Here is a 72089-nt window from a genome sequence, read left to right as displayed (position 1 = left end):
ACCCTTATTTAAATGGAGACAGCGCACCAACAGCTGCTGTGGTTGAGTAATTACAGCCACAACCGTCTCAGCATTCATTGGCTATACGCAATTACACTTGGATTAGAATATTACACTTGGATTAGAATTTTAAACTTGGATTAGAATATTACACTTGGATTAGAATATTCCACTTGGATTAGAATATTACACTTGGATTAGAATATTACACTGGAGTGATTCAGAACCTGGAAATTGTGAGCTGATGTGTGACTAGGATATTTGTTAAAACTGGAAGAAAGAATTCACAGTGCTTTACTGTAACAAAAATGAAGACACTGTTGGAGTTAATTTCTTCTTTTTTTCTAGAATATTTTTGTATTAATTTTTTTTACTGTGAATTAACAGTCTTTAAACAATTTATTTAGATATTCCTCTTTCAGGTATTGTATGGTACAACAAAATGTAAAAATTTCATAAACTACTTCACTAAAGAAAACTATTTAAGTAATACATGATTTGATGTGCTTATCTTGGTTATAAATTTACTACAAGGGCTCATTTCCAGTTGTTAGTGGCAAATCCCAGATTATTTTAATCAGCTCCCACTGGAAAACATACTGCCAGTGATATTAGAAAGGAATGAATCTGAACATTGTTAGCTCAGAGATAAATGAACCCACTTAGTGGCCAGTTAGCACTAAATGTGCTTTTATACTCACAAAGCTAAATATAGACGTGCATTAATTATTTATGACTATGATGTCAAAATTCTGATTAAACTTTGCTAACCAATCTTGTGAAGGAGAAATTCAATTCCATTTCAAAATTGATAAAATGGCTATTTACAAAACCAAGCCTTGATCTTCTGAACCATGTGCAGAAATGCAGGCTGCAATCCTTCCACTGGACCGTCATCAGTGTTCACCCATCATCAATTGCATTCTGGGTAATGGTCCAGATGATGTCATAGCTTAATGTAGTCTGCAGTTCCATTGTGCAACTTTTCACAGATTTGTGCCACAGACAGCAAAATATCAAATACAAGTATCAGAAAACAGAGAGTAGGGATAAATGGATCATTTTCGGGTTGGCAGGCTGTAACTAGTGGGGTGCCGCAAGGATCAGTGCTGGGGCCTCAGCTATTTACAATCTATATTAATGACCTAGATGAAGGGACCGAGTGTAATGTATCCAAGTTTGCTCATGATACAAAGCTAGGTGGGACAGTAAACTGTGAGGAGAACACAAAGGGGGGAATTTTGCCAGCGCTCAGGGGGCGGGTTTGGAGGCGGGACCAGTGGCAAAATTGCAAAGATTGACAGCAGGTCCCGAACCCGCTGTCAAACTGCCTCCAAACAGTCTTCCCAGATGTCGGGTCCCCGAATTGCACATGGACCCGACCCCTAGCGGCGGGAAGAGGATTATAGGCACTTAACTGCTTTTTAACAGGTTGTTAACAGGCAGTTAAGAGGCTTTTTCCAATTTTGAACAGGTCTACTGCGGGCTTCCCGACATCCGGACACCATGCCAGGGTAAGTGTGGCATGCTGTGGATCTACTGTAATGTTTCTTCATTGATGACAGCTGCAGAAGTGGTGTAAAGGATCCAATGGTACACTGGTGAGTTTCAGAGGTAAGAAAATGTTGGCAAAATCATTTTTAATGCATTTAGACCTTTCTGTAGGTAACAAGTTTTGAAGTGTTTGTGTAGGCCCACCTCATTGGAAGAACCTCTCTCACCAGTGACAGGTCGCTTCTGTAACCTCACCTGCAGCTGCCATTTGTTCTAGCCTAAGGAGGGAGTCACTGGAGAGCCTGGGTGCAAGGGCTCACCTTTGTACAGTGATTGTCAGTGTTTGCAGCACCTCAATGCTGTCAAACACCAAAAAATCACCTGTCAAAAAAAATTGTGTGTGGCCCCTTTAAGAAAAGCAGCAGATGACACGTCATCAACTGACGTCATCTGACACCGGCTTTCTCTTAATTGGCCGGCAAGCCTGCAGGGCGGGCTTAACAAGGCCAATTGACGCAAAGTAGCATCTATGCGTCGGACATCGTTGGGGGCGGGATTGGAACCCGGAAGGCAGCTGTCCCGCCCCAAGCCACATTGAAAGGTAAAATCCAGCCCAAAGAGTCTGCAAAGGGATATAGATGGATGAAGTGAGTGGGCAGTAAGGTGGCAGATGGAGTATAATGTAGGGAAATGTGAGGTTATTCACTTTCGTAGGAAGAATAGAAAAACAGAATATTTTTTAAATGGGGAGAAACTTTCAAATGTTAGTGTTCAGCGAGATTTGAGTATCCTTGTGCAAGAAACACAGAAAGCTAGCATGCAGGTACAGCAAGCAAAAAATAAGGCAAATTACATGTTGGCCTTTATTGCAAGGGGGTTGGAGCATAAGGGTAAGGAAGTCTTGCTAAAATTGTACAGGGCCTGAAATACTGTGCACAGTTTTGGTCTCCTTATCTACGGAAGGATATACTTGCCTTGGAGGCGGTGCAACGAAGGCTCACTAGATTGATTTCTGGGATGAGAGTGCTGTCCTATGATGAGTGATTGTGTAGAATGGGCCTATACCCTCTGCAGTTTCGAAGAATGAGAGGTGATCTCATTGAAACATACAAAATTCTGAAGAGGATTGAGAGGGTAGATGCTGAGAGGTTGTTTCCCCTGGCTGGAGTGTCTAGAACTAGGGGGCACAGTCTCAGGATAATGAGTGGACCATTTATTGCAAGGGGGTTGGAGTATAAGGGTAAGAATGAGGATGAATTTCTTCACTCAGAGGGTTGTGAATCTTTGGAATTCTCTGCCCCAGAGGGCTGTGGATGCTGAGTCTTTGAGTATATTCAAGGCTGAGATAGATAGATTTTTGGACTCTAGGGGAATCAAGGGATATAGTGATTGGGCAGGAAAGTGGAGTTGAGGTTGATGATCAGCCATGATCTTATTGAATGGCGGAGCAGGCTCGAGGGGTCGTGTGGCCAACTCCTGCTCTTATTTCTTATATCCTTATCATCAAAACTTGAAATGCGTTCTAATCTTTTACACATCAAAATTAAGGTAGGTAATCTGTGTTGCGTCCGTGTATAATAAGACACTGACTGCGGAGAACGGTACAACAGGTGTTTACTCAACGTGGCTCACACTGCAACTGATCTGTACAGATTACTACTCAGTGCTATATACAGGTGTGGTCACTGCCGGTGCTGCAGTATATATGAGCTGTAAAACATAGTTCCCCCCTTATAAGGTTTACACATTACAATTCCTCCCCTTTTAGATTAACAGTACCATAACACTCATTTAACAATTAAATATCAAACTAATTACAATTAACACTTTTAACATGCAACATTAGCTGAAAATAGTCTATTTATATATTCAGTCTTTGGGGAGGCTTCCTGATCCTTTCTGGATAGCGCCTTTCCCGAGTGTCTTGCTCTTGGTGCGGAGGCGATTCTGGCCCCCTGTCGTCGGTTAGTTCATCAGCTTCCGATGCTACTGTTTCTGGGGTAGATGCGACCTGTACGTCGGGTTCATCACCAGGTACATATAGGCGAGGCATGGGGTTGACTTATTCCTGTGGCTCTAGGATCTGGTCAGCATGGCGTCTCACGATGCTCTCCCCAACGTCCACTGTGTACATTAGTGGGCCCTGCCGTGTGCATATCGTTCCTGGGCTGCCATTTTTCTGTTCGGTAGTCGCGGGCCAAGACTGGTTGCCCTACATTGAAGCTCCTTGTTGGCTTCTCATGGATGTGCTGGAATTGCTTACTCTCAACATCTCTTCGTACGTTTGGTCTGAGCAAATCCAGGCGAGATCTTAACCTTCGGTTAAAGAACATCATGGCTGGGGCCTGGTTGGTGACTGCATGTGTCGCATTCCGGTAGGCGAACAGGAAATTGTCCACCTTGTGCTGCAGCGGAATGTTGTCATTGTACATAGCCTTTATTGCCTTCTTAAAGGTTTGTACGAACCTCTCAGCCAATCCATTTGTGGCTGGATGATACAGGGCGGATGTGTAATGCCTTACCCCATTCTTTTTCAAGGACCTCCGGAACTCTTCGGACACAAACTGTGGTCCGTTGTCGGAGCAAATCTGTTCTGGCAAGCCATTCCTGGCAAAAATGGTCCGTAGGACTGCAATAGATTTCTCTGTGGTGGTGGAGGACATTTTGATGACCTCAGGCCATTTCGAGTGCGCATCCACGGCTATTAAAAACATTGAGTCCATGAATGGACCAGCAAAATCAATATGCACCCGTTGCCATGGAGATGAGGGCCACTCCCATGGGTGTAGAGGGGCCTGTGGTGGTGCATTTTGGACTTTCTGGCATCCTGAGCATCTCTTGGTCAGGTCCTCGATTTGTTTATCGATTCCCGGCAACCACACATAAGCCCTGGCTAGGCTTTTCATTTTTACCCCTCCCAGATGACCCTCATGAAGCTCATTGAACACTCTGGCCTAGAAATTCAGTTAGGGGCGCCCAGCTCGCCTGGGCGCCGGAATTACTGCTGCGCGCGGAGCCACTTGCGCCAGCGGGAAATTCACTTTCAGCGCCCCAAGTGGAAGCCGGCCGCTAGACAAGGGTTTCGGCGCCCCGCTTGGGGCGCTGAAACTGAATATCGGCGTGCAAAGTGCCGCAGCGCCACCCACAGCCTGCGGTACTACAGGCCTTCCTCTCAGTCTTAAGGGGGAGGTGCCTGCAACAGCGCGATCCCCGCTCGCGAGTGCCGGCAAATGAGCCCGGCACCAAGGAGAAGTGCCGGGCTCTCTGGAAACAGCCGGCAATGCCGCGGGGGGGTGGTGAAGGAGGCCGGGGACGGAGGTGCGGGCAGGCGGCCGCCGAAAAAGCGGCCGGCCGCACCTCCACCTTAACTCGCCCCACTACCGGCACAGGTAGGCCCCGTGTACCGGTCGCTGTTTGCGGCCGGCACGGGGGAGGCGGCAGCAACCAAATATGGCCAGCGGGGCGATAGCGGGGCGCTGCGCACACCGATGACGTCATCGGTGGCGGCGCAGCGCTACTGGCTAACGCCGCCATTAGCGCCCTGCTAAATATCGCGGTAGGTTTGCACAGTGGCACAAAAGCCCTCTTTGGGCGCAAACTGGTGGCGCAGGCCACTGAATTTCTAGGCCTCTATCCCTTAACTTGGGTGGAATTACCACTCGGGCTCCACACATCAAGGTCCCCCGGCACACTGACAGCTGTTCTCTCCTTGTCGTGAATGCTGGCAACAGTGAGTCGCCATGTGCTGGCCATCCCTTCACCGTCAAATCATATACCCGAGACAGTGTCGGGTCATTTCAGGTTTCCTTTTCGATACAAGCGTTAGTTACTGGTAGGTATTCAACTATAGTCGAATGGAATATTTCGACAGGATCCACTGCTGGTGCTTCCACCGCAGTAGGCAGTGGCAGGCGTGATAGCCCATCAGCATTTCCATGCTGTTTCGTGCCCTTATATTCAATCTCATAGTGGTGTGCCCCTAGAAAAAGTGACCATCTTTGTAGTCGTTGCGCAGTCATCACCGGAACGCCCTTCTTTGGATTAAAAATGGAGACAAGAGGCTGGTGATCAGTCAGCAAGGTGAATTTCTGCCCGTGCAGATAGTGATTAAACTTTTTCACTCCCCCACTAGGCTGAGGGCCTCCCTGTCAATCTGGGCGTAGTTACGCTCGGCTGAGGTTAGTGATCGTGACGCAAAGGCTATTGGCCTCTTTGAGTCGTCCGAGAATTTGTGCGACAGCACCGCTCCAATGCCGTAGGGTGACGCATCACACGCCAAACGAATTGGTAATGCCGGGTTGTAATGGGCCAATACCTCTTTCGATGTGATTAGTGTTTTGCTCTTGTGGAAAGCTCGTCTACATTCGTCACTCCACTTCCATGGCACCCCAGTTTGCAGTAGGATGTTCAGTGGGTGTAGTATTGTAGACAAATTTGACAAGAACTTATGGTAGTAGTTTACCAGCCCGAGGAACGACCTCAGTTGTGACACATTTTCCGGTGCTGGAGCCTTGACTACTGCCTCAATCTTCTCTGGGGACTTATGTAACCCCTCTTTATCGATAACGTGGCCACAATACGAGATCTGTTTTCTAATAAACTCGCATTTGGGGCGGTTAGCTCGGAGCCCATATTCCTGCAATCTAGTGAGCACCTGCTCCAGGTTGGCAAGGTGATCACTGTAATTTTCGCCCGTGACCAGGATGTCGTCCAAATAACACTGGGTCCCTGGGATCCCTTGCAGGACTTGTTCCATTGCCCTCTGCCAAATAGCCGGAGCTGATGCTACCCCGAATACCAGCCGGTTGTATTGGTAGAGACCTTTATGGGTGTTGATTGTGAGGTATTTTGAGATATACTGGGCCAGATCAATCTTAGTGAAGCGTTTCCCTCCAGATAGCGAGGCGAAAATATCTTCAATCCGCGGAAGCGGATATTGTACGGTGTGAAGGACCGGGTTCACTGTTACCTTAAAGTCCCCACAGATGCGAACCTTCCTGGGTTCCCCAGGCGTGCTGCTCAACGACTTTTTCATCACAGGGACGATGGGTGTAGCCCACTCGCTCCAGTCTACCTTGGACAGTACACCTGAACGTTTCAGACTCTCCAGCTCTGCTTCGACGGCTGGGCGGATCGCATAAAAAAGGTCTGGCCTTAAAAAATTTTGGGCTTGCGTTTTCTTCAATTTTATTCGTCGCTGTCATGCCTTTTAGTGTTCCGAGTCCTTGCTGGAACACTTCTTTTGCGTCAGTTAGGATCTTTGACAGTCGCCCAGGTGTGACGTCATCATCCTTTTTGTCAGCCACAGTCAGTGCCTGTATGGAATGCCAATCCAGTTGTATTTTCCGGATCCATTCACATCCCAGTAATGGTGGTCCTCCATCTTGCAATACATACAGGTCTAGTTTTGGTGTTTCCTTACCGTTATATATAACGGTCACCCTTATTTTTCCTTTGGGGTAGACTTTTTGCCCCGTGTACATCTTCAAAATAATTTTTGTGTCTCTCAAGGGTGAGAATAGCCGCTCGTAGTCCCGTCGGTTTATGACTGCTAGGGCTGATCCTGTGTCCAATTCCATCTTTACCTGGACTCCTGCTAACTTGAGAGTGACCCAAATGGTTCGGTGATCCTCTGTTGTGATCACATTATGTAGTTTCAGACAACTCAGCTCCCTGCTTTCAGAGTCGTTATCACTCTTTTGTTTGTCTGAACTATTCTCCGCCATCTTATGTACCTTCTTGTACTTTCCTTTGGTAGGTTTCTTATTGCTGGTTTTCTTTCCCGACCTGCAGACTCGTGCTATGTGTCCTACTTTTCCACACTGTCTGCACACTTTGTCTTTGAACCAGCAATCATTCTGGTCGTGTGTTGTTCTGCCGCTGCGATAGCACTTCTCTGTTCCATATAACATTTCGTTTGTGCCATATTCTTGCGGTCTCTGTTGTATCTCTGCGGTGCCCCGTGCTGCTGCTTCATATGATACCGCAATGCTGAAAGCCTTTTCCAGCGTAAGGTCCTTTTCAGATAAAAGCCGTTTCTGGGTTCCTTCACTTTGAAGCCCACACACAAACTTGTCCCTTAAGGCATCTGTCAGTCCCGCTCCAAACTGGCAGTGTTTCGATAGTTTGCACAGTTCTGTTTAATAATCAGCATTGCTTTCATCCTTATGCTGGTTCTGTTTGTGAAACTTGAATCTTTCTGCTATCAGCAGTGGTGTGGGGTTTAAATGTTCCTTTAGTATCGTTACTATGTCTTCAAAACTCTTTTCCATTGGCTTCGTTGGGGTTACTAGATTTCGTAATAAACCATACGTCTTTGCACCCATTAAATTTAACAATACCAACGCTTTCTTGTCATCTGACACCTCATTTGCCTTGCAGTATACCTCTATTCGTTTGACATATGTAGTCCAATCTTCGACTTCATTGTCAAATGCGGTGATACTGCCACTCTTCGGCATTTTGGGTGTGGTTTAAAATGGCGTCTCCCAATGGCTTAAAATGGCGTCTCCTGCGCTTTCCTTCCTCCCCCGCTGCTGCCAACGCTGCTCCCGGCGGTTCTCGTGGCAATGGCGGCACCTTGTAGGTTTCACGTGCTTCTCCTGCGCTGCTGCCAACGCCGGTCTCGGCGGTCCTCATGGCAATGGCAGCGCCTCGCGGGTTTCTGAGCGTCTCTCTCTCCCTCTCTCCGACGCTGCTCGGCCCCTGAACACCGTCTGTGCCCTGTGCGCTCTGCCCTCTCTCTCTCTCCCCCGTCGGCACTGCTCAGCCCTTTGCTGTGCCGCTCGGTCGGGCTCTAGCCCGCCGCTGTCCGGGAAGGGTCCGCACACTACCTGTTGCCAGCCCGTTTCGCTGGACCACCTCAACTGGAAAGCCAAGCCTGGCTCTTGACAGCCTCCCCCGCAATTCTCGAGTCTCTGCTGGATGACTGGGCGGTTGCCCATGGTCGACGCCCGAGTCTCTGGCCTTGACCTCCAATCCACTGATCTCCAGGAACGAATCCCCGGGAGGTGATGCAGAGTTGCAGGTAGGTTCGAACCTGCCTCATCGCCAATGTTGCGTCCGTGTATAATAAGACACAGACTGCGGAGAACGGTACAACAGGTGTTTACTCAACGTGGCTCACACTGCAACTGACCTGTGCAGATTGCTACTCAGTGCTATATACAGGTGTGGTCACTGCCGGTACTGCAGTATATATGAGCTGTAAAACATAGTTCCCCCCTTAAAGGTATATACATTACAATTTGAAACTTCTTTTTATATTCTTTACCTTTTGATTAAGCAGCAAGGAATAGCTTCCCCTTTGTAAGTGGGAGGCACTAACTAATTTTCCTAGTTACTAAGGAAATTCAGCCTTGTTATCTGTTAAAATGGAAACATTTGGAGACTAACTACATTGGTTAATCTATCCCACCTGAAACATAAGAACATAAGAAATAGGAGCAGGAGCAGGCCAATCGGCCCCTCGAGTCTGCTCCGCCATTCAATAAGATCATGGCTGATCTGATCCTAACCGCCAATCTACTATCACAGAACCATCTCCTGAATCTAACAGGATTAGACACACGAAATAGCAGCAGGATCAGGCTACACGGCCCCTGGGCCCGCTCCGCTACCCACAGGGCCATGTCCGATCCGAACCTGGACTCATGTCCAAATTCCTGCCCGCTCCCCGTAACCCTTAATTCCCTTTACTTCTAGGAAACTGTCTATTTCTGTTTTAAATTTATGTAATGATGTAGCTTCTACAGCTTTTTGGGGCAGCATATTCCATGGACCTACCACCCTCTGAGTGAAGTAGTTCCTCCTCATCTCAGTTTTGAAAGAGCAGCCCTTTATTCTAAGACTATGCCCCCTAGTTTTAGTTTCACCCATCATCGGGAACATCCTCCCCGCATCCACCCGATCCAACCCCGTCACAAGCTTATATGTTTCAATAAGATCGCCTCTCATTCTTCTGAACTCCAATGAGTAGAGTCCCAATCTACTCAACCTCTCCTCATATGTCCATCCCCTCATCCCTGGGATTAACCGAGTGAACCTTCTTTGTACTGACTCGAGAGCAAGTATGTCTTTTCTTAAGTATGGACACCAAAACTGTATGCAGTATTCCAGGTGCGGTCTCACCAATACCTTGTACAACTGAAGCAATACCTCCCTATTTTTATATTCTATCCCCCTAGCAATGAAAGCCAACATTCCATTGGCCTTCTTAATCACTTGCTGCACCTGCATACTAACCTTTTGAGTTTCTTGCACCAGGACCCCCAGATCCCTTTGTACTTCAGTACTTTCCAGTTTCTTGCCATTAAGATAATAACTTGCTCTACTATTTTTCCTGCCAAAGTGCATAACCTCACACTTTCCAGTATTGTATTCCATCTGCCAAATCTCTGCCCACTTACTTAGCCTGTCTATGTCCCCTTGCAGGTTTTTTATGTCCTCCTCACTCACTACTTTCCCTCCCATCTTAGTATCATCTGCAAACTTTGATATGTTACACTCGGTCCCCTCCTCCAAATCGTTAATATAGATTGTAAAGAGTTGGGGACCCAGCACTAACCCCTGCGGAACACCACTAGTTACTGATTGCCAGTCTGAGAATGAACCATTTATCTCAACTCTCTGCCTTCTGTTAGATAGCCAATCCTCTATCCATGCCAGAATATTACCCCCAATCCCGTGATTTTTTATCTTAAGCAATAATCTTTTGTGTGGCACCTTGTCAAATGCCTTTTGGAAGTCTAAATACACTACGTCCACTGGTTCTCCTTTATCCACCCTATATGTTACTTCCTCAAAGAACTCCAGCAAATTTGTCAAACATGACTTCCCCTTCATAAAACCATGCTGACTTTGTCCTATTAAATTATGATTATCCAAATGTCCTGTTACTGTCTCCTTAATAATGGACTCCAAAATTTTACCTACCACAGATGTTAGGCTAACCGGTCTATAGTTTCCAGCCTTCTGTCTGCTGCCCTTTTTAAATAAGGGTGTTACATTAGCAGTTTTCCAGTCTGCCGGGACCTTTGCTGAGTCCAGGGAGTTTTGGAAAATTATTACCAATGCATCCACAATCCCTACCGCCACTTCCCTCAAGACCCTAGGATGTAAGCCATCAGGTCCAGGTGATTTATCCGCCTTTAGTCCCATTATTTTACCGAGTACCACTTCCTTAGTGATTTTGATCGTGTTTAGCTCCTCCCCCCCTATAGCCCCCTGTTTGTCCAGTGTTGGGATATTCTTAGTGTCCTCTACTGTAAAGACTGATACAAAATATTCATTCAGTGTTTTTGCCATCTCCATATTTCCCACCATTAATTTCCCGGTCCCATCCTCTAAGGGACCAACGTTAACTTTAGCCACCCTTTTTTTTTATATAACTATAAAAACTCTTACTATCTGTTTTTATATTTTTTGCTAATTTACTTTCATAATCTATCTTCCCTTTCTTAATCAATCTTTTTGTTATTTTTTGTTGTCTTTTAAAGTTTTCCCAATCCTCTATCCTCCCACTAGGTTTGGCTACCTTATATGCCCTTGTTTTTAGTCAAATACTATCCTTAATTTCTTTACTTAGCCACAGATGGCTGTCTTTTCTTTTACACCCTTTTCTTCTCAGTGGAATATATATTTTTTGGAAGTTGTAAAATAACTCCTTAAATGTACACCACTGATCATGTATCGTCTTACCCTTTAATCTATTTTCCCAATCCGCTCTACTCAATTCCGCTCTCATACCTTCATAGTCTCCTTTATTCAAGCTTAGCACGCTTGTTTGAGATCCAACCTTCTCACCCTCTAATTGAATATGGAATTCAACATTTTAATGGTGGACAAACAAAATAACATTTTAACAAAAAAACACAATTCCTGCCATGTTAACAAACTGAGATATAGTTTTGGGCCAGAGGGAAAATTAAAAGATACTAAAATTATATATCAGTCAGTGATGTTTTCTACCACTTCTTGAATAGTTTGTATCAAATGATTTGTGATTTTTATTTGTGTTTTTTGTATGCTCCAAAAGGATTTTTTGCAAACATGGTTGAATTGTAGAGGTAATTCATGTAAGTATGTACTCACATTCTTCCCCGGCATGAAATAGTGGACCATGAGTGCACAACTAAATGCCAATCTGCTTGGGCATGATACATTTTCCTGTGTCATGATATTGAGTCCAGTCAGCATAGTGACACATTATTTAAAATTAGACAAAAGTAGAAGAGAAAAAGTGAGTGGAGCATTTAGTGTACTGAAAAGGGAGACACTAAACAAAGAGCAATGTTGGTTCAATGCTATTCTATCCAAAGTACATGTGTAATTTTGTTAAAGTACAATTAAAATAGCTAATATAAAGATGAAATTATGGCCAGAATTTTCACTATCCGACATGTTGGCAATGGGGGTTTCTTGGAGCGTGTGGGGAACCCGGAAGTTTCAATAGCGTGTTTGTCAGTGACTTTTTAATGAAACCACTGCATTTGCACCTGACTTCCGGGTTTCCCGACCAATTAACGCTAGCAAGCATGATGATGTCACGCATGGGTTCAATTCAACTGAGGTATTGAAAGGAACACTGCAAAGATGACAGTTGAAGGTTGGTGGAGGTGAGAGAGAGATTGCTTGCAGATAAAACAGATTTGCAATGTAGAAAAGCTACCCCTTGCTTCAGTGATGCCTCCCTGAACCTCCTGCTGTGAGGGGTTAGGGTCCAGAGGGAGGTTCTATTCTCTGCTTATGGGAGGAAGAAGCAAGCCTCAATTACAAAGAACGTATGGCTGGAGATAACGGCGGGGGTGAGCAGCAGGAGTGTGGTGGGACAGCCCTGGATACAATGCAGGAAGAAATTTAATGATCTTATGAGGACAGGAAAGGTGAGTACAATGCCACGTTGCCCTACATCCTGATGTGTGTGTCACCCCAACCCCCTCACTCTGCCTTCCCAAGCCTACTCCTGCACATCATTCCTCATACCAATGTATCTTGCAGGTGCACCCAGCCCTCTCTGTCTATGCACTTCCTCGCATCCCCATCTGACCATCCACCACTGACACTCACCCTCATCTTAATGCAATGTCACACCTCTCCCTCATAGTCACCCTCAACAGATGTCACCCATTCATCCATTCCATTCATTCCATGACTCTCAGGTTTCTTGTTTCCCTCCTTGCAGGAGAGCACAGACACCAGGGAGAGGCAGAGAACCGGAGGTTGCCCTCCAGTCATTGCCACATTGACAGCTGCAGAGGAGGAGGCACTTGAAATAAGTGGAGTGTCGGCATTCATGGCGGTGAGAGATGGGGAGCTCACAGCTACCTGGTGACAGAATTAAATATCACACATGGCATACAGCACTCATTATGCTGACTTGATGTCAGCAGCCAGTGAAATATGAGCATGTTCATAATGTTCACTCATAAACAGTTTTATCATGATAGTTTTAATTCATGTCTTTACTCTCCCACGGGCCCTTGTGTCCAACAGGCAGTGAAGCCAGAGGAGGAAGAAGTTTCCTCAGTGGAGGTCGCTTACACTAAGGGTGCACCGTCACAGAGCGATGTACACCATGCACCAGCGCAGATACACACACGTCGGAGGAACCATCAAGTCAGATAGTTGTGTTATCACCTGGTGTCTCACAGATCACATGTGAGCAAGAGCAGATGGTGGAGACAGGGACAGCAGTAGAGAGTCCTCAACAGAGGACGCAGGATGCTCCAAGCTCTGCTCAGCTAGACACAGATGCTGAACCACAGGGGCCGTCGACAAAGAGGTTAATTCTGGAGGAGCAGCAAAAATGCGTGAGGCCCTAGCAGGATTTCCAGCCGGGATGTGCACACTTGCAGAGAGAACGGAGGAGTCCATCTCAAGCATGACTGGCATGATGTCGCAGGCCTCAGCTATGATGTATTCGTCCATAGAAAGGGTGGCCATCTGCATGGAACATCAAATGTGGCAGTTAAATCAGTGCATACATGCCCTCACCAACAGCTTGCACACTCTGAATGCCACCTTAACTAGGATGGATCAAAACCTAGCCTTGGCCGTTCATCACCCCACTGATGTGCAGCAAATTGCTCTCCAGCTCATTGCTAGTAGGGACGTGCAGGTGGGCCACGAGAGGAATGATGGCGATAGGGGACATAGAAGTAGGGACTCTGCTCAAGGCCCTTCTACTTCTCACCCCGTTGCCCTCCCACCCCTCTGTCAGTGCCCTAGATGCTGCTTCCTGTCCCGATGGCTGAGTCTGCCCCTGCACAGGTGCAGGAGGAGCAGTCTTTGGCGGGCCCCTCACGGACTCCAAAACCCAGAGGATGTCGGCCAAGAGCACCTCAGCAGTCAGAGCAGAAAAGTGAGCAGTCTGCCTCGACCTCTGCTGAAGCCACAGGGGTTGCAGACATAGAAGTACTTGGAAGAGGAAGATGAAAGAATAATAGTTGCACAAGGGTATGCACGTGGGTGTGTTAGCCAATGTTACACTGTCAAGTTTATGTTTACATTTTCTGACACATAATATTATTTCTTTGCACCACTTTCCTGCCTTGCCATTTTTGCCTGCTGCCTGGCAAGTGGCCTTGTCATTTGTAATGAATGGTGAGACATGAATTAACTGTGAGCAATGGGTGGCTGTGAAAGTAATGGTTTCGTCATTGTAGGATTGCATTGTGCTGGGGGTGGGGGTGGGGGGGTGGCGGGGGACAAGTGGGTTCAGCATCTGGGTGCCAGATGGGTGCACTGGAGCAACCTAACTAAATCGTGACATTATGAGGGAATCCTGGGCAGCAATATGCACCACTGCTGGTGCCATGTCCACATCAAGTTCCTCCTCCTCCAAAGAGGCGCTGTGCTCTGCGCCTTACTCCTCCTGCAGCTCCAATCCTTGCTGCTGTGCTGTGTTGTGCAGAGCGCAGCATACCCTGGCTGGTGCGTATTGAAGGGTTCCTCCAGATCTGTCCAGGCATCTGAAGCGTATCTTCAGCATCCTGATTGCTTGCTCTATTACATATCTCATCGTCATTTGGATTTGACTCTTCGGCCTCATTGCTTGGGCTCCTCAAGGGTGTCATCAGCCACGTCTTCAATGGATACCCTTGTCTGTTCGGTGGTGCGAAGAGCTGAGGTAGGGTGGACTGGCGCATAGTGAAACAATCATGACAACTCTCTGGGAATCTGGCTCACACATGCATGATGATCTTTTTGTGTTTGCAGACAAGCTGGACATTGAGGGAGTGGAAGCCCTTACAGTTCACCAACACTCCTGGGTGATCTGGGGGTGTCTTGATCGCCACAAGTGTGTAGTCGATGATGCAAGAGAGCCCCAGGTGGGCAGAGGAAACGCTTCAAGGACACCCTCAAAGCCTCCTTGAAAAAGTGTAACATCCCTACCGACACCTGGGAATCCTTGGCCCAAGACCGCACAAAGTGGAGGAGAAGCATCCAGGAAGGTGCCAAACACCTCGAGTCTCTTCGCCGGGAGCAAGCGGAAGCCAAGCGCAGGCAGCGCAAGGAGCGCACGTCAACCCAAGCATCCCACCCACCCGCCCCTTCAATCACCATCTGCCCCACCTGTGAAAGAGACTGTCGGTCCCGCATTGGACTCATCAGTCACCTGCGAACTCATTTTTAATGTGGAAGCAAGTCATCCTCGGTTCCGAGGGACTGCCTAAGAAGCACCTGTGGATAGCCAGCCAGAGCTGCAAACCCGAGCGCCCGCTCATTCTGATTGGTTTCATCGGTGGCAAAGTGTACATAACTGCTTGCCGTGCCAAAAATGGCATTGGTCACCTGGGTGGTGCATTTGTGGGTGGCCAACTGCAAAATCCTGCAAATATCTCCTGCAGATCCCTGGAAGCAGCCTGAGGTGAAGATATTGAAGGTGGTGGTCACTTTGACAGCCACTGATAACGCATGCCCACCAGGTCCACTTGGCAGCAGGTCTTGTTCCAGCAGGCTACAAATGTCTGCTACAACCTGATGCAATCGCCTGAGCCTCCTGAGGCACTGGTGTTCAATGGTGTCCAGGAAGCTGATCCTCGGCCTATACACCCTGTGTTGGGGGTATCGCCTCCTGCGAGCTGCATCCCTATGTTCATCCCCTCTCTCCTGTGGAGCAGCAGGTCAGTGAGGAGAAGCCTGCTGTTGCTGCTCCTGCTGCTGTTCCTGCTGGTGCTGATGTTGCTGGTGCTCATCTTGGTTCTCATCTGAGGTCCAAGGTGAAACAACATAAGCGGCATCCATGCTGATCTGATATATGACAGATGTAAAGTGGAGATGAGATGCACAATCCTCCAAAGTAGTGAGAGTGACCTCCAAAGTTGTAGAAATCACTTGAAAAGTACTGAAAGCAAACTCTCAGAACAAGTGCTGTAAACAAAAGCCAGGTGTGAGGTCTCAGAACTTATGTGAATTTTTGCCTCTCATTTGTTCAGCCTCCTCAATTGCTACTGTGCTCTCACCTTGCTTTCACTGGCGAGGTCCAGGAAGCCCAGGAATTCTGTGCACACACAGTTAAAGTTGAAAATCTATGTAAAAATGCACTTAATAACCTCTTAATTAATAACCTTTAAATTGGTAATCTCTTTGTTTTATTCATTCATGGGGTATGGGTAATCCCTAATTGCCCTTGAGAAGGCAGTGGTGAGCTGCCTTCTTGAATCGCTGCAGTTTTCCCTAGCGGTTTGATACAATTGAGTGGTTTGCTAGGTCAACCACATTGCTGCAGGTCTGGAGTCATATATAGGCTAGACCGGGTAAGGACGGCAGATTTCCTTCCCTAAACAACATTAATGAACCAGATGGGTTTTTACAGCAATCCAGTCGTTTCATTGTCACCATTACTGATACTAGCTTTTTATTCCAGATTTATTTAATTAACTGAATTCAAATTGCACAGCTGCTGTGGTGGGATTTGAACTCATGTCCCTGGATCATTATCCAGGCCCCTGGATTACTAGTCCGATGGGGTGTCTCGCTCGCAGCTGAATGCGTTGGAGTGAAATGCGGAAGCCGGCAGGTTGAAGCCGGATTCCCGACGCGCTGTTTATATCAGCGCATTTAACTACCCACCCGCTCTCAAACCCACTCACTCTTTGCTCCACCCCCACCTGGGAGATGCATTCAAATCAGATTTAGATTAGGCCAGAATGGTTTTGATACTATTTACTCGACGGCCATGGAACGTGGATGGCATACTCTCCTCCCTTGAGTGTTGATGTATTGCCAAAATCACGGCACTGGAAATAAAGATAGATTGCCGACCTGGTAGGATCTTCTTCATTCTTGGAATGATATGCATTGTCCACACATCAAAAGGGCCTAGCCTCGCTTGATTAGTTCTGGGGTCCTCCCACAGTCCAAAGATGTGCGGGTTAGGTTGATTGGCTATGATAAATTGACCCTTAGTGTTAGGGGGATTAAATACGTGGGGTTACGGGGATAGGGTGGGAATATGTGTTGGTGTAGGGGTTACGGGGATCGGGTGGGATATGTGTCGGTGCAGGCTCGATGGGCCGAAATGGCCTCTATCTGCACTGTGGGGTTTCTGTGATTCTGTGATTCTGTGAAACCACAAGCTCAGCACACTTGTGAAAATGTGCAAAATTATGAGGGGAGAGGCTGTTGCGTAGGTTTCATAACATCAGGTGCCAGGACTGATATACTCAATGCACCATTGTGCATTTCAGTTTAATTTGGAGAATAATGTTTAGTGTTTCTTTGCGCATTGCTCTGTCCAACAGACTGGCATATGCTGCCAGTTAGAATCTAATTGAGAAATGCCCAAGAAACCTCTGGGTAAATTGCATGGAATGACCCATAATCTGCCCCTGGGCTTCTTGCTTGCAAGGTGGTAGCAGGGCTGGGTAAGCACATCCCTCCTCTTGGTATCCACTGCATATTCATCCATTTGCCTTGGATTTTTCCACCATAGGAATCAAGTAACTAACAACAGTTCCTAAATTGCTTTGAGTGAGAGCTGTAAGCCTGGAATTGCTTTTGAATCACTGACTCCTGTATTTCTGCTGGAGGAGAGAATCCAATTCAATCTGGAGAACGGATGTTCTCCAATTTTCCTGTACACAAAGGCCTAGAAATTCAGTATAGCCACGTTTGGGGCGCTACAGCCGGGCGTTCGCTAAATTTAGCGCCCGGTGCAACTTAGCGCCACCTTCGCCGATATTCAGTTGCATCGCCCCAAGAGGTTCCTGCTGCGCTAAAGCAGGCGATGCACGACTAACATAAGGTGCTAAGCCGGCGAGCCGGGGCGCTACCACCGAGGGCGGGCGCAGCGCAGGTGCGGCGAGTTGCTGATTGAAGGCAGACACTCTGGCGCCGGTCAGCTATTAAAGGGGGAGGGTGGATTTGTTTGGCTGCCACGCCCTGCACACTGCAACCCTGAATCAAGACCTGAACATAGCTGCTTCAACAGTTCAACGCCCACGACTATGGAGAAGGCTAGGGAGTGAGCGCAGCGCTTCAGCGAGGGTGCCCTGAAGGTACTGGTTGGCGCAGTGGGGCGCAGGCGACTTGTCCTCTTCCCTGATAGTGGCAGGAGGCTGCTGCCCAGCGAGTATATAAAAGCCTGGAGGGAGGTGGCAAACAGGGTGACCTCCAACAGCATGGTTGGCAGGACTCCTGTGCAATGCAGAAAAAAGTTCAACGACCTCACTCGGGTTGTCAGGGTGTGTACCCTTTCCAGTATCCTCCTCACCCCTGCATGTGCACCTCACCTTATGGCCAAAGGGACCTGAAAGCCCCAATGCCCAGCCCTCATCCAGCAGCTATGGGACTCTCATGAAAATCACTTGCACATTCAGCACTTTACACACTGTCAGGGCTATTCCACCATGGGAGGCAGTGCAGGCAAGATGAGGGCTTGACACTGTACTTAGAGGCCATCCTTTCTCTTGCAGGGCAAGCTGGACCACAACCGCAGGCAGCAGCGACGGACCGGGGGAGGCCGTCCTGACCTCAAACAGCTCAGCGACCTGGAGCAGCGTGTGGAGCACATTATGGCAGGCCGGCTGATTGGCCGCGTCGCCAGTGGAGATGCCGACCCTGTTCTGGGCAGCAATGGCAAGGTTATCACCTTTTTGACCTCTCTCTTTCCACTTGCACCTCACACCAGCATCCTTTGCCACTATCGAACCAATGCAGTGCATAGCAGCACTCATGCCTCCCTCGCTGCCACCCTGTCCTCACTCTAAAGCAACTCTTGTGCCTCCCTGCTTTCAGATGCTGAATCGCCAGGAGAGGAGGCGGGCCCTCAATCTGGCACTGTGTCTGATTCTGAAATCGAGGAGGAGGAAGAGGAAGCCGGCACATGTGCCACCCTCAGCTGAGGCAGCCCATGGCCATGATGGGAACACGTCTTCCCTGGAGGGGAGCAGGGGGGAAGGGTCTGAGGAGAGTGAAGCTCCGGGGCCCAGCGGGCTGCAGCAACGCGGGAGGGGTGGGGAAGCTCGGCGGCCTTCTCCCCGGAGGGAGAGTCTGGCCTCGAGTCCTGCTACGGTGAGCGCAGAGGAGGTGCGGCTCCTTGCTGAAATCGGCGCCCAGGCTGAGCGCAGGCACACTGAGCTCATGGCTGCAGTGGCAAGGATGCCTGACTCCATAGAGTCACTGGCAAGGAGTGCTCAGGAATTCGGGGCAGCACAGGCCAGGAGTCTGCAAGAATTCAGTGCAGCACAGGCCAGGAGTCTGCAGGACTTCGCTGCATCACAGGCGGCTTCTAGCCAAGTGCTCAGTCGTGCCGTGCATTCACTGGCTGGTGTGATGCAGACACAGACCAGGGCCACACGGGCACTAACTGCTGCCACCCTTGCTGGATTGGCCAGGCATCAACGGGGCCCTCACCGCGCCGCAGCAGCCCAGCAGTCTGTGCTTCAGCAGATTGCTGCGCATGCTGCAGTGCTGGCCCGTGCGAGTGCCAGTCTATCAGCCGACCAGGGAGTGCCTGTGCTCTGTCAGGTTGGCAGCATTCCTACAGCCAACACTGTCACTCCTCCACTGCAGCTGCCACCACCCGTAGGACAGACTGTTGCCGCCCAAGCAGAGTTGGAGCAGTCAGCAGCTGGACCCTCCAGGCCCAGAGCTGGTCCAGGCCGTCCCCAAGGGCATCTGCCATCTCACCATCTGACCCTCAGCAGCCTGCCCCCAGCCTTGCTGCAGCCACTGGGGTCCCATTGAAGAGGAGCTGCAGGGCGGGAAGGGGCCACTCGTGGAAGCGAGGCAGATCACCCTCGCAGGGGAAAAAGTAGAAGGTGTGGCCAAATGTTTTTTTTCATATATGAGGCCGAGAAGGTTTTTTGATATATGAAGGCCGAGACTGTTGTGTTTTTTTATATATGAAGGCCGAGACTGTTGTGTTTTTTTATATATGAAGGCCGAGACTGTTGTGTTTTTTGATATATGAAGGCCCAGACTGTTGTGTTTGTTTTTTATGAAGGCCAAGACTGTTGTGTTTGTTTTTTATAAAGGCCGAGGATCATGGTCATTTTTGTTTAACTGCTTTTTTTATTTTCTGAAGGTTGTGAGAGCCAGTTATGTCTCTGACTGTTTTTTGGGGGGTTTCTCTGAATTAGTTTGTCATGCGGGAAGGGCACAGAGTTTGCACAGTAATAAATTTGCTTTAATCACATTGTCCATGTTTGCATTTTGAACTATTTGTTGCCTTGACCAGCTGAGGGCTTGTGGAGCGGCTCCATTCATCTTCTTTCATTGGCACAAGCCATTCCCTGAGAGGGGGCCTAGAACCGAGTTGCAATAAGCCGCCGACGGACAGCCCTTGCACTTTGTGCCTCCCTCCCGTCTTGGTGCTCCTCCTCCTCTGGTGGTCCTCCAATGTCTGCTGGCAGTGGCTGAGTCCTGAGGATAGCCAGGTTGTGCAGCATGCAGCACACTACAATGAAATGGGAGACTCGCTCAGGCGAGTACTGTAGGGCTCCCCCGGAACGATCCAGACAGCGGAACCGTTGCTTGAGCATGCCGATTGTGTGCTCAATGATGTTCCTGGTTGCCTGATGGCTGTCATTGTATCGCTCTTCAGCAGGGGTGCTAGGCGCACGGAGCGGGGTCATCAGCCAGGTGCACAAAGGATAGCCTTTGTCCCCGAGAAGCCATCCTCGTGGGTGAGCCTGGGCTTCGAAAATGTCTGCCACAGAAGTCTGGCGCAGGATGAAGGCATCATGGCTGCTGCCTGGAAAGCGGGCATTGACAGCTAGTATGAGCTTCCTGTGGTCACACACCAACTGCACCTTCCGGTTGCGGTAATCCTCGGCATTCTGTAGAGGTGCCCGCAAAGCCACATGCGTGCAGTCAATGGCGCCGTGGACCATGGGGAAGCCCCTAATACTGCAAATCCCATTGCACGCTCTTGCTGCTTGTCCAGGGTCATGGGGAAGGAGATGAACTGACGTCTCCTTCTGAAAAGGGCATTGGTCACCTGGCGGATGCAGCAATGTACCGCGAACTGGGAGATGTTGGCAATGTCCCCAGTAGCGGATTGGAAGGAGCCGGTGGCATAGAAGTTGAGAGCCACCATCACCTTCACTGCCACCGACAGAGATGTCCTGCTCCTCAGCTGTGGCTGCAGATCTCTGCGAAGTAGGTGGCAGATCTCAGTGACCACCTCCCTTCTGAATCGCAGCCTCTGAACACACTGCTCCTCAGACATGTTCAGATATGAGAACTGCTGGTGGTATACCCTGGGTGGGTAAGGCCTCCTGTGCCGATGCCTGTTGGCCCTTCTCCGTCTGGCCATGACCGGCACTCTCTCACAGCGTCTCTGAGCCCTTTGAATTCAATGCAGTAAGCCAACGTTTCCACCCATGGCAGCCCCCATTATATGTGGCAACTCAAGGCTATGGCACTGAAAGTTAAATCCAAGTGCAAAGCTCTGGCCTGAAGCCAGAAGTACCTGTGCGAGCGCTGAGTCAAACCAGAAAGCTCTCTCCCTTTGTCTCTCTCCAAATATCCGTCTCTCACACAGAAGGAGTGGAACAAAATGGCTGCCACTAATAATGCAGGAGGAGTCCCCTTTAATTAGCGCCCCCCGCGCCCCGCAGCGACTGGGAACGGTTCCCTTCTACCAGTCACTGGGGGCGCCAGGCGCACAGAAGGGCGACGCCACTGAAGTTCCAGTTCGGGGCGCACCAAGGGCGTTGCACCATGAAATGACATCAGGATCTGCGCGCGCAGCTGAGCGGGCGCTGCTGTTTAGCGCCGCCGCTAAATCTTGAGTGAAGTTCGCGACAGGCGCAGATTACACCGCGCCCGGGCGCTAGCCGCTTAGCGCCCCACTTCTCCTCCTCCTAAGGCGCTAGCGGCTGGCGCTAACAACTGAATTTCTAGGCCAAAGTTTTTTAACATGTTCATATCAAATTCATCTGTTTGCTATTCTAATGGATTCATTCATCTGTTTATTTTAAATGGGAGGTGTTTACCAACTTAAAATAAACAGGTTTAGCCTATATAAACATAGCAAAGTAAAGAATTTGATATAAATGCATTAAGTGTTAGGGTGGGATATGTGTTGGTGTAGGGGTTACGGGGATCGGGTGGGATATGTGTCGGTGCAGGCTCGATGGGCCGAAATGGCCTCTATCTGCACTGTGGGGTTTCTGTGATTCTGTGAATAACATTGATGGCAATTATTTCCGGACTATAATAACTGTGAGCATCTAATTGTGGAAGCCACATTCTAATTCTGACCTTGTGTAGGTGGATAACATGATGGGAATTTCTTGATACAAACAAAGCTGGGAAACTAGCTTAGATAAAGAAACTACCTTGGGTGAATCTTAAGGCCTACTTTGTCAGAATGCCAAGTCAAATGTGACAGGTCTACAGTAAGGGCTTGCAGTTCACTAAACTCTGTTAAGAAGAAACTAATGCTGACAACAATGCAGTTTCCCATGTAAAAAGCATTGAAGGACCAACTGAGCACAATTTCCAAATAGCTTGAATTAAACAGGACACCAATGATTGCCCCACCAACAATCCAAACTGATTTCAACCAGAATATTTCCAGATCTGGATGCAATATCAAGATGAGTTACCGGGGTAGATCCCTCCTGTGAAGCAGTGGGATTCTGCCTCCACTCAGTGCATGATGTTCAAGAACTATGGTTTGCAAATTAGCATCTTTTTTGAAATACCAATGAGATTAGGAGAAACAGGAGAAATGCACACAGAAATGGCCATGTCAAGGAAAGGGAGAAACCATTGAGACTCCAGGCTAAATTGATCTCTATCCTCCAGCTGAAACACTGGTCTATCTTTAAACATCCCTAACTCACAAAAATATCTGAACTGTGCAATAACTAGTTGGATATTATGCTCTTTAAGGTGTATGGTGAGGATACTGAGTGTAGTTACTGAGCCAAAAGAGTAATCTGATGACCTAGATATCAGCAGGCTAGTAAGAGTACATCTTAATAAAGGTACCAAGAATGAGTCCGCCCCCCCCCCACTTCCCCCATATGATGTGGTAGACTACCATAACATTAAACAACTATACATATATACTGAATTGATCTGCACTTTGTTCTTGGAACTGTTCCAGAGCTAACAGTCCTGCCCTTAATCCCAGTCGATTGATGTGCTAGGTGGATTGCTCTATTGTCCACTTGAGCCCAATTCTCTTGCAGGTGGCCGCGCCATCCTGTCAGTGAGATGTCTATCAACTGTGGGGAAAATGTTCCAAGGGGTATACTAAATAATGTTTAGAATCAAATGCATTTGGGTATTATTGCTTAAAATAAAGGCTGGCTATAATATGTGAAAATGATGGGCAGGAAAAGGCCAATTATTCCATCAATGTTGCCCCACACTCATGATGGCTGAAGCATCACGACTAGACACTTCGCAGCTATGTAATTTCCAGGAAAAGGAAAAGAATCACGAAAAACACAGGGCCAACCAGGGGAAAAATACAAATAACACCTGTTAAAAAATCCTACAATGGCACATTCCTTAAGTATTCAGTTTTTAAATATACCTTCTCATATGTTATTTTATTATTCATTCACAGGATGTGGGCATCACTGGCAAGGCCAGCAATTATTGCCCATCCCTAATTGCCCTCGAGAAGGTGGTGGTGAGCTGCCTTCTTGAACAGCTGCAGTCCGTGTGGTAAAGGTACTCCCACAGTGCTGTTAGGGAGGGAGTTCCAGGATTTTGACCCAGTGACGATGAAGGATCGATGATATACTTCCAAGTCAGGATGGTGTGTGACTTGGAGGAGAACTTGGAGATGATGGTGTTCCCATGCGCCTGCTGCCCTTGTCCTTCTAGGTGGTAGAGGTCGCAGGTTTGGGAGGTGTTGTCGAAGAAGCCATGGCAAGTTGTTGCAGTGCACCTTGTAGCTAACTGAGAATTGGTTATTTGTTTAGTTAAAGTATAAGGTTTACTATTATATTTGTATAAATTCACAGACCGATTTCATAAGTCCATCAGTTTAAACCTCAACTTTGGACGTTCGCGTTGTGTTAATTGTCTTGTTATTGTTAAATTTTTGTTCCGTTCAACGTTGACCTAAGATTGGCAAATCCAAATTAAAAAACTTAAATTGGTGGAGAGTAAACAGTGATCGGTTGATCGACACACCCGTGGTCCGTGTCCAACAGTATCTCACACATCCAGACTGAGCCTGAATTAAGAGCCCAAATGGGTCACGTGACGGCCAGGTGAAGTGGGCGTAGAGAACTCGGTTGGAATGGAAGGATTGTGATACCGACTACCTGTGATAACCTCAACCATTAAGAATGGGTGCCGGAGCAAGTAAAATACCAGAAAAAGACACACCAGCCTGTTATATGCTCCAGAATTGTGGTCAGACATCAATAAATGGGTAAAATGGACCAAAAAGGGAAATAGGCCATTTCCACCAGATGGTACATTTAACCTCGACAGGATAGCTTGTCTCGAGGAGTGCCTCTTAAATAGGGACCCAGGAAGGAGTGGTAAGAAGAAGGTGAACTGGTCAGCGTTTGGGGACTGGAAACGAGAAGCTGAGAAAAGACGTGAGCGAAGTATCGAGGCTAGTAATGCAGGCCGTAGAAAGAAAAAGCAAGTCGAGGAAGGTAAAGAGGAGGTAGAAGATTATGTGGAGAGAATGGAGGAAATTATAGCTCAATATTCAGGAATGGAAAAGGATGATTATCAAGCGCCCATGGTCAGCGCATTGGTAAATGGCCTTAGGCCAGATTTAAAAGAACCCCTAAAATTAGTCTGCCTTGGGTGGAGACAGGAGACCCTTCCCCGGTTAATCTCCATATTAAAGGACTTACAGGATAGAAATGTATCCCCAACAAAATAGGGGAAGGGGACGCAGAAACAGGAGAGGTTTCGGAGGCAGAAATAGAGGAAATATGGGGCAAGGTGCACAAGGAAATAACTGTGGCCAAACAGGACACTGGGCCAGAGATTGTCCATCAAAAACCCAACAGTTTGGAGGTCCTTGGAACCAAACTGGAGGTTATAGTACCTCCCCTCAAAATCAAGGGATGGGACCCTATGGGACCCCAGCCCCAGTATACCCTAGGCCACAAACTGAATTCACGGTACACGACCCCTTTAGAGATCAAAAACAAGGTGTTGATTACCATGGACAGGATCAGAACCGGTCCTACTGATTGCCCGAAGCGTGCCCAGGTGCTCCCGACAACCAAATGCCCGTAGCATCCCTAAATGCGCGAAGTAAACCCGAAATTAAATTACAAGTGGATGGCCGCCCTGTATCATTTTTAGTGGACACGGGCGCCACCTATTCAATGTTAGGGAAAGGAGATGTTATGTTCATTAATAAATAGACATTCTTATTATGAACACAGCTAGCTTTTGCTAGACCTTTTATTGAGCACATGTGGACTAGGTACTGTATCTGTGGAGGCTTCCATCTTGACTGTTGCCTTGTGGGTAGCCTAGCCTCATGGGTAATGTAGTCTTAATATATAAATAGCTGGGTAGTGTAGTTTTATACATACAGCTATATACAGCTCTACTGCTCCACCTAGTGTCCACCACAGAATGACATGTTATTGATCACTACATCCCCCTTTCTTTGGAGGTTTAACAAAATCAATATCAATCAACTTTCAAGAAAACAATAAAGATAATATCAGTAACACTTTTGTTAGTGCTCTATAAACATAAACATTTTCAAAACAGTCAACACATTTTCAAAGCTTTACATTGTACTCAAAGATTAAGTCTATCAGGCTCTTTTACTTCACGTGTGGATCTTCTCAACATGGGTAAGTCTGATGTGTCTTCATGAGATTGTTCTGGCGGTGAATGACAAGATGCAGTTGCGGCATTGTCATCAATCTGCTCTTGTATAGATCGAGGTCTCCTTGCGATCTTTGCTTGGAGAGGGTTTCAGTGTTTCCTTCACTCTTCATGCCATAACTCTCAATGTAGTCAATGCACTCTCGAAAAACTGCTGGCAGCTGGATCCCATCATACAGCATAGTCCTCTCAGCAGCCTCGGCTAATGGAACACCAAAGATTGGCCTGAGGGAAGAAGGAGTATCCACCGGAACTGCTTCCTGCTCTGGCGCAGGCTGCTTCTTTTTCTTTTTCTCTTTCCACTGCTTAACAACATCTGCTGCGGTTATATCTTTGGACTTTTTCTCCTTGTGTTTTTCCACTTTGTGCTTTTCTTCCTTTGGCTTCTCTTTGACCTTGAAGTCTTTTTCTTTCTTCTTGGAGAAACTAGGCTTTTTGAAGACATGGATACCATTTGGCCTTTTCATCCTTGATGGGCTCTCTGCTTCATCACCTGAGTCATCTGGTCTGCTTATGGCACAGTTTATACGGTAGACTCTCTTGACCAGTTCTAAGTCTTCACAAGCTTTGTCACCTAGTATCGAATCAAGTCTTTCAGCCACAACAGAAAACATGATGATGCACTTTGTCTTTGACTGTCACTTTAAGTCTGCATACACCTAAGCTATCTATTTTCTGTCCATTATAGTTCTTCAGTAGTACTGACCTTTTCTGTATTTTGGGCTTTTCTTTCATATTGTTAATGTCACTCATACTGATTAAGTTTGCTTTTGCCCCAGTGTCCAGTTTCAATGTAACTAATGCTCCATTTATCTGCAGTGGGATTATCCATTTGTCCTCTTTTACTGCATTAACTTTATGTTCAGCATTGTCTATTTCTGAGGGCTGCACATTTTCTGTATCTTTTTTGATATCGTCACATGACACCATTCCTACAAAAAATGTCTCACTTAAATCAGTGTCCTCAATCACATTAACTCGTTGCCCTTTCATCGTTTTTACTTTTGAAAAGCATTGTTTGGCAAAGTGATTCTTTCCATTACACTTGGTGCACATTTTTCCAAACGCTGGGCATTGTCTTAACTGGTGTTTGTAACCACAGCGCTTACAATTAAAAATTTCATCCTCCGATTGCTTTTCATTTCTGTTCTGCCCACGTTTCTTCCCCTTGTAGGACACAGCACCGACAGCAGCATTATCACTCATTACATTCGCATCATTATTGATTTCACTGAAAGTCTTCGCGTGATTTCGAGCTAGCTCGCTGGCTTGGCATATTTTCACCGCATTTTCCAAATTTAGTTCGGTTTCTCTCAACAGACGTTCTGACTTTTTTATCATGAATACCAAACATAATCTGGTCACGAATCATGGATGCTTTGAGCTCAGAGAAATTACATGTCTGTGCTTTCAGTTTCAGATCAGCTATAAAGCTAACAAAAGTCTCATTTTGTTGCTGTGTCCGAGAACGGAAGATGTATCTTTCATACGTCTCATTCTTTTTGGGAGAGCAATGTGCATCAAATTCTTTTAGCACATCTGCTAATTTTTCTCTGTTCTACGCTGGATTAAATACAAATGTATTAAATACCTCTATCGCCTGTGGGCCTGCAACCGTAAGCAGCAACGCTATCTTCCTTGCGTCTGGCTTCGTACCGAATCTGATGGCTGCAATGTAGAGTTCGAATTGCTGTTTAAAAGTCTGCCAGCTGTAGTCGATTTTTTCTGTGAGATTCAAACGCTCTGGTGGCTTCAAATTCTCCATGTTGCTTTTCACAATTTTCAGCAGATCTTCACCACCCTGGTACCATGTTATGTTCATTAATAAATAGACATTCTTATTATGAACACAGCTAGCTTTTGCTCGACCTTTTATTGAGCACATGTGGACTAGGTACTGTATCTGTGGAGGCTTCCATCTTGACTGTTGCCTTGTGGGTAGCCTAGCCTCATGGGTAATGTAGTCTTAATATATATATATAGCTGGGTAGTGTAGTTTTATACATACAGCTATATACAGCTCTACTGCTCCACCTAGTGTCCACCACAGAATGACATGTTATTGATCACTACAAGAGATTCAGGAGGAATGCCCTTGTCCGGTAAAAAAAAAACCCGTAGCAGGACTGGCTAGATTAACCCAACGGATGGAGGCATTACTACCTATCGCTGTAGAGATTGAAGAATATAAGGGAACCCACTCATTTTTGCTATCGGACGAAGCATCTATGAATTTATGTGGAAGAGACTTGTTGTGCAAAATGAACGCCACAATTATTTGCTCTCCAGTGGGGGTTATAGTTGAGATTCCTGTAGATAAATGTTATGCGTATCCAGTGGTAGAGGTAAAACTCCCTATTCCCTACGCATGGGAAATTTTAGATCCAAATATAAGCCCGGAACTCGCTAGTCTAGTGGGTGCTTGGGGATGCATCACTGATTCGATAACACAGTACCAGAAGTCTATAAAACTGAGAGAGTGGCATTTGAAACTACACTGTACAGCCTATTATGATAAAACAGGACAGGACCTTATTATGCAGAACTTTTACCAACCATTCTTAAACCTAAAATATCGCCTGAGCATAAAACAAGTTTTTATAGGTCCAGAGGGTATCGCCGCAGCTGTTGAGTTATCATCTATTACTGGAACACTCTATAAGGTTAAAGATGCCTACTCACACTGTACTCTTGCAGTTGCTCAATTCTATCATTCCAAAGATTTAGGTCCAATGGTCAGACGAATGCAAATGCTGAAAACATCGAAAAGGTGGGAAAGAACTGGAGCCACGTTAACAGAATATGGAAAAGAAGGTTTCTCAGTCACGTTCAATCGGAAACTTGTTGTCGATGGAATTCTGATGGAAAAAGAGAAGCCAAGGGCAGGACTGTGGCTGTGCCAGGAAGCAGAAACGCTTTTAAAGGAGGTACCTGACGTCCTGTGGGCGAAACACTCAAATGAGGCCGCATTGTGTGACAAGGGCCCACAAGTTTTAGCCTTCCCTGTTAGGGAAAGAAAAGCAGTAGAACAACCACCCTCCGTTAATGATGTGCTAGCCTATCAATCGCAAGCAAGCGCAGAAGAAGTGTCAGGATGAGTTAAAAATCAGTGCTTTAAGAATACAGATGGTTTATGGGTTCATCATGACGGCCGCATGGTGGCCCCTCAATCTCTTTTACCATGGATTGCCCGATGTGTTCATACATTCACCCATGCGGGCAAAGGGGGGGTGGCAGATTATATTTTAACAACTTGGTATGCACCAGGCATTTCGGCTATTGCAAAAGAAATTTGCAAAAATTGTGTTACCTGTCAGACTATGAATCCAGGTAAGACGGAAAAAGTACAGTCTGCCTCTCATCCAAACCCAACGGGACCTTTTGTACATTTACAGATGGATTTTATCGAATTACCAGTATGTTTAGGATTTAAATATGTATTAGTTATTGTAGACATGTTTTCTAGATGGGTGGAAGCTTTTCCTTGCCGAAAAGCAGACGCCACCACTGTAGCCAAATATTTACTCAAAGAAATTGCACCGCGCTTCGGGATACCAGTCAAACTTTCAAGTGACAATGGGTCCCATTTTACTGGAACTGTTATAAAGGAAATGTGCAAAGCTCTACAGATCAACCAACACTTCCATTGTAGTTATCACCCACAGTCGGCAGGATTAGTGGAGAGGTACAATGGGGTACTAAAGAACAAATTTGCAAAACTCTGTGAACAGACAGGACTAAAATGGGTTGAACTATTGCCTTTAGCTTTGATGGTCATGCGATCAACAACCAACAGGGCAACAGGATTATCACCACATGAAATCGTCATGGGACATCCCCAACGTTTGCCTTTTTCTGTACCGTTTACTGCAAAACAAATGGGCATTCACAGAATGGAAGAGAATATGCTAAATTATTGTGTGGCACTAACTAGATGTATTTCCAGCTTTCACCAACAGGTTAAGGAAGCCCAGGTCGAGCCAGCAACGGGCAAATGCCACGGGTTCGAGCCAGGAGATAACGTTTACGTAAAGGTGTTCAATAGAAAGAGTAGCCTTCACCCAAGATTTGAAGGTCCGTTCCAGATCCTGTTAACCACCAATACTGCTGTAAAAGTGAAAGAGAGACCAACATGGATCCACGCCTCGCACTGCAAAAGAGCTCCAGAACACGAGGAAAAGGAATCACCAACCCCATCAGTAAATGAATATGGACATTAGGACTATGTTTCCTTGTGACACTTATAATACCTGTAATGCCCGAATTGCATGTAAACATCCTTCTTGTATATGTCCCACAAATACGCTACGGAAAACAACAAGGAAGGAGGTTGTTGGGTATGTACCCAAATCCCTATCCACTCTAAGGGAGGGATTCCTCTTAGACCTGTCCCACTTAATCTGCCAGAAGTAGTAGAATGGTATATATACCAGAGCGGCACACGCCAATCCCCTAGGATGCCCCAGGCTGGGGAAATTACTTCGGTGATTGGGGAACAGGAGGATGGGGGTCATGGATAATAGAAGGATTAATCATGATAGCCTGCATCATATGCGGAATATTTCTGATCATAGTTGTGCTAAAGTGTTGTTGTAGACAGCTAGGACAAACACTTCTGAAGGCAGGGCCAGCTAAAATGATGGTGCAGCTAGGCACTAATGATCCAATCAGAGAAGAAATGGAAAGAGTGAATCAGATCTTGGTGGATTAGGTTGTCCTCAAGGAGGACAAAAGGGGGGAATGTGGAAACATGGCCATAAGAACCACCCCAGAGACTAATGGAAAAAATAGTAAAAGAATTGACATTGCTGTAAACTGCATAAACAGCAGAAAAGGGAATAGGTTTAGCCACGAACATCAGAAGTTAGCAGTAGGTCATGTAACCACAAGAACAAGGAACAAAGGATGAAATAGGTATTGATTATGGAACTTGGGGAAGAATTTCAGTATGTACTAACATCAGGAAACAGATGGGCTTAACCCAGTGCTTATGAATACCTTGTTGCTATAGAACTAACAGCCATGATTGGCTAAAAGAATTAAGAACGTAAGGAACTGAAAATGGAATGTTCCAGTGAGTTTAACCTATATCTGCTTGTCTAACTAGAATGTGGTAAGTGTCGAAACTGCTTTTTTACACAATTGTATAATTAACCATTACACGTGGTCACATGGAACTTGTTTACTCGACTGTATAAAAATGCTGCAAAATAATTAATCTGCGGAGTTGTAGCCTCAACCTTTGATTGAGCTGCTCTCCCCTTGCTGCAAGTAAAAATAAAGATCTCTTTCTGACGGTATATTTGTGTAAAGAGTCTTACTCGGAGTCGAGATTTCGACACAAAGCAGCCGCTTGATTCGCACCACATTCACCTTAAACATTCACTCCCTCCACCATCGGCGCACCATGGCTGCAGTGTGTACCATCTACAAAATGCACTGCAGCAACTTGCTAAGGCTTCTTTGACAGCACCTCCTACCCGTGACCTCTACCACCGACAAGGACAAGGGCAGCAGGGGCATGGGAACACTGCCACCTCTAAGTTCACCTCCAAGTAACACACCATCCTGACTTGGAAATATATTGCCGATCCTTCATCGTTGCTGGGTCAAAATCCCGGAACTCCTTCCCTAACAGCACTGTGGAAGTACCTTCACCTCACGGACTAGAGCAATTCAAGAAGACAGCACACCACCATCTTCTCATGGGCAATTAGGGATGCCCAATAAATGCCGGCCTTGCTAGCGACGCCCACATCCCATGAATGAATAATAAAAAAACATTTAAACACCTCTATCATATCTCTTCTTAGCCTTCTCTGCTCTAAGGAGAACAACCCCAGCTTCTCCAGTCTATGCACATAACAGTAATCCCTCATCCCTGGAACCATTTTAGTAAATCTCTTCTGTACCCTCTCCAAAGCCTTCACGTCCTTCCTAAAGTGTGGTGCCCAGAATTGGATACAGTACTACAGCTGGCGCCGAACCAGGGTTTTATACAGGTTTAGCATAACTTCCTGGCTTTTGTACTCTATGCCTCTATTTATAAAGCCCAGGATTCCATATGCTCTATTAACTGCTTTGTTAACCCGTTCTGCCACCTTCAAAGATTGGTGCACAAATACCCTCAGGTTTCTCTTTTCTTGCACCCCATTTAAAATTGTTCCATTTAGCTTCTCTTGTCTCTCCTCATTCTTTCAACCAAAATGTATCACCTCACACTTTTCTGCATTAAATTTCATCTACCATATGTCTGCCCATTCCGCCAGGCTGTCTATGTCCTCTTGAAGTCTATTACTATCTTCCTCACTGTTTACTATGCTTCCAAGTTTTGGGTCATCTGCAAATTTCAAAATTGTATCCTGTACCCCCAAGTCCAAGTCATTAATGTATATCAAAAACAGCAGTGGTCCTGGTACAGAACCCTGGGGAAAACCACTATATACTTCCCTCCACTCGTCATCTCAGGAGGCCATTGACTGGATAGCCAAACTAGACATCCCATTATAAGTTTTTCCCATCATACGAAACAACAACCTCCCTCCATTCAGAAAAACAGCCATTCACCACAACTCTCTGTTTATTACCAACTTTGTATCCATGTTGCTACCGCCCCTTTTATCCCATGGGCTTCAATTTTGCTAACAAGCCTAATATGTGTACTTTATCAAACACCTTTTGAAAGTCCATATAAACAACATCAGCTGCACTGCCCTCATCCATCCTCTGTTACCTCATCAAAAAACTCAATCAAATTAGTCAAACATGATTTGTTCCACAAATCCGTGCTGGCTCTCCTTTATTAGTCCATGCTTGCCCAAGTGGCTGTTCGTTTTCTCCTGGATTATTTTTTCTTAAAGCTTCCTCACCAGCGCGTTGTTAAACTGGCTGGCCTGTAATTGCCAGGTTTATCATTCTCCCCTTTTTTGAACGAGGGTGTAAGATTTGCAGTCCTCCAGTCCTCTGGCACCTACCGCCAAGAAGGATTGGAAGATTGTGGCCAGTACCTTCACAATTTCTATCCTTATTTCCCTCAACAACCTAGGATGCATTCTATCCGGACCGGGTGACTTATCCACTTTAAGTACTGCCAGCCCTTCTAGTACTTTCTCTTTATCTATTTTTTATCTCATCCAGTATCCTGACAACCTCCTCATTTACTGTAATTTTGGCAAAGTCCTCTTCCTTGGTTAACACTGATGCAAAGTATTGATTTAGTACCTCAGGCATGACTTATGCCCCTACCAATAAACCTCCATTTTGGTCCGTAATTGGCCCCACTGCTCCTTTCACTGTTAATATACATATACCTTTGGATTTTCTGGCATAGTAGTGACTATGAGCAAGATTTGAACAGAATTCCAGTCACCAAAATGAGCCAATTATGGATTAATTTACAAACTTTCCCTTCCTGTGGGGAACTGCCTGGCACCTGCTTGATATCTCTTGAATTCTTCTGACAGCACGGTTGAATATGGGAAATAGGGGTAAAATATATTTTGGCCAATAAGATATCAACTACTTTCTCAACACAAAAAAAATGGAAATATCGGCTGGCATGACTGCAAGGAGTGATAAGATTAAGGATTTCTTCAGAATTTGCCCACATCACTATTCCCAATTTGGCCTGGAATTCTGCTCAGATGTTGCTTGTAGCTGCTGTTATCTCAGAAAAGAACCCAGAATCTCATTAATTGCAACTCGGTTGAAATTCATGTTACATTTCACCCTAATCCCATTAAAAAAAAATCTAAGTCTTTGTTGGTGCTCCAATATGCTTTGCCATACAATGGTTCCCCTCATAACAAGTTCTCACATGGCTGTGTTATTGGAGAAGGTAGCACTTACCCGCAGCAAGTGAAAATTGGTGAACAGGTCACCCCTGATTACTGCAGTACATCTTCTAAGGTTGGCTCGGAAGTAGCACTGTAAGAGGCCTGGATCATCAACTGCCTAAGACCCTTATTTTGGTTCAGTGATCCCAGTTTCTCAGGCAGTTCCCCAATCTTTCTCACTCAGGCACCCTTGATTCCATCATTCCTTTGCCTGCTATTCCGGTTTGGGATTGTGGGGCATCTGTAAACTCAGATTCCATATTGCCAATGAAAAGACAACTAGGATGAAGTTTGTAGAGGCTTTTAAATGGGATCAGGATTAAATTTATCAGAGGAATTTTATCAGCAGAATGTATATACTTCCCTTTCAACTCAGCTATTACATCAGATGTGGAAGGATTGTGGGATTTCAGTCTTATTTATGAACATCAGATGCATGAGTAATATTCTACGGGCTAGATTTTCAGTATAGACAGTTTTGGGGCGCTAAGCTTAGCGCCCGCCCGAAGTTATCGCCCGCCCCAAAGTAGCGCCCCGTTGCCGGAAATTCAGTGGCTTCGCCCTAAGAGGTTGGTGGAGCGCTAAAAGAGGCGTTCCACTACTATCTTTAGGCGCTAAGCCGGCGGTGGAGAGCGCAACACCCGAGCTCGGGCGCAGCGCACGGCAGACACTCTGGTGCCAGTGAGCTCTTAAAGGGGAAGGGTGCATGTATTTTTTTCAAATGCAAAGTCTGGGGAGAAACGGGAGGAGGAGGAGGAGGAGGAGGAGGAGGAGGAGGAGGAGGAGGAGGAGGAGGAGGAGGAGGAGGAGGAGGAGGAGGAGGAGGAGGAGGAGGAGGAGGAGTGATTGGTGCCCGGAAACATAAATAGACCGTTCAGAACAACACACAGCTTACTTCCACACAACACATGCAGAGTGCCTTTTGTACGAGTGCCCTTTAATTTGCGCTCCCCAGGGTGTGTTGCGTTCCATTTTACAAACGCTCTGGACGCCAGGCGCACAATGGGGCGGTCCGACTGAAGTTTGGATTCGGGGCGGCCAAAGGGCGTTGCACGAGGATGTGACGTCATTTTCTGCGCGCGCATCCGGGCGGCCGCTAAACTTTGCGCCGGCGCTAACGGGCAACTTAATTTGGGGCGGGGCGCAAACTGCGCTGCGCCCAGGCGCTACACGCATAGCGCCCGAAAATCACTTCTCTTAAGGCGCTAACTGCTGGCGCAAGCAACTGAAAATCTAGCCCTACTAGTTTAAAAAGAAGCTGAATGATTGATGGATAAAACCTTTGATCTCACCCATCAATCATCAACCAACCATTCCTCAATTTGGTAAGACAGTACACATCCATGTGTCCATTAGTGGGTAAATAATTTACAAATGTGAAGCCTTTTAATGCCATCATCATTCACAGGCAGAAGAAAAACAAATTCCAGTATTCAGTCCAGTGAAGCAATATCTGCCTTGCATCAGGATGCGTGCTCAATAAATTTTCTGTTTGGACTCAATTTGGCACTAACACAAGACAGACAAAATAATGTGATTACGAGCTGCACCCTGTTACAGAGAGCTACTTGTCAGAGGTAATTTTGCTCTATTAAACTTATGGCAGAAACATCAGTTTTACTGTTCATTCAATGCATTTTATGAGAAATGCACATAACCTTGTTAAAATAAAATTTGGATATGGGTGAGCAAGTTTTTATCATCATTCACTAAATTAGTTAATTTTTATTCACAACATGGTAGATTCAATCATCATTAATGAGGATCTGCTTTGTTGCTCTTTGGCAGTTACTGTGGACATATGCTGCTGGACTGCACCAAATACTATAAATGATGGTAAAGGAAAAGAGAGAGCCACACATGCTGAAAATGTTAAATAGCTCCTCCCAGAGACACAATGAAAGATCTCAGCTGCCTTTATGTTTAATGCATTACTAGCCTACAAAGAGGTCACATTATTTGGTAAGAAGCCGATGTCACCATCCTTCTGCACTTCCATTTGATTGATCAACTCTAGTTCCCTAGTGCTTCTCCTGGGTGGAAGACTTCAAAGTAGCTACAACACTTCCATTTGATGCATAGGCCTAGAAATTCAATTATGCCATGCCCATTTTTCAGGTATAAAATGGGTGCCTAAACATCCAATATGGCGGGCAGGGCATGTGCACTCCTTTCACGCCATAGGTGTGCCGTCTACTATATGCGTAAAGGCAGAAAACGACATACCCAGGGCACATACCTGAAACAGGAGTTAGTCCCTTTACATATGCAAATAGAAGATATAAAGTCTGTTTGGTGCCTTCTATGAAAATTGGTCTATATGCGGCCTAACCAGTGGTTCTTAAAGGGCCCGCTGGAGGCTACCACCAAAAAGGTACATTTAAAAAAAAAACCTACCTGATTGTGGAGCCGAAGACCTCCGCAATGCCCTATCCCTCCCTCCCGATTGCTTCCCCCTCCATCCCGGTCGTTCCCCTCCCAATCACTTACTCCCCTCTCCCAACCATCACCCCGTCCACGATTGCTTCCCCCACTCTCTTAGGACCGACCGGGCATCCGCTGCCGCTGCTGCAGCATTCTGAAATTGAAATCCTCTTCACCGGTGAGCTGCCAGGGAATGCTCAGCAGGTATCTGCAGCTCACCCATCTTCCATAAATGAGACTCGAGGACCAGTATCAGGTGTGCCTCAGGGATTGCCCCTGCACTCAGTTTGCACCGGCCATCAACTCTAGTTCTCTGGTGCTCAACACTGAGTGAAAGTCTTTCAAAAACCTCGAGCAACATTTCCATTTGTGCTGACCCAAACAGTGCTTGTGGCATTTTTCCAAATTGAAATTTTGTCCAGTAAGTTCAACATTTGTTTTGGTTTTAGTATGTTGGTCTTTGTCTCACGGGGAATCTAAATGCTAAAAATTACAGCACTTCACTATACATGTATCATTATCACGAGTTTTTGTATTAATATTTCTTTAGTTGGAAAAATAATTCTGTCTTAGGTCGTAATTGTGACTTTCAGCACCTTGTTTATTCTGTGAGAATTATGTTTATGAATGAGTGCAATCTAATTATATTTTTTGTTTATATGATTCTTCTTGTATATATTAAACCATAAAAGAAAGATTTTGTGCTGTGAATCAAGACTGTGCTCAGCCTGTTGTGCATCTGTTCTTGCTCAAGGAACACCATTTGAGCTTGCACAGTCCATAACAGAAAAGGAATATCCTCTTGAAGTAATAATCCTACACATGTGTTAGCTAAATCCAAAAGATATTGTATAATGATGTCTTTCTTCCTTACTTTTAGGAAGAAAGAATTTAACTTTTTTTAAAGGGACTTCACCTTTCTTTTCAATATATCCAAAAATAAAGCATGCTGTAAATTTGATTATCAAAGAAGCAGAATTTCAGGATGATGTCAACCTATCTATTTTAAACAGATTAATGCCTTTATTCAGAGAAAGGAATTTCATATAAACACCTTAACCATTCAGATACTAACGTGTGAAGAGCCAAATCTGCAGGCAATAGGGTGCTATTTATGAAAGCCAAACTGAGCTGAAAGTTTTGTCATTAGAAAAAAGATAGAGAAAGGTGTGTATGATCGAGGTCTCTAAAATTCTGGGTGGATCGAAAATGTAGGTACAGCAGACAATTTAATTCCACTGTTAGTGTAGCACTAGAAGACACAAGTTGAAAATGAACAAATTGACATGCCTCAAGCAAGAGTTGAGGATTAGAAGATTCTTTTCTCACAAAACAGTGGAACTGACTCCCAACAAAACCAATTAATGATAGAATAGAAGGTTCATAGAAACTTGCAGCACAGAAGGAGGCCATTCGGCCCGTCGTGCCTGTGCTGGCTCTTTGAAAGGGCAGTTGTGTCAATTGTTTTGTTCAAAAAGCCCCTGTTAAATGTTTGATTAGTACTGGGTTTGCTGGTTATAGGAATAAGTAAAGGCAGCGATATCGAGCACCCCATAGAACACAATGGCTGCTATGCTGCTGAGACCAAGAAACTGAATAAAACAAAAACAAAAATAGCAACAGTTGAATTTTAAGCAACCTCCTTTCTCCTCTGGTTCACAACAACAAGTTTCGAGTAAGCACGAGACTTCGTAATGGAGTATACGGAACAGACTTTATTGATACACAGTAAAGGTGATCAGTCTTAATTACATACAGAGAGTGGATATTCGGTTTCTGTACCTTTCAAGTACACTCTGAGATACTGTTAAAAACCATGATTCTTTATACACCATATTTAACTACATCAAAGGAAAATGTCAAAATGACGTATCTATTTCCCAAATCCTCTGAAAACAGACTATCTATGAAAACAGTTTGCAATTGCTTACCTCAAAACCATTTCCCCAATACAAGACTTCCTGATGTAACATTTTCTAGCATCTTTGACCAATTGTTATCTGTATCTAATGGATATCTACTTCCCATGTTTATTACCCTAAAACTAAACATTAACCATTCATGGGTGGTGTCATTGCTAACACTTAGGGGGAGAAATTGGGTATAGCCCCGTTTGGGGCGCTAGTTCTGGCGAAGCGCAAAGCCTAGCGCCAGTTGCGATTTAGCGCCACCTGGCGCGATATTGGGTCGTTGCGCCCCTGAGGGTGATTGCGGCGCTAAATCAGACGCTGCACGAGGCTCTTAAGGCGCTAACCCGGGGGCGCAACCCAATTTAGCGGCGGCGGGGCGCAGCGCTGGTGCCTTCAATAATCACTTTCCCTGAGACACACTGGCGCCGGCCAGCTCTTAAAGGGGCAGGTCAATTGGCATCACCAGACACACTCACTGCCTTGTAGGCCTTCAAAGCGGTGGGAGCCTACCTGTGGCGCACCAGCCTAGCAAGACATGGAAAGGGTGAGGCAGAGGGCGGAACGCCTCACTGCTGAGGCATTGGATGCTTTGGTTGGCGCAGTGGAATCAAGGCCAAGGAAGATGGTCGGAATGTGATTTATGTTTTGGACAGTCTCCCGGGTGTGAGGGGCAGTTATGTGTCAGTGTATTAGTTTTGCTTTCTGTTGCCATAGCTTTCTCATGTTTGAAGGAACCACATTTTGTGTAATGAAACACTTTCTTCATTTACAATGGCCATGCCTTCTATTTACATGCATCTTGCCCTTCACAGGCTTGGGGGTATCAGACCGGTTCCATTCCTGTTCTTGGAATGGCAGCAAGCATTCCGTGAGAGGGGCCTAGAAGCTACTTCTGATCAGCCTCTGACGCGCAGCCTGAGAAGAGCCGCTCGCGTAGAAGTTCAGGCCAGCAGGCATCTTCTCAGCCACCGACAGAAATGTCCTGCACCTTATCTGAGGCTGCAGATCTGGCTGAAGCAGCTGGCACAGCTCAGTCACCACCTCCTTTCTAAATCGCAGCCTTCTGACACACTGCTCCTCCGGCATGTTCATGTAGGAAAACTGCTGTCGGAAAACCCTGCCAGCGTAAGGTCTGCTGTGGCGACGTCCGTTGGCCCTCCTCCGTCTGGCCATGCCCGCCCCCCTCTCCCAGCGTCTCAGTGCCCTTTCCAGATGATTCAGCAGCAGGACGTTCCCCTCCAATGTAGCCCCCATAATAAGTGCCCACAGGAAGGTTCCCCGTTGTCAAGGCTCACCAACAGCAAGGTGATGGTCAGAAGGCTGAAGATCGTCTGCCTGCGCTGGCTCAGTGGTGAAATGGCTCTCAGTGTGCAGCTCAGCAACTCTTTGTAGCTCTCGAGGAAGTTGTGCTCCAAAAATGGCTGCCCCTTTTAAGCCACACCAGTCCCCTTTAAATAACGCTCCTCCAGCCCGAGAGCGACTTGGTAAGGTCCAGGTAAGCTGTCACTATTAGCGCCAGGCGCTACGGAGGGGGGCGCCACTGAATTTCCAGTCTGGGGCGCCCAAAAGGCGTTGCACACTCAAATGACATCATAATCAGCCTGCGCCCATGAGTGGGCGCTAAAATTTAGCGCCGGCGCTAAATGCATGCTCAATATGGGGCGAGGCGCTAGGCGCATTGCGCCCGCCCGGAAATTGGCTAACGCCCCACTTCTCGGCCTCTTTAGGTGTTAATCGGTGGCGCAACCAACTGAATTTCTCCCCCTTATTCCCTTACTCAAACACTTTGGCCTAGAAATTCATTGTAGCCACTTTTGGGGCGGTAAAGTCGGGCGGCCGCTAAAGTTTGCGCCCGCCGCCAAATCGAGGCCACTTCTCCGATATTCATTAGCTTCGCCCTAAGAGTTTGCTCGAGCGCTAAAACTGGCGCTGGACGCCTCTCTTTAGGCGCTAAGCCGGAGGTGCTGAGCGAAAGCGCCCAGGCCGGGCGCAGCGCAGGTGCGGCCATCTCGTGATTGACAGCAGACACCCTGGCGCCGGCCAGCTCTTAAGGGGGAAGGGTCGACTTTGTCTGCTGCCACGCCCTGGATAGTGGAGCCCTCCAGCTAGGCCTGAACGCTGCTGCTGGACCCAAATAGCGCCTGAAGCCATGCAGAGGGCCCGTGAACGAGCGCAGCGCTTCTCAGAGCGTGATCTGAGTGTGCTGGTTGGTGGTGTGGAGAAGAGGTGCCATATTTTGTACCCGGACAATGGCAGGAAGGCGCCGGTCCGTGCCTACCGGAGAGCCTGGAGGCATGTCGCCAGCAAGGTGTCAGCCAACAGCGAGGTCCCCAGGACCGGTGTCCAATGCCGCAAAAAGTTTAATGACCTCACGCGGATTGTCAGGGTGAGTACCCTTTCCAGTGACCTCCTCATCCTTGCATGTGCACCTCACATTATGGGCAAAGGGACCTGAAAGCCCTAATGGCCAGCCCTCATCCAGCAGCTATGGGACAGGCATGAACATCAATTGCACATTCTGCACTTAACACACTGGCCAGGCTATTCCACCATGGGAGGCAGTGCACACAAGATCAGGGCGACACACTGGCCAGGCTATTCCACCTTGGGAGGCAGTGCACACAAGATCAGGGCGACACACTGGCCAGGCTATTCCACCATGGGAGGCAGTGCACACAAGATCAGGGCGACACACTGGCCAGGCTATTCCACCATGGGAGGCAGTGCACACAAGATCAGGGCGACACACTGGCCAGGCTATTCCACCATGGGAGGCAGTGCACACAAGATCAGGGCGACACACTGTACTTAGAGGCCGTCCTTTCTCTTGCAGGCCAAGCTGGCCAATAACAAGAAGAGCCGGACTGCGACCGGGGGAGGCCGACCCCAGATCCAGCCGCTCACCGAGCTGCAACATCGCGTGGAGCGCATCATGGGTGGCCGGGTGATTGGCCCCGTTGCATGTGGAGATGCCGACCCTGTTCTGGGCACCAATGGTAAGGACATCAACGTTTGGACCTCTCTCGTCCCACTTGCGCATCAGATCTACATCCTTTGCCACTGTCCGACCAATGCGCTGAATGCCACCACTCATGCATCCCCCGCTGATGCCCTCTCCTCACTCTAAAGCTACTCTTGTGCCTTCCTGCTTTCAGATGATGAGGAGGAGGTCCCTGAACTTGCCAGTGACAGCCCCTCAGAAGAGGAGGAGGAGGAGGAGCAAGAGGAAGGCGGCCCATCAGGGGAACCCTCAGCCGTGGCAACCCATGCCAACGTAGGGTACACGTCTTCCCTGGAGGGGAGCGTTGCGGAAGTGTCGGAGGGGAGGGGAGCTCATGGGACCTGTGGCCTGCAGAAACGCGGGAGGGGGGTGCCAGCTCGGCGGCCTTCTCCCCAGAGGGGGGAAGGGTCGGAGGGGAGTCCAATTGCTGGGCCCAGTGGCGTCCAGCAACGCAGGAAGGGTCGGCCAGCTCAGTGGCCTTCTCCCCAGAGGGAGAGTCCGGCCTCCAGTCCGGAGATGGTCTTCGCCGAGGAGATGGAATGCCTCGAGGACTTGTCCGCGGACTCGGAGCGCCGGCACACGGAGCTCATGGGGGTAGTGGCACGGTTGCCTGAGGCCATCGAGTCCCTCTCTCAGAGTGTCACCGACATCGGGGCCTCACAGGCCATCAGTTTGGCGGAATTCGGGGCAGAGCAGGCAGCGAGTCGGGCGGCATTCGGGGCAGATCAGGCAGCGAGTCGGGCGGCATTCGGGGCAGCTCAGGCAGCGAGTGGGCAGCTGATCAGTGGTGCCGTGCAGTCACTGGGTGCTCTGATGAGGTCACTGAACAGGTCAACACGGGCACTCACTGCTGCCACACTCGCTGTGTCAGCCAGGCATCGCCAGGGCACCCGGCGCGCTGCAGCAGCACAGCGGTCTGTCCCTCGGCAGATTGGTGCGCATGCTGCAGTGCTGGCCCGGGCGAGTGCCAGTGTCTCAGGCGACCAGCGAGCACCTGCCATCCGCCAGCTTGCCCCCATTCCTCCAGCCGCCACTGCCACTCCCCCAGTGGAGCTGCCAGGAGCTGCTGCAGCGACTGATGCTGGCCAGCCACAGCTGCAGCATTCAACAGCGGCCCGCTCGACGGCCAGACCTCGACTAGGCCGACCCCCAAGGGCATCTGCCGTCACGACATGTGCCCCTCTGGAGCCTGCCCCCAGCCTTGCAGCAGCCAATGGCCTTACTTTGAGGAGGAGCAGCAGGGCGGGCAGGGGCCACACAAAGATGGCCAAGGCATCGCCCTAGCGGGCCAAAAAGTCGAATGTGTGACCAGTTGTGTTTGTTTTTTGAGGCCGAGAATTGGATGTTTGTTTTTTGAAGGCCGAGGATGTGATGTTTGTATTTTACGAAGGCCGAGGATGACGGCCATTTCAGTTGCACTGTTTTGTTAATCCTCTCCAGGTTGTGGGAGCGAGTAATGTGTTTGAGTATTTTTTGGGGGTTTCGTCTGTTTTTGGTTTTCATGTGGGAAGGGCCCTGAGTTTGTACAATAAAGCATTTTATTTATTAACATTGTCCATGTTTGATCTTTGAAGTGTTTGTTGCCTTAACCGGCTGAGGGCTTGCGGAACGGCTGCAATCATGTTCTTTCATTGGCACAAGCCATTCCCTGACAGGGGGCCTAGAAGTGACGTTCAATAAGCCGCCGACGGGCGGCCCTTGGACCTTCTGCCTCCCTCCTGGGCTGGCACTCCTCGTCCTCCTCCTCCTCATGCTCCTCCTGCTCCTCCTCCTGAGGTGGGGGTCCAACGTGAGGTGGCAGTGCCTGAGTCCTGCGGATAGCCAGGCTGTGCAGCATGCAGCAAACGATGACGAATTGGGAGACTCGCTCCTGCGAATACTGGAGGGGTCCGCCGGAGCGATCGAGATAGCGGAACCGTTGCTTGAGGACGCCGATTGTATGTTCTATGATGTTCCTAGTCGCTTGATGGCTCTCGTTGTATGCCTCTTCAGCAGGGGTCGTGGGCGCGCGGAGCGGGGTCATGAGCCAGGTACACAAAGGATAGCCTTTGTCCCCGATAAGCCATCCTCTTGGGGGAGGCTGTGCCTGGAACATGTCAGCCACAGTTGTCTGTCGCAGGATAAAGGCATCGTGGCTGCTGCCTGGAAAGCGGGCATTGACAGCTAGGATGCGCTGCCTGTGGTCACACACCAGCTGTACGTTGAGGGAATGGTAGCCCTTCCGGTTGCGGTAATCCTCGGCATGCTCCAGAGGTGCCCGCAAAGCCACATGCGTGCAGTCAATGGCGCCCTGCACCATGGGGAAGCCCGCTATTCTTGCAAATCCCACTGCACGCTGCTGCTGCTTGTCCAGGGTCACGGGGAAGGAGATGAATTGATGTCTCCTTCTGAAAAGGGCTTTGGTCAGCTAGCGGATGCAGCAATGCACGGCGAACTGGGAGATGTTAGCGATGTCCCCAGCAGCGGATTGGAAGGAGCCGGTGGCATAGAAGTTGAGAGCCACCGTCACCTTCACTGCCACCGACAGAGACGTCCTGCGCATCAGCTGTGGCTGCAGATCTCTGTGAAGCAGCTGGCAGATGTCTGCAACCACCTCCCTTCTGAATCGCAGCCTCCTTACACACATCGCGGCAGACATGGTCAGATAGGAGGACTGCTGGCGGTATACCCTGGGTGGGTAAGGCCTCAGTTGGCGACGCCTGTTGCCCCCTCTGCGTCTAGCCAGGGCTGCCACTCTCTCACGGCGTCTGTACGCCCTTCTGGCATAAGGCTGAAAGTCAGCGTTGGCACCCAATGCAGCCCCCATTATATGCTGGCAAACAATGAGCTCTCAATGAAGGCAAAGATAATTGTTAAGCTCTGACCTGAGCCAAAAATACCTGTCCTAGTGTTGGTCCAAACCAGTAAGCTCTCCTCCTTGGTCTCTCTCCAAAAAACCGTTGCTCAAGAGTGAATGCTGCAAAATGGCTGGCCTTTATAGTGCAGGGTAAGTGCCCTTTAATTAGCGCTCCCCGCGGCCAGCCTCGGCTGTGTACCGTTCCACTTCACAGTCGTTAGGGCCGCCCGGCGCACAATGGGCCGGCGCGAGTGAAGTTCCGGTTCGGGGCGCACAAAGGGCGTTGCACTAGTAAATGACGTCATGATCTGCGCGCGCAGCAGGGCGCGCGCTAAGACTTTGCGCCGGCGCTAAATGTGTACTGAAGTTGGGGCGAGGCGCAGATCGCGCTGCGCCCGGGCGCTAAGCGCCTAGCGCTCGAGATCTACTCCTCCTAAGGCGCTAACGGCTGGCGCGCCCAACTGAATTTCTAGGCCTTTACATTTAAGAAAGCAAGCAATGCCTTCTCACTTCAATGTCATCTTGCTTATATCGGAAAGCCTGACAATGCATTCCTTTTACGACACTGCCAGGAAAACCTGTTTAACAAAGAAAATCGACTGTTAAACTTTTAATTCCCCAAGATGCCCAACATACATCTCTCCAGGATGTCTAACATTGAATAGTGGAGATGTGGGGGGTCCATAGGTATTCTGGAGTTTTGCATGGTTACCTCTGGAGACCAGAGTATTTATGGAAAACTTTCCTTCTAGAGATGAAATAGATGTAATAGAGTCCATAATAAGGTAGATTACTCATGATCTGGTAAAAAGCAGGCTTGTTATCCCAAATGACCTTTTCACATTTCCTGCTTTCTTAAAGATATAACCAAAATCCAATAGGGGGAAAACTTCAGTTGCTTTGCGCCTCCTGTTAGCGCCCTAAGAGGGCACTAATGGGTTGTAAAGCAACTAGTGCCCGGGCGCGGTGATGTTTGCTCAGCTCGTGAAATTGACCAGACATTTTGCGGCGGCGCTAAACACTACCGCCATGATCTCCTGCGCCCGCAGATCGTAATGTCAGTCGAGCATGCAATGCCCCGGTAGTGCCCCGGACTGGATATTGAGCGGCGCCCCCTGCCTTACCACCTGCCGCTAGCAATGACAGGTTGAGGGGAGCATTTTGCAGTCGGGAAGGGACTGGGGGAGCGCTATTTAAAGGCGACCACTTCCTGCCTGTTTTGTCGGTGACATTTTTGCACCACGCATTCTGAGAGAGAGAGACTTCTGGAGAGATTCAACGCTGTGTGAAGGAGTTTTGGGTACTGAGCAGCACTTTGCAGGTTCATTTTGATTTGACCTTCCTTGCATCGATTTAGAAGAGACTATGGGGGCTGCACTCTGAGCTCTTTCCCTGGGCCTCCTCATTGTTCTTTCCAGCAGATTTGATGTACAGGTCTCTCCAGGCCGAGATTCAAGGCTGCAATGAGCAGGGTGTGGATGGAGAGCACGATCAACCCTCCCCTTTAAGAACTGGCCGGCGCCAGTGTGTCTGTGTTCCATTGCTAACTGACATCACATGAGCTTCGCCAGCGCTCTGAGGTAGCGCCTAGCTCCTCGGCGTTAGCACCTTAAGAGAGGTGTGTAGCACCTGATTTAGCGCTCCACTCACCTCCAGGGGCGATAGAAGCCAAGTTTGCAGTTGGAGGCGATAATTAGCACCAGGCGCTAAACTTTGCACCCGGTCGATAAGTGCGCCCCAAACAGGATGATACCTACTTTCTCCCCCAATGACTGAAGATGGTTATAAAATGAAATTCATTCAAAATTCAGCTTACAAAGATCCCACAGCAGAAGCATCCGAATTATATGAATAGTTTAGCCTTATAGCCCTAAAAATGCAAGATGTGCTTCCAACACAGATTATTTATCGATGGATTTGCTGACTCTCTGCCTGATTCTCCAATCTTCACTTCTTTCAAGCAAGAGAGCACACAGTGAACAGAACATTGCAATATCTGGGATAAGACTTCCTCTTGCCTTGGAATTTTAACTGCAAAGGATATTCAAAGGAATTTTGAATTTCAATTTGGAGTATCCCAAATTCCTATCATGCAAATCTGAAGTTTGAATTTATAGATGTTCAATGCCATGCAGAGCAGATCCTAAGGACCCAGGATGCAGACTGAAAGGAGTAGGAAGTATAGCCACCATTAGACTACCAAAATAAACAGCCTCAACAACCCTAAACCGCCATAAAAGGATTGTGACTTTTGCCAAGTAACGTTGATCTCATTGTACCCTTGACAGAAGCTGCCAAACAAACAATGATTTAATCATAGACATGCACCATACAAACTTTTGGCAAAATAAAAATGGACTCTTTGTTCAAGTATTATTTCATCCATTTGACAGGTAGCTAAATCGGAATTGGGATAAATGTTAAAATTTCTAAATAAATCTGAATCAACCTACTTTTGACCTATCTTCCACCACATTCCCGGGCCACGGCAACCCTATCCCCTTTCCAGATTTTCCATGGTTCCCTCCGCCTCTGCTATTCTGTTGTAGCCATTAACACCTCTCCTGGACCCATCTTTTGCTTCCATACTTGTCCCTTTATCACCTCCTTTTGCCTTGCACCATCTTCGCTTTCATCATTTAATTATTCCTGCCCTCCATCCTATCACAGACATTTTCTTATTGTTCTTCCACTGCCCCCTCCCTTTTCCCTACCTCTGCACTTGCTTAAAAGCTGTTTATCTCTAACACCTTCCAGTCCTGATGAAAGGTCATCGGCCTGATACGTTAACATAGTTTCGCTCTGCACAGATGCTGCCTAACCTGGTGAATGTTTCCAGCATTCTCTGCTTTTATTTCTAATTTTGACCGGTTTGGATTTGCGCCTCATATTCCTAGATCTTACTTATGTATTTTTAGGTTTTTGAGTCTTTTGAAATCTGTCAATACCACCAAATGCACATACTTTAATATTGGGAGTGATTTTCATTTTGAGTGTTTATTGCGTAGGAAATGGCTGAAGCAATTGCACTGGCAGCCCAATTGGTTTTGGTGATTGGGCCTCGTTTAAATAAAATCGGCGAGCTGCAAGCACTAATCAAGTGCCTACAGGCAGCTCCCTGATTGGGAGGGGCAGCAGATCTGGCAGCTCCTCCATGGAGTCGAGCTGGCATGGAGACCTTACAGTGGGGGGGCAGTCGATAGAGGTGGGGGGCTGCGGAAGGACTGTAAGTGGCTGGGACAATTTATGTGGGGCCAGGAGGAACATTCATACTCTTCTTGGCCCAACAAAAATGAGTAAAAATGATCCTTACCCTCATATTTTCCAAGCAGCTTCCAGCGGCCCTTTAAGGACTTGTACAGCGCGTGCTTTGCCCAGTGGAAGCCCAAAATTACATATGTCCGAGAACACCGATTTAAATATGAGGCTGTCGCCCAGGGAACACGGGCCAGCTAGATGAGCCCCGCCGGTTAACTTCAGTTGCAAACTCGACAGGAAGTTCTAATTTCAATATTTGTCTTGCTACTGCCCCACTCATGCTGAAAAACAGAGCAGCAGTTAGAAAAAAATCCCCCCAACCTCACTGCCTCATTGGGGAAACAGTAATGGGGATTAATTTGATGAAAGGGTGAAAACAGGCGCTAAATAGGTGCTGTGCTAATAATACACGCCTGTTTGAAGGTCTGGTCTTAGCACGCAATTTTGGTCCTAATTGCTGATTACCATAATTTGAACTTGCCTAAGGCGCTAAATCAGACACCTGCAAGCTCAGCACGCAAGCACTGATTAGATGCAATTTTCGTGGAGCGGTACATGTGAGCTCCACTCACCCACTTCCATGAAGGTGTGGAGTGCGCTGGTTGACACACAACGGCTCATTTCAGGATCGCTCAGTGACCGAGTGAGAGGGCGCACAGGTACTTGGATGCGGCACTGGAGGTCCTAGTGGAGAAGGTCCAGAGGAAGAGGGATGTCCTGTACATGCAGGAGTTCATCTCGCCCTCCTGCTTCTCTCTCCAGCAACAGCTGGTGCTGCTCTGCTTGGCCTCATGCCCTCCTCCCATTCCCCTGCAGACCAAGGGGGACCCCTAGCAAGATGCAGATGATCAAGCACTCCCTTTCTCCTGGTGACTCCTATAAGGTGTCCGATAAGGTAGGGTAGCACAGCACTCACTCTTTTTAGGTGAAGTCCTCAGAGAGTTTCTGGAATAAATGTTGATAGAGTGTTGGTGAAACATAGAAACATAGAGATAGGAACAGGAGTAGGCCATTCGGCCCTTCGAGCCTGCTCCGCCATTCAATGAGATCATGGCTGATCTTCGTCTGAGATCATAGCTGATCTTACCAGTTCAGTACCCCGTCCCCGCCTTTTCTCCGTAACCCTTAATCCCATTAGCCTTCAGAAATATATCCAATTCTCTCTTGAAAATATTTATTGAATTAGCCTTCACAGCCCTCTGTGGCAGGGAATTCCACAGGCTCACCACTCTTTGAGTGAAGAAATTCTTCTTCATCTCTGTTTTAAATGATTTGCCCGCTATTTTTAGACTGTGGCCCCTGGTTCTGTGCTCCCCGGCCATTGGAAACATTCTCTCTGAATTCAGCCTGTCCAGGCCTGCCATAATTTTATATGTTTCGATGAGATCCCCTCTCAATCTTCTAAACTCCAGTGAGTACAAGCCCAAACTATTTAATCTCTCTTCGTAGGTCATTCCCGCCATTCCAGGTATCAGCCTGGTGAATCGCCGTTGCACTCTTTCCATGGCAAGAACATCCTTCCGCAGATGGGGCGACCAAAACTGTACACAATACTCCAGATGCGGTCTCACCAGCACCTTGTACAGCTGTAGTAAGGTATCCCTATTCCTATACTCGAACCCCCTTGATATGAAGGCCAACATACCATTTGCCTTCTTAATCGCCTGTTGCACCTGCATGCTCTCCTTCAGTGACTGGTGCACAAGAACACCCAGGTCCCTCTGCACTTCCCCATCTCCCAATCTATTGCCATTTAGATAATAATCTACCCTCCTGTTTTTACCCCTAAAGTGGATAACCTCGCATTTATCCACATTATAGTGCATCTGCCACGTATCCGCCCATTCCCCCAACCTGTCCAAATCGCACTGTAGCCTCCTGACATCCTCATCAGAGCCCACCCCTCCTCCTAGTTTAGTGTCGTCAGCGAATTTGGAAATATTGCATCCAATTCCCTGATCCAGATCATTTATATATATTGTGAACAGCTGGGGTCCCAGGACAGATCCTTGCGGCACCCCGCTGGTCACTGCCTGCCACTCCGAAAACGAGCCGTTTATTCCAACTCTCTGTTTTCTATCCGCCAGCCAGTTCTCTATCCACGTTAATACTTTGCCCCCAATCCCATAAGTCTTGACAAAGTGTCCCAGAAAGTCTTCCGATGTGTTTCAAAAGTCCTCTTCAAACCTTCAGCAGCAAGCGAACAGTGAAATTTTTAAGTAACGCTCAAAATCCTCAGCAATGACTAGTTTGCTCCCAATCAGCTGGTCACTGTTAGGAGCCGGCATTAGGACACGTGCTAGCCACCAAAATGCCATGCAGCCTCTTTAATGAGCACTAGCAGGCAATTTAAGTATCAATCAGTCCCTTAACGATCCTCCAGACGGTCATTCCTAGCGCAAGCTTCAACTCCTTTACCAAGATGACATCTTGCGCTAAATGCAGGCCAAACTGCCATTTCAGCTCAAGACCCCATCTTGGCCACCTCAGAGACTCTTTAGCGCTTGAACATGCTGCTGAAAATCACCCTAATATGCTTAACCAGGTTACACAATATCTGAAAATTCATCTTAAAATATATCAATATAAACGTGTTAATATTCAGCACAGGTAATATTTTCTGCAGTATCCTCCTTTAAATATTTGTGTGGGACAATAGTCATCCATATCACTTTGTTTCTTAATGAGAGTTCAGCATATTAATACACTGATTGACCTGGTATCTGAAGCACATCACTACACTTTCACTTAAGTGTGAGAGAATACATTAAAAACTTTCCTTTGGGAAAAAGTCAACTGAATTTTACTTTTTATAAATAGGGTCACGGAGTAGAAAGGTTAAGAAATAATGATGAATTCATACAAAATATTGGTTAAGCCACATTAGAGTACTTTGCGCAGTTTTCTTTTAAGAAAACGGCATTACCAAAAAGAGCTGGGACTATTTTCATTGGAGCAGAGAAGGTTAAGAGGAGATTTAATAAGAGATTTATAAAAATATTATATTTTGACAGTGGGAATAAGGAAATATATTTCTTCTGGTTGAAGACAGGGGGCTGATTTTCAACTCACTACAGTCCCAATTACACCTGTGGTAAGATGAAAATCGGGGCAAAAACATAACTTACTACTGGAGGTCCACTAGTTCTGATTTTTTGGGTGGATCTCGATTTAAGCAGCAAGTGCTTCCACCAGGAACAGATGAGGGCCCAAAGAATTTATTCAAATAGGGGTCAAATGTGATATTCATGCCCATCAATGCTCCCATTACTACTCCCTGAACCCGCCCATGAATCATGGATGGTACAGGTCAGGAGGTGACCATTTCCAGCATTATTTAAAGGGATCCTCATCTGCACTCATTTAAAATGCTATATCTGTGTAGGAGATATTTGATGGTCGTTTATAGTGTTTTTGGCCACTTAGATAATTTTAAAGTGCTTGCAGTGGCTGTACAAATTTCTGAAATCTTAAGGGGCTTCTGGGAACACACTTTTTCCTACATGAGGGTTCTTCTCAGAATTCCACCCTAGCTAGAGGAATAAGAGCAGCGACAAATGGAAGAAGGGGCAAACTGACATGCTGGGAGACCAGATAGATGCCGTGGGCAAGCTGTTGGAATCTATCGTCAGGGAGAAAGAGACCGAGCACCTGCAAAAGTACAAGCTGATCAAAGAGAACCATCAGTGATTTGTGAAGGGTAGGTCATGTTTCATTAATCTAGTTGGATGTTTTAAGAATGTCACTGCCATGGAGCATAGGGGCGTGTCTATGGATGTTGTCGACATGGACTTTCATAAGGTATTTGATAAGGTCCTGCACAAGAGATTATCCAAAATGAAAGCACACAGTATTGGAGGTAATCTTGCGACATGGGCTGGTAATTAGTTGGGAGGTAGGAGACATAGAGTAGGGATAAAAGAAACGTTCTCTGATTGGCAGGATGTGACAAGTGTTCCCCAGGGATCTGCACTGGTGCCTCAACATTTCACTATTATATATTTTTGGCTTGGATGAAGGAATAGAGTTGTATAATCAAGTTTGCAGGTGACACTAAGTTAGGAGGCATAGTAAGTTGTGTTGATGGAGGCAAGAAGTGAACAGCTTATGTTCATCTGCAAAATTATGGCAGATGGGTTTCAATGTGGAGAAATGTGAGGTCATCCACTTTGAATCCAAGAAAGATAATTTGGAATATTTTCTTAATGTTGAGAGACTAGGAGCTGTGGAGAAGCAATGAGAGTTAGGTGTCAATGTACCAAATCACTAAAAGCTAGTACACAGCTAAAAGAAGTCATCAAAATTGCTAATGGCATGTTGGCCTTCACCTCAAGTGGGCTGAAATACAAAGGGGATGAAGTTATGCTTCAGTTGTACAGAGCCTTGGTCAGACCCCATCTGGAGTATTGGATTTAGTTTTAGGAATAATATATTACGGGTACAGTGCAGATTCACCAGAATGATATCAGGGTTTAAAGGGTTGAATTACGAGGACAGGTTGCTTAAACGTAGTTTGTATTCCATTGAGTTTGTAAGGTTGAGGGGAGATCTTATAAAGGTTGTAATGTATTATCACATGGCTTGTCACATGGTTTAGTATGAGCATGCTCAGTTTGCTCTGGCCTAGTAAACAAGCACCTTGACTAGCAACTCATGGTGCCTCTGTCCTTAATTTGATCTACCCACATATATTACATTTTTGGCGATGAGAATGGGATCCCAAACTACTTTTAGGGATCATGGAAGGACACAGTGCTCAACCTTCGAGTGAAAAAGTTTAAGGTGAATTTGTGACACCTAAACTGAATTTTTGTAATGTTTTACTGTTAATGCTGATGCAGAATTGTCTGTGCTTTGCCTTCGCGTGCATGTATACACAGCAACAGTGTCATTGATTCTCACAGGTACACAGGTAGTGTGTTGAGTCACTGTTCAACGGGATCAGGACAATCATGGCCGCACCTACGGGATTCATCGGAAGCCTCGGCCTGCAAACCATTCAGTTCTTACATTGAGTGGATTGAGATGTTTTTTAAGGGCAATGACATTATGGAGACCAAAGGTGCAGATGAGAATGTTCAAGGTCAAAATAAATTAACTCGTGAACGTAAAAAAGCAATTTTTCTAACGGAGATCGGGCCAGATGTCTACAGAACGTTAACAAACCTACACGCACCAGGGAGTGTGATGGGTGTATTGTTTGAAGACATTGTCGAGAAACTCGAGGACCATTTTGACCCAAAGCCATTAGAATTAGCAGAGAGCTATAAGTTTGGTACCAGAAACCAAAAACAAAGTGAATGCATCAGTGAGTACATTGTAGCTCTTAAAAACCTGTCTTTGCATTGTAACTGCGGCACATTTTTGGATCGTGTGTTGCGAGATAAGTTTGTGTGTGGACTGGTGGATGAGCGTGCACAGTCCAAGTTACTGAACACTCCGAACCTAACGTTTGACACAGCATGCAAAATTGCCCTATCTATGGAGATGGAGTCTAAGAATGCTAGGGAGCTCCATCCAACTCAAGTGACTCGTGCAGCTGAGGTCTACAGTCACAAAACCCCCGCTAAACATAAAGTTGTGAGACCAAGTCAAAAGCATGTCGGTGAGAGCATTTCAATGAATTGTTATCGCTGCAATGGAAATCACTCACCACAGTCCTGCAATACAGAAATGTGAAGTGTTTTCACTGCCAGAAACAAGGCCATATTTCAACAGCTTGCAGAGCTAGATCGAAAGCAGGAAGTAAGAACCATTCTAGTGGCAATGCAAAGCAGCGACAACAAAAGGGAGGAATTCACAATATTGGTGAACACACCTGATGTTGAAGAACTAGGCATCTACAGTATCTATGCCACGAGCGGCTACACTAGCAGTCGGGAGAAAGACTTCTGTACAAAAATTTTGATCAATGACCAATATATTGATATATGTATGGACAAAGCGACAGACTGCTCTATCATGAGTATGGACACATATGAGAGTAAGTTTAATCAAATACCGCTTACAAAGAGTACCGCAGAGTTAAAAACCTACTCCGGAGAAATCCCAGAGACATGTGGACAAATGGAATGTACAGTTCAGCACAATGGCCAGTCATTAAAGCTGCCTATTATTGTAGCGAACTACAACAACAGGCCAACCCTCATGGGCAAAGACTGGTTGGGTGCCCGAACTTGCCTACCCCCCTCGCGTTGATGCAGGCCACTTGTTCCGGCAACTGGCTCCTCATCAGAGCACCCCCCCTCCCCTCCAGGGAGCTACTATCCCCAGTCTGCAGATGTGTAGGCTCCCCTGAGGCTGGAACGGATGGTGCGGCTTCCTCCTGATCCTCGCCTCCGGAGGCACTGGCACTGGCAGCTTCAGGGCCCGGATCCCGAGCTGGTGATGCAGCATCTGAAAGCAGGGAGGTGGAAGAGTGGCTTTAGCAAAAGGACAGGTTGGCAGCAAGGCATGCCAGATTGTGGCAAGGCTATGACATGGCTCCACAGTGAGAAAGCATGCTGGCGGGGGGGCCAAGTGGAAGGAGACAGCTGTAAAAGGTGAGAACCTTACCATCGCTGTCGACAATGGGGTCGGCAGCTGCAGTGGTAACAGGACCACTCAGACGTCCTCCAAGAATCTGGTGCACTCTCTCCTCGAGATCCGTCAGAGTGACCACTTGTGGAGGTCCTCCACCGGTTCGAAGCTGGTCCTTGCGAATCGTCGCCAGCTTGGACTGCAGGGGAAAGAAGGGGAAGTTCTGTTACATGATGCCCTGAGTGATCATCTCATGCCCCCCATGGTGCAAGAGCCCTTACATGATGCCCTGAGTGATCATCTCATGCCCCCCATGGTGCAAGAGCCCTTACATGATGCCCTGAGTGATCATCTCATGCCCCCCATGGTGCAAGAGCCCTTACATGATGCCCTGAGTGATCATCTCATGCCCCCCATGGTACAAGAGCCCTTACATGATGCCCTGAGTGATCATCTCATGCCCCCCATGGTGCAAGAGCCCTTACATGACGCCCTGAGTGATCATCTCATGCCCCCCATGGTGCAAGAGCCCTTACATGACGCCCTGAGTGATCATCTCATGCCCCCCATGGTGCAAGAGCCCTTACATGACGCCTTGAGTCAAATGTGCATGTGTGTGCCCAGAAAGGGCCATGGGTGCTTGCTGACACATGGCCATTGGGGCATCGTGCACCCTGTAGCCATGAAGTCAGGTGCAGATGGAGGGAATCAGAAGTTTGCATAAACACCACTCACCCTCACGACCCGAGTGAGGTCGTTGAATTTCTTCCTGCACTGAACAGGGCTCCTGGTCGCCATGCTGCTGGAGTTGACCCTCTGACAAACATCCCTCCAAGCTCGGCGGTAGTCCTTTTGATTCGGCCTCCTGCCATTGTCAGGATAGAGAACATCTTGACGGCGCTCCACTGCGGCCATCAAGTGCTCCAGAGCCTCAGTGCTGAAGCGCTCTGCTCTCTGTCTCACCTTCTCCATCTTGACCAAGTTTTTTGTGCCAGAGAAGGGCGTGCGCCGATTCTGAGGCCTACAGGGTGATGAGTGTGGAAGCTGAGGCTGACTGACCCACCCCTTTAAGAGCCGGCCGGCGCCTGGAAGTCTCGTGGTTACCGTTAATTGAGATCACCTGCGCTGCGCCCGTCCGCGCCGATATTGGGTAGCGCCGGAAGTTTTGCGCCTTAGGAGGCCCGTGCAACGTCTGAATTCGCGCCTCAATTACCTTTGGGGGCGATGCAACCCAATATCGCGCCAGGCGGCGATAAGTTTCGTCTGGCTATAAACTTTGCGCAGCGCCAGTTCTAACGCCTCAAGCGGGGCTATACCCAATTTCTAGGCCAAAGAGCGAACCCCAAAACTCCACAGCTGTTTGAACTCAGCAGATTTTGACTCGGTGAGCATGAATTCCTGGCCCCTCATAGCTTAATCTAGTTAGGTATAGGGGTGGGATAAGGATAAGGGGATTGTTAAAGTAGTTGTTTTTCCCTCGATGTGCCGTGTGTTCCCCATTCCCTGTATAAGTATAGTTATTTTGTTTATGCCTGTAATTGTTTACCAGTAATTTCTCATAAGACTGTGTTTTCTCTCTGTTCAATAAAATCTTGGTTTTCTTACATCCAAACCACTTGTCTACTCGAATTTTCTTCTGTATCGCCGCCTGCACCTAAGTCCGGTGTCTAGAACCCAGGGGCATGGGAGCGATTCGAACCACTCACCAACTATCAGGGGCATAACTGACTGGGCGCACGCGACGCGCCACCCCCACCACCCCCTACAGTTCCAAGGAAAACAGACCCAGCCAACCAGTCTTTCCTCATAGCTAAGATTCTCTACTCCCGGCAACATCCTTGCAAATCTCCTATGTAGTGCAATCACATCTTTCCTGTAATGTGGTGACCAGAACTGCATGCAGTACTCTAGCTGAGGCCTAACTAGTGTTTTATGCAGTTGAAGCATAACCCCCCCCTACTCTTGTATTCTATGCCATGGCTAATAAGGGCAAGCATTCCATATGCCTTCTTAACCATCTTATCTACTTGGCCTGCTACCTTCAGGGATCTGTGGACATGCACTCCAAGGTCCCTTTGTTCCTCTACACTACTCAGTGTCCTACCATTTAATGTGTATTCCCTTTCCTTGTTAGCCCTCCCCAAATGCATTACCTCACATTTCTCCGGATTGAATTCCATTTGCCACTGTTCTGCCCACCTGACCAATTTATTGATATCTTCCTGCAGTCTACAGCTTCCTTCATCAGCATCAAACACACAGCCGATTTTAGTATCATCTGCAAACTTCTTAATCATACCCCCTATATTCAAAGAGAGTCAACAGTATCTCATCAACACACACAAGGGACTGTACTCATACACCAAGCTGCCATATGGTGTAAAGCCCTCTCCCAAAATCTTCCAGGCTACGATGGATAAGATTTTGCAAGGAATTCCAAATTGCTTATGCAATCAAGACGATGTGCTGATCGCAACAAGCAGTGAGGATGAAAATCAAGAAGTGTTAGATATAGTGCTTCAAAGGTTGATTGCGCACAATGTCAAATTGAAAAGGAGCAAATGTGCTTTTGTGCAGCCCGAGGTTGTGTACCTTGGTCTGAAAGTTGATGCAAATGGCTTGCAACCAGTTAAGGAAAAGGATGATGCTGTTATCAATGCTCCAAAGTCACAGAACGTGTCTGAGTTAAGATCTTTCCTTGGAATGCTCCAGTACTACGCACGTTTCTTACCTGAGTTAGCGACCATGTTAGCTCCATTGCACAAGCTCCTCAAGAAGGATGTCCAGTGGAAGTGGACAAAAGCGCAACAGGAAGCTTACGACGCTTGTAAGGGAAGTCTCTCTAGCGATGCTCTACTTGTGACTACGATACAGAGCGTGAGCTTAGTTAGCATGTGATGCTTCTAGCTATGGTGTGGGAGCTGTCATAAGCCACGTAATGGATGATGGCCAAGAGAAACCAATCACGTTCACATCGCGAACCCTCACAAGGGGCAAAAGAAATTACATGCAAATTGAAAAGGAAGCACTTGCCATAGTGTTTGGAATCAAGAAATTTCAACAGTTCCTGATCGGCAGAAAGTTTATGCTGATAACCGATCACAAGCAATATTGGGGCCCAAATCTGCCATCCCTGCAATGGCCGCATCAAGAATGCAACATTGGGCAGTGTTGTTGTTACAATATGACTACACGATTGAATATCGCACTTCAAAGCAAAACGCAATCGCAGATGCCTTGTCCAGGTTGCCACATGAAGACTCATGTGTTGGGAGTGAAGGTGAGATTTTCACGCTTTGTGCAGTTGACAAAGACTTTCCCATGAATGCAAATGAGACTCAAAAGGGCTCAGTGCAGAAAAGAGTGTACAAAAACACCTAGAGTGGATGGACTGATCAGTGTCTGGATACAGAGTTGAAACCATTCCATAACTGTTGGACTGAATTGTCTCATGACCTACTTCTTTGAGAGATAGAATTCTGGCCAAACTTCATACTGAACATCCAGGGATCGTCAGTATGAAATCAATTGCAAGAAGCTTTGTTTACTGGCCTGGATTGGACAGTGATCTTGAATTAACTGTCAGCAAATGCAGCGTTTGCCAAAATTGCAGAAACAAACCACCCAAAACTCCACTACAACCCTGGTCATGGTCAAATAGACCTTTTCAGAGAGCACATGTTTACTTCTGTGAGAAAGCAAATGATTATTTCCTGATACTTGTAGATAGTTACTCAAAGTGGATTGAAGTGAAACATATGGGTTCAAATACTACAACTGAACGTACCATAGATGAGTTGAGGTCTATCTTTGCATGTCATGGCTTACCTGAAGAGCTTGTTTCTGACAATGGCCATCAGTTCCGTTCTGCTCTGTCCAACAGTCATGAAATGGAATGGTATTAAACACACTCTCGTTCCACCGTATCATCCGGCTTCAAACAGAGCAGCCAAAAGGTCAGTCAGAATAGTAAAAGAAGCTCTCAAAGAGCGTGGCCTAGAAATTCAGTTAAGGCCCGCCAGCAGGCTAACGCCCAAAAGTTAGCGCTGCGCGCGGAGCCACTTGCGCCCGCCGGAAATTCAGTTTCAGCGCCCCAACTCGAAGGCGGCCGCTATTCAAGGGTTTCGGCGCCCCCGCTTGGGGCGTTGAAACTGAATATCGGCGCGCTAGGTGCCGCAGCGCCACCCGCTGCGGAGCGGCAGGCTGCGGTACTGCAGGCCTCCTCCTTCTCTTAAGGGGGAGGTGCCTGCAACAGCGAGATCGCCGCTGGATTGTGCCGGCAAATGAGACCGGCACCACGGAGAAGTGCCGGGCTCGCAGAAAGCAGCCGGCAATGCCGCGGGGGGGGGGGTGGAGGAGGCCGGGGAAGGAGGTGCGGGCAGGCGGCCGCCGAAAAAGCGGCCGGCCACACCTCCACCTTAAAGCGCCCCAGTAGCGCAGCAGTACGGCCCCGTTTTTCAATCGCTGTTTGCGGCCGCTGCAGAAGAGGCGGCCGCAACTAAATATGGGGTTTGGGCCGGAAGCGGGGCGGAACCGGGGCACTGCGCACACCGATGACGTCATCGGTGTCGGCGCAGCACTACCGGCTACCGCCGCCATTACCGCAGCGCTGAATATCAGCGCACCCTCTTACACTGGCGCAGAAACCCTATTTGGGCGGTAACTGGGCGCAAAGCCCACTGAATTTCTAGGCCCAAGTGTTGCAGGGTTGTTCGGGACTCAGCATGAAGAAACGTTTGGCAAATTGCTTGCTGAAGTACAGAACTACTCCGCACACTATAAATGGACATACCCCAGCAGAACTCTTGATGAAGAGGAGACTGAGAACACAATTGAGTCTTGTTCAACAAGATTTGGCCTCAAGAGTTGAACAGAAACAGTTGAGTCAGGCACGTTATTATGACAGCAATCAGAAAGAACCCAGTTTCAGAAAAAACGAGTGTGTTCATGTTCTCAGTCGCTTTGGCAAGTCGAGTTCACACAAGTGGGATATAGGAACCATAGTAGAGGTTGGTGAAATCAAGAGATATTTGCAATCACATCCGAAGTGTTCATGTAGGTCAAATGATCTCTGCTAGAGATGAACCAAGACGTGATCATGAACACATAAATGAGTTTGACTCCGTTCAGACTTCAGAAACTGAAGTACCAGGTTCAAACAAATCTGAGATAGAAACAGGATCGTCTTTCAGTTCGGAACTAGAACAGCCTGAAAATTGGTTCAACACCAAAACCTTTTCTAAGGAGATCAGGAAGGCTCCACAAACCTGTTATTAAACTGGATTTGTAGTTCATTTGTATCATTTGTAGTTGATTTAAAAGGAAAAAAAGCCAGGAGTTTTTGTTATGTGGTACATGTAATGCTGGGAAAGGTGGGGCCATAGTTTTGTTGTATTTGAGAGGGGAATGTGTACATTTTTTTTTAAGGGGAAAGCAGTTTGTCACATGGTTTAGTATGAGCATGCTCAGTTCGCTCTGGCCTAGTAAACAAGCACCTTGACTAGCAACTCATCTTGTCTCTGTCCTTCATTTGTTCTACCCACATATATTACAAAGGTGTTTAAAATGATAATGGCATTTGATAGGTTAGAAACAGAGGGGGCTAAATGCAATAGCCCTGAAAATGGGCGCGGGGATCGCGATGCGCGATTAACCCGCAGCTATTGCTTCCAATGCAGGCAGCATGCAAACTTCGTGCTGCCTGCTAATTTAAATGATTGCAGCATTGAGGCAGTGCTAAATGCACTGTTGAGTGGCTGAATGCCTCAGTAGGGAACCCAAGTTCGTGTGAGGCTAGCACCACTTAAAGCTAGCCTGCAATACTTAAAGCCAGCCTGCACCTCTTAAAGCGGAGGTGCATTCTGGCTTGAGCAGGTGCTGGAAGTAGCTGGGGAAGAGAGTCTGGCTAGCAAGAACACTGATTAATGGTGCAATGGGGAGAGAGCATGCTCCAAGGTTCTCAGACGCTGCACTGGAGGCCTTGTTGGAGGAGGTGGACAAGAGGAGAGAGGTCAATGCCAGAAGTTAAGCCCCAAGGACCTGATGCAGTGCCGGAAAAAATTCATAACTTCCTTGTTTTTGTACTCTATTCCTCTATTCATAAAGCCAAGTATACCATATGCTTTTTTAACAGCCTTCTCAACTTGTCCTGCGACCTTCAAAGACTTGAGTACGTACACCCCCAAGTCTCTCTGTTCCTGCACCATCTTTAAAATTGTACCATTTCGTTCATATTGCCTCTCATTCTTCCTACCAAAATGTATCACATCACACTTCTCGGCATTAAATATCACCTGCCATGTGTCTGCCCATTTTACCCGTCTATGTCCTCCTGAAGTCTGTTACTATCCTCCTCATTGTTTACTACATTTCTGAGTTTCGTATCATCTGAAAACTTTGAAATTATGCCCTGTGTACCCAAGTCCAGGTCATTAATATATATCATAAAAAGAGCAGTGGTCCTATGACTGACCCCTGGGAACAACATTTTATACTTCCCTCCAATCTGAAAAACAACCGTTCACCACTACTCTCTGCTTTCTGTCCCTTAGCCAATTTTGTATCCATGCTGCCACTGTCCCTTTAATCACATGGGTTTTAATTTTGCCATTATGTGGGATTTTGTCAAATGTCTTTTGAAAGTCCATATACACATCAACTGCACTACCCTCATCAACCCTCTCTGTTATTTCATCAAAGAATTCAAGTAAGTTAGTCAAACACAATTTGCTTTTAACAAATCGTGCTGACTTTCATTTATCAGCCCATATTTTTCCAAATGCCAATGAATTTTGTCCTGGAATATTGACTCTAAAAGTTTCCCACCACCGATGTTAGGCTGACTGGCCTGTAGTTGCCGAGTGTATCCCTCATCCCTTTATAAAGAGGGGTGTAACATTTGCAATCCTCCAGTCCTCTGGCACCACCCGATATCCAAGGAGGATTGGAAGATTGTGGCCAGAGCCTCCACAACTTCCACCCTCACTATCCTAGGATGCATCCCATCTGGACCAGGTGACTTTTCTACTTTGAGGACTCCCAACTATTTAAGTACCTCCTCTTTATCTATTTTTAGCCTATCCAATATCGCTACTGCCTCCTCCTTTACTGCTATATAGACAGCATCCTCTTCTCTAGTGAAGACAGATGCAAAATACTCATTTAGTACCTCAGACATGCCCTCTGCCTCCACAAGAATATCTCCTTTTTGGTCCCTAATTGGCCCCACCCGTCCTTTGACTATCCTTTTACCACTTATGTGTTGATTAAAGACTTTTGGGTTCCCTTTTATGTCCGCCACTAATCTATTCTAATATTCTCTCTTTGCCCCTCTTATTCCCCTTTTTAGATCTCCTCTGTACTTTCTATATTCAGCTTGGTTCTCTACTGTATTATTACCTTACAATTGTCATAAGCCTGCTGTTTCATGTGTCATTTTAACCTCTATATCTTTAGTCTCTGGCTTTGGATGCCCTTCCCCCTCCATAGAATGGGTCTACTCTGTACCCGAAACATTTCCTCTTTGAAGGCCTCCCATTGTTCAATTACTGTTTTGCTGACCAATATTTGATTCCAATCCACCTGGGCCAGATCCCTTTTCAACTCACTGAAGTTAGCCCTCCTCCAGTTAAGTATTTTTATGCTTGATTGCACCTTGTCTTTTTCCGTCAATATTCTAAATTTTTCCGCAAATGCTCTCCCAGTAAAACATGTCATACTTGTCCCACTAAATAGTGACACAGGAGCTCTCGCATATCAATCAACAAAACTCTCTAAACAAGAATCATCACCCTAGACCAACGAGCCACTGACAACTGGGTGGCTCTTCCTCTGCAAGAAGTATGGAATTGGGTTTGTCTGTGCTCTGTTGAAGGGTTCTGAAGATGTGTAAGGCAGCTTAGCATAGTGTGCAGGCTGGGCCCAAGAAGCAGTGAGTGTGGGCAAGAAGCAGAAATCATCTGTGAGGGCAATAGCAGGTGTTGAAGGTGTGAGTGAAAGCAGAAGGAGGTATAGTGATGTGTTCCACTGTGATTGGAGGCGAGGCTTGTGAAGCGGGGGAGCGAAGGATTGCTATTGCTGGGATTAAAGTCTCATGCTGCAGGACTGTACAGAGAATGAGTGAAATGTGAAGAGGAGTCTTACTGCAGCAATCTTAGAGAGGTCATTAAATTTCTTCGTACACTGCAGCCACACCCGAGGAACTATGCTGCCGGCATTGACCTGCCCAGCCACCTCGCTCCACTGCTGCTGGTTAATTTTTTGGGGCATCCATTGATGTGCCTCAATAATTCCGAGACTCGAAGGTAGCAGAACAAAACAAGGCTTTTATTAACTTAGAACGAAACACGTAAGCGAGAGAGATGTCGTCCTTCTGGAGATTGGGGCTAGACTGAAGCTAGCTTACAAACGGGGCCAGGTATGGGCGGAGCCCTACACACAGCACATTCCAGCACATTCCAGTATACAATACAGCACATTCCAGTACACAATACAATGAGGTCTGGGGGAAGGGAAATGACACTGAAACCGATCTCAGTCACAGGCAGTGATGAATGGAAATATTTCATCACATTCACCCCTTCTATAGATTTAGTCTGTTCGGGGGTTTGATAGTCCTCTGCGACCGACGTGGCTGTTGCGGTGCCGCGGGTGTCGGCTGGGTGTCCCCGGTAGCCTCCTGGGTCTCTGCCGGGGGTGCTGCCAGGGTTGTTGAAGGGGTAGTTGGTGGGGGTGCCGTTGGTCGGTGTTCTTCCGGGGGTGATGAAAGAGTAGTGGGTGGGCAAGAGTTGCTGTGATCGTCGTTGCCGCTATTGCCGTGGTTGTTGTCGATGCCGGCTGGGGCGACGTCTTTTATGGACACGGTGTCCTCCCTTCCGTTGGCGTGCCGGACATATGCGTATTGGGGGTTGGCGTGGAGTAGGTGTACTGGCTCCACGAGAGGGTCCGTCTTGTGGCCCCTCACATGCCTTCGCACGAGTACCGGACCTGGGGTGGAGAGCCATGACGGCATGGATACGCCTGAGGTGGATTTCCGGGGAAAGGCAAACATTCGTTCATGAGGCGTGGTATTAGTGGCCGTACACAATAGCGACCGTATCGAATGGAGCACATCCGAGAGGACTTCCTGCCAGCGGGAGATAGGGAGGCCCTTGGTCCTTAGAGCTAGAGTGACTGCTTTCCATACTGTCCCGTTCTCTCGCTCCACTTGGCCGTTACCCCGGGGGTTGTAGCTGGTGGTACGGCTCGTGGCGATCCCCCTGGACAGCATGTACTGGCGTAGCTCTTCACTCATGAAGGACGCCGCCCTATCCGTATGGATGTAGCTCGGCATACCGAACAGGCAGAACAGGCTGTTGAGGCATTTAATGACCGTGGCGCTGGTCATGTCTGGGCAGGGGAAGGCGAATGGGAACCGGGAGTATTCGTCCACAATGTTCAGGAAGTAAACATTGCGGTCGACTGACGGGAGGGGGCCCTTGAAATCTAAGCTGAGCCGCTCAAAGGGCCATGTAGCTTTGATTAAGTGGGCTCTATCTGGGCGGTAGAACCGAGGCTTGCACTCAGCGCAAGTGCGGCAGTTCCTGGTCAGGGACCGAACTTCCTCAATCGAGTAGGGTAAGTTACGGGACTTTATGAAGTGGAACAGCCGCGTGACCCCTGGGTGGCAGAGGTCGTTGTGGAGGGTCTGTAGCCGATCCCCGGTGGCGCTGGCACACATCCCTCGTGAGAGGGCGTCAGGGGATTCGTTAAGGGCCCCTGGCCGGTAAATGATGTCGTACTCGAAGGTGGAGAGCTCGATCCGCCACCTAAGAATCTTATCATTTTTAATCTTCCCCCTCTGTTTATTATTGAACATAAACGCTACCGACCGCTGGTCGGTAAGTAGGGTGAAGCGTTTGCCGGCTAGGTAGTGGCGCCAGTGGCGCACTGCCTCCACGATGGTTTGGGCCTCCTTTTCCACGGAGGAGTGTCTGATCTCGGGCCCTTGGAGGGTCCTCGAGAAGAAAGCTACGGGCCGCCCCGCCTGGTTGAGGGTGGCCGCCAAGGCGAAGTCAGACGCATCACTTTCCACTTGAAATGGAGTGTTCTCGTCCACTGCCTGTAGCGTGGCCCGCTCAATATCCTGCTTAATGCTTTTGAAGGCGGCGTGGGCCTCAGCAGAGAGCGGGAAAGAGGATGCTTTCAAGAGGGGGCGGGCTTTGTCGGAGTAGTTGGGGACCCATTGGGAATAATAAGAAAATAACCCCAGGCATCTTTTCAGGACTTTGGGAGTGTTGGGCAGGGGCAGCTCCCGTAGGGGGCGCAATCGGTCGGGGTCTGGTCCGATTTCCCCATTCTCCACCACGCTGCCTAGTATGCAGAGGCGCGTGGTGTTGTAAACGCACTTGTCCTCGTTGTAGGTGAGGTTGAGTTTTTGTGCGGTTTTCAGGAACCTCTCGAGGTTCGAGTCGTGATCCTGCTGGTTGTGACCGCAGATGGTGACGTTGTCGAGGTAGGGGAAGGTTGCCTGCAAGTGGTGGTCATCGACCATGCGGTCCATCTCCCTCTGGAAGACCGAGACCCCATTCGTCACCCCAAAGGGGACTCTGAGGAATTGGTAGAGGCGTCCGTTCGCCTCGAAGGCGGTGTACGGGCGGTCCTCTGGTCTGATAGGGAGCTGGTGGTACGCTGACTTGAGGTCGATGGTGGAGAACACCCGGTATTGGGCGATTTGGTTCACCATTTCTGATATGCGGGGTAGCGGGTAGGCGTCTAGTAGGGTGTACCTGTTGATCGTTTGACTATAGTCGATCACCATCCGTTTCTTCTCGCTACCCCTTACCACTACCACTTGGGCGCGCCACGGGCTGTTGCTGCGTTCAATAATGCGCTCTTTCAGGAGCCTGTCTACCTCGGTCGCGATAAACCGCCTGTCCTCCCAGCTGTACCTCCTGCTTTTGGTCGCTATTGGCCGGCAGTTAGGGGTAAGGTTCGCGAATAGCGAAGGCGGCTTTACCTTCAGGGTAGCCAGACCGCACACTGTGAGGGGCGGCTGGGACCCACCGTACTTGAGCGTGATGCTTTGGTGGTTGCACTGGAAATCCAGGCCCAAGATCACGCTCGCACATAGGTTCTTCATGATTAATACTTTAAAATTATCATATACAGTTCCGTTAACGCACAATTGTACCGTGCAGTAACCCAGAATGGTCGATGTCTGGGTTTTGTCCGCCATAGAGATGGTACCCTGAGTAGGGACCACCTTTAGGGAGAGTTGTTGTGCCAGTTCTGGGTGGATAAAGCTCTCCGTGCTTCCACTGTCAATTAAGCATTTAACCCGGCACCCGTTTACCTCGATGTCCACCATTGATCTGGATAGCGGGTGCGGCCTGGTCTGGTCCACTGTGACCGATGCCACTGTAGGGCCCTGATCGATACAAGATGGCATCCACGCTGTCTGCTCACAAGATGGCGGACCCCACGAGGTTGGGCAAGATGGCGTCCAAGATGGCCGCTCCCACGGCGCACACGCGGCGGTGGCGGGTTTTCCGGCGGGGTTCCCTCTGCACACCTTCCCGAAGTGCCCCTTCTTACCGCACTTAAAGCAGGTGGTGCCTTTCGCCGGGCACAGGTTTCTGGTGTGCTTTGGCTGCCCGCAGAAGTAGCAGTTGGGTCCCTGACGCGTCGCGGCTGTCGTAGGGCTTCTGGGGGGAGAGCGGGGCCCAGCCGGTGTCGGGCTGTCGGGCGGGGAAGATGCCTTCCAAGATGGCGGCGCCCTCGGTGCACACGTGGCGGCGTGGACGGCGCGGGCTGAAGAGTAGGCGTCCGAGTTTCTCTGGGCCACATCCAGGGATCGCGCGGTGTCCGCAGCCTGTTTCAGGTCCAACCCCGTTTTTTCCAGCAGTCTTTGCCGGATGTAAGTGGAGCTGAGGCCTGTGATAAAGGCATCGCGAACAAGCTCGTCAGTGTACACCGCGGCTTTTACATCTCGGCACTTGCAGTCTTTGCCAAGCATTTTCAGGGTGCTTAGGAACTCCTCCACCGATTCCCCAGGTCGCTGTGCGCGGGTGGCGAGCAGGTGCCTAGCATACACCTCATTCGTAGGCTGCTGGTAATGCGCCTTTAAGATGTCGCAGGCGGCCAGGTACGTCTCGGCGTCTTGGATGAGGGGGTAAACCCGGTGGCTTACCCAATTCCGCAGAATTCCGAGTCTCATCCTTGCAGCGTCCGTAGCGTCTTTGACGGCTGCGGAATTGTCCAGGAAGAATTCCATACACTCAAACCAGTGTCCGAAGCGTGCTGATGCGTCCGGAGCATGTTGATCCAAATCCAAACGTTCGGGTTTCAGGAGTTGATCCATAGTGTTGAAAAATTAAGTTAATAAAATTGATGTGCCTCAATAATTCCGAGACTCGAAGGTAGCAGAACAAAACAAGGCTTTTATTAACTTAGAACGAAACACGTAAGCGAGAGAGATGTCGTCCTTCTGGAGATTGGGGCTAGACTGAAGCTAGCTTACAAACGGGGCCAGGTATGGGCGGAGCCCTACACACAGCACATTCCAGCACATTCCAGTATACAATACAGCACATTCCAGTACACAATACAATGAGGTCTGGGGGAAGGGAAATGACACTGAAACCGATCTCAGTCACAGGCAGTGATGAATGGAAATATTTCATCACATCCATCACCCATTTGAAGGATAGAGGACCTCCTCCCTACACCCCACTTGCTGCACAAGGACCTCCAAAATTGAGATGCCCTGGCCGCCATTATTCTATCAGGTTGCTTCAGCAATGTACTCTCCACTCACCACCCCCTCTTATTTAAGAGCTGCAGGCTTGCTTTAAGGAGCGGAATGCCCACTAGATGTCCTGCCCTCCCAAATAGTGGGCTGCCTATAAGGAGCTGCCTTTAAGGAGCGGAATGCCCACTAGATTTCCTACCCTCCCAAATGGCAGGCTGCCTACAAGAGGGCAGCTTTAGCACTGGCAGTTTGCCACCGATATTTAAATTAAACCAAACCACAAAATTCAATTGGGCAGGAATTTGGACATGAGTCTAGGTTCGGATCGGACATGGCACTGTGGGTAGCAGAGCGGGCCCAGGGGCCGTGTAGCCTGATCCTGCTCCTATTTCGTGTGTCTAATTCTGTTAGATTCAGGAGATGGTTCTGTGATAGTAGATTGGCGGTTAGGATCAGATCAGCCATGATCTTATTAAATGGCGGAGCAGTCTCGAGGGGCCGATTGGCCTACTCCTGCTCCTATTTCTTATGTTCTTATGTTCTTATCATCGGGTGTGCAGAGCAGACATCCCACCCGCCCTCTATCTGATCTGCGCCTCATACCAAAATTACCCCAAAGGACTCATCAATTTATCATTAAGAGAGTGAGGAAAGATGTTCAAAGGACTTTCTGCACACACAGCATGGAACATTTTGCCACAAGGAAAGCTTCAGTTAGAGACAATGGGGTCGATTTTCATTCAGCAGTCGGGAAGGAGGCGGGACTACAACTTTCGGGTTTTAGTCCCGCCTACATCGACGTCCGGCCAATCTACGCGATTTTCCCTTGATTGACCTTGTTGAGCCCGCTGGGCGGGCTCAGCAGGCCAATTAAGGGCCACCCAGCAACAGGTAACATCACAGACTGAAATTTCATCTGCCAAGACGTGTTGACAGATGAAATATCAGTGTTTCACAGCTGTTTGAAGCTGTCAAACACTGACAGTCTGACTTCTAACCTGAGTCCTTCTCCACAGACTCAGTTAGAAATCTCACCGGCAATGAACGCTGAAGGCTGTCACTTTTGACAAATCGCAGCCATTTTGCTTTCAGTGCCGGCTGAGTGATGGACTCCTGAAACCTAGAGGAAGAAAGGCTGTTAAGGTAAGTACAGGTAATTTAAACTTCTTTACACACTTTAGACACACGAAACACACTTACCTTTGCACTCATGCACCCATCACTCACCTGAACACCGACATCGTGACCCCTCCAAGTCCTTCAACCCGACGGCCCGCCTGCTCTAACCTGGCGTGGTTTGGAGCCATCGGGAATCCCACACGACACCCCTCAAAATAGGGATTAGGCTAAAAACTGCCTGTTAACTACCTGTTAACAGGCAGTTAATTGGCACTAATCCCTTCCCGCCTCGGGTCGGCGGGTCCCAGTGCGGGGCGGGTTCTCGCCTCCTGTGAAACTTACGTGGAGGCGGGTTTTGGGCGGATTGGTGTCGGGACCCCCAAATTCGGGATTTTAGTCCCCTGCATGCCTAAAAGCCCGCCTCATGGCACACTGAAAATCGACCCCCATATATCTTTTAAGGGAAAATTGGATACATATTTAAAGCAGCGTAAGATACAAGGTTATACCTATCAGGAAAGGATGAACAGGCTGGGTCGCTTTCCTCTTGAAAAGAGAAGGCTGAGGGGTGACCGAATAGAGATCTTTAAAATCATGAAAGGATTTGATAGAGTAGATACAGAGAGAATGGCTGCGATTTTGCCAGTGCTCAAAGAGCGGGTTCGGAGGCGGATCAGCGGTTAAATTCAGAATGATTGACGGTGGGTTGCGAACCTGCCACAAACCCACCTCCATGTGAATTTCCAACGTGTCGGGTCTGCGATTTCAGAACAGACCCGACACCAAGGGGGCGATTTTGCCAGCCCTGGGGAGGCGGGTTTGGAGGAGGGACTGCCGGGAAAATGGCAGAATCAGGTAGTTAACAGGCAGTTAAGAGGATTATCCCCATTTTTCCATCAGAGGTGCGGACTTCCCGACATTGGGAAACCCCGCCAGGGTCAGCAAAGCGAGCAGTGGGTCAGCGGAGGCGAAGGATCTAAAAGAGCGCTGTGGAGGTGAGTGATGGGTGCAAGTGTGGAGAGGTACGTATGTGAGGTGAGTGAAAAGTGTTAGAAAAAGTTTCCTTACCTTTGTTTCGTCCTGCAGGCTTCAATTGTTGGGGATCCGGAGGCTCCGGCATCTCAATGGCTGAGGTGACAGAATGGCTGCTGCATTCTCCGATGCAACAGCCATCTGCTTTCTGCTCAGAAAAGAGGTTTGGTGAGTCTTGAGTACAAGAACTCACCAAACAACAGAGAATGTCAGTGTTTGACAGCTTCTCAAAAATCTTTGACAGGTGAAACGTCATACGCTGACATTCTCTGTAACCGGCTTCCCCTTAATTGGCCTGCTAAGCCCGCTGGGTGGGCTTAACAAGTTCAATCAATTGAAAATAGCGTGGGTTGGCCAGAAGTCGATGGAGGCTGGACAAAGCCCGACAAGCAGCAGTCCCACCTGCAACGCGCCCCAATTGGCAAAATCACCCCCCAAACTGCGGGGGAGGCATTTAAGATACTTAACTACTTGTTAAGTGCTTGTTACTTGCTATTTTGCCAGCCTTTTTCTATTTTGCCACATTTTCATTGGGTTTCACGTCATTTGCAGATCACGTCGGGTAAGTAGGTCGGGAGTTCCAATGAGTTGAATAGTTCACAGCTACAATTTCAGTATAAAAGCTAACCTTTCACATCAGTTCACTTTCAAATGTCAGAGGTTGCTGATTTCAGGATTTGGAAGACACATTTGATCTGTATTGAGGCTGCAAGTGTGTGTTGTAAACGCTATGGGGGAGAAATTTGGTATCGCCCCATTTGGGACGCAGTTATCGGCTGGGCGCAAAGTTTAGCGCCTGGCGCTAATTATCACCTCTGACTGCAAACTTGGCTTCTATCGCCCCTGGAGGTGATTGGAACGCTAAATCAAGCACTACACACCTCTCTTAAGGCGCTAATGCCGAGGAGCAAGGCGCTACCTCAGAGCGCTGGTGAAGCTCATGTGATGTCAGTCAGCAATGGAACACAGACACACTGGCGCCGGCCAGTTCTTAAAGAGGAGGGTCGATCTTGCTCTCCATCCACACCCTGCTCATTGCAACCTTGAATCCCCGCCTGGAGAGACCTGTACATCAAATCTGCTGGAAAGAACAATGGAGAGATCAAGGGAAAGAGCTCAGAATGCAGCCCCCACAGTCTCTTTTAAATCGATGCAAGGAAGGTCAAATCAAAATGAACCTGCAAAGTGCTGCTCAGTACCCAAAACTCCTCAACACAGTGTTGAATCTCTCCAGAAGTCTCTCTCTCTCTCTCAGAATATGTGGTGCAAAAATGTCACCAACATAAAAAGGCAGGAAGCGGTTTCCTTTAAATAGCGCTCCCCCAGTCCCTTCCCGATTGCAAAACGCTCCCCTCAACCTGTCGTTGCTAGCGGCAGGCGGTAAGGCAGGGGGCGCCACTCAATATCTGGTCCGGGGTACTACCGGGGCATTTCACGCTCGACTGACGTCACGATCTGTGGGCACAGGAGATCGTGGCGGTAGTTTTTAGCGCCGCTGCAAAATGTTTGGTCAATTTCGTGAGCGGCGCAAACATCGACGCACCCGGACGCTAGTTGCTTTGCGCCCCATTTACAACCAAATTTTTCCCCCTATATGCACTGTCACCTCCTTGGAATAACCTCTCTCCCCATCGACTGACTGCTTCTAATATCTCATCCTCAATTGCCATATATAACAGCAGAATGGGAACGATTTATACTCTCTCATCCTGGTCCTCAGAATCTGAGGAGGATCAACCGCAGCAGCAGCAGAACCAGGTACACCAGCATCACCAACAACAAGAGCGCCAACCTTCTCAAACACCTGATGCTGCACAGGGCAGAGGCCATCAGCGCAGGGCTGCACCAAGCTGCAGGAGATACCCCCAACACAGGGTTTACAGGCTAAGGATGAGCTTCCTCAACATGACTGAGCAGCAGTGCCAAGCGGCTGAGACTTTCGCGACAGGTAGTTGCAGACATTTGCACAATGCTCGATTCGGACCTGCAGCCCAGAGGAGTGGGTGGACATGCCTTACCAATAGCTGTGAAAGTCACCACTGCACTCAACTTCTTTACGCCACGCTCCTCCCAGGGATCAGTAGCAGACATTAGCGGCATCTCCCAGTCGGCTGCCCACTGTTGCATCACGCAGGTCACCGATGGCCTCTTTGACAAGTCTGCAAATTACATCCACTTTTCCACTGTTGAAGCCAGTGTTACCGAGCGGGCGCTAGACTTTGTCAATCTGGCTGGCTTCCCACGGGTGCGGGGCGTCATCAACTGCACACATGTGGCCATCAGGGCATCCCATCAGAACCCAGCAGTATTTGTCAACCGCAAGGGCTTCCACTCTCTTAATGTGCAGCTGGTCTGCAACCACAGGAAGAGCATCATGCATGTGTGCACGAGATTACCTGGCAGCTGCCATGACTGTTACATCCTGCGCCAGTCCATTGTCCCTCAGCTCTTCGCTCCACCAAATTAACTTTCCAGCTGGCTCCTTGGAGACAAGGGCTATCCCCTGAAGATGTAGCTAATGACACCGTTGAGGAGGCCCTGAAACAAGTCTGAGGAGCATTACAATCAAAGCCACATTTCCTCCAGAAGTCTCAAAGACCAAACAATGGGGATGCTCAAAATGCGCTTCAGATGCCTGGACAGATCTGGTGGAGCCCTTCAGTACGCACCAGCCAGGTTCTCCAGAATCGTTGTTCTCTGCTGCGTCCTCCACAACATCGCACTGCAGCGAGGATTAGCGCTGCATGAGGAAGAAGGTGCAGCGCGCACAGCCTCTTCAGAGGAGGAGGAGGAGGAGGAGGAGCAGAATGCAGGTCAGCAAGAGGAAGACTTGGAGGAGGCGGCTGCCCCAGTGTGACCAGCACGCGAGCACATTGCTGCCCCTGATGCCAGGGATGGCCTAATCAATGCCAAATTCACGTAACTTTATGCAGCACAGACATGTGGCTGCCACACACACATGAAGGTTGGCATTACCACACTGCCACACCATTGAGCATCTCTACATTGAACTGTTCAATCCATGCACTGCCACACCATAGAGCATCTCTACATTGAACTGTTCAATCCATGCACTGCCACAACATTGAGCATCTCTACATTGAACTGTTCAATCCATGCACTGTCACCACCATTGCTGGACGATAAAGGTGCCCTTACCCGTGTCTGTGCCACCTCAACTTGTGACCAGCCATATGGCAACAACATCAATCATTCACAAAACATTACTTTATTACAACAAAATAAAAGAACTGAGACTTAGCATTCATTTATAGGAAAACACCCAAGTGACTACCCTAGTGACTATTTATGTGTGAGCTTTCTTTTACGCATGCTTCTACCCCTGTGGCTTCACCAGATGTAGAGGCAGGCTGTTCACTTCCCTGTTGTGCCTGCTTGGATACCTTTGGCGGTCGTCCTCTGGGTTTTGGAGCCTTTGAGGGCCCCGCCAAAGTCTGCTCCTCCTGCAGCTGTGCAGGGGCAGAGTCAGCCATCACTCTTTGGGGAGGCATATGGGGCTCTGACCAAGGGGTTGGCAAGGGGGGTGCGGTGGGGGGAAGTTTGTGCACTTGGAGAGGAGCCCCCACTTCCATGTCCCCTCCCACCATCATCCCTCTCATGGGCCACCCGCACTTCT

This window comes from Somniosus microcephalus, chromosome 10, assembly GCF_052327205.1.
Source record: "Somniosus microcephalus isolate GS21.2 chromosome 10, FLI_Smic_1.0, whole genome shotgun sequence".
Taxonomy (NCBI): Eukaryota; Metazoa; Chordata; class Chondrichthyes; order Squaliformes; family Somniosidae; genus Somniosus; species Somniosus microcephalus.
Note: the sequence above shows the minus strand (reverse complement) of the source record.